Source organism: Cannabis sativa, chromosome 8 (assembly GCF_029168945.1).
Source record: "Cannabis sativa cultivar Pink pepper isolate KNU-18-1 chromosome 8, ASM2916894v1, whole genome shotgun sequence".
NCBI lineage: Eukaryota > Viridiplantae > Streptophyta > Magnoliopsida > Rosales > Cannabaceae > Cannabis > Cannabis sativa.
Window position 1 is genome coordinate 15,383,134 of NC_083608.1, and position 72,089 is coordinate 15,455,222.

A 72,089-nucleotide genomic window follows, 5' to 3' on the forward strand; every position below is an offset into this window, starting at 1 on the left:
TGTCACGATGGATCTCAATCCCCAAAACATAAGATGTCTCTCCAAGATCTTTCATATCAAAATTGGTAGATAGAAAACTTTTGGTCTCATTTAGTAATGACAAATCACTGCTGCCAAGTAAAATATCGTCTACATAAAGAACAAGAAAAAATATGATGACTCCCACTGATCTTTATATAAATACACTAGTCAAACTTGTTCTCGATGAAACCCAACAGCGTCACAACCTTATCAAACTTCAAGTACCACTGGTGAGATGCCTGTTTGAGACCATAAATGGATCATTTCAATTTGCAAACCAAATTGTCATTTCTATTTTCCTCGAAGCCTTCAGGTTGAGATATATAGACTTGCTCACTCAATTCTCCATTCAGAACAACAATTTCAATAACCATTTGACCCAACTCTGAATCAAAGTGCACAATTAAATCCATAATAATTCTGAATGAATCTTTAGTGAAAACAAGTGAGAAAATTTCAGTGAAATCAATACACTCTTTGAGTAAAGCCTTTTGTCACTAAGCGTAATTTATACATTTCAATATGTCCCATTTTATCCTTTTAGTTCTTAAAAAATTCATTTGCAACCTATTTGTTTGAAACCATCAGGTAATAGAACTAACTTCCACATATACATTATTTTTGTCCATGAACTTAATCTCATAATCCATAGCTTCTATATATTTTGAAGAATGTGGACAATTAGGTGCTTCACTATAAGTGAGAGGTTCCATAAAATGACCAAGATCACATTCACCTTCTCCAAGGTAAATAAAATTATCATCACACCTTATTGACATCTTGTCTTTGAGATCTTCATATAGGAGGTACTTCTGGAATAACCTCTATTTGTTGACCATCATTTTGAATGACATATTCCACAATTAGATTTCTCTAATAACATGACCCTCATCAACAACAAAACCTTCTTCAATAATAGGTTCCTCATCAATAATAGGACCCTCGTCATCTTAGATATTAGGAGCAATATATTCATCAGCAATGGGAGTGTTATCAACTAGAGTAAGAATAAGACTGCTATTATTATCATCTCTTGAAAAATTCATAGGAATAAAAATTCCTTTAGATGACTCTCCCGTTTGAAGAGATGTTGAAGGAATATTTTCAGCAACATCAAATTCCAGAAATTTAGTAGTCTGAGATTCAACAATTCGCGTACCACGAGTAGGACAGTAAAAGCGATAGCCTTTTGAGCGCATTGGATAACCAATGAAATAACAGCGATTTGTTCTCGGATCTAACTTTTTCAAATTAGGATCATAAATCTTTACTTCAGCTGGACAACCCCATACTCGAAGATGATTCAGACTAGGCTTCCGCCCAGTCCACAACTCAAAAAGGGTTTTGGGAACAGATTTAAGTTGCAGTCATAAGTGCTTCACCCCATAAAAACTCTGAAAGATTTGATCTACTTATCATGCTTCTAACCATATCCATGAGAGTGCGATTTCTCCTTTCAGCAACGCCATTTTGCTCAGGTGAACCTGACATATTGTATTGAGAAACTACACAATTTCTTGAAAATTTTCAACAAAAGGCCTCATGTGTAGTCCATATTCTGAATAACGATCATAATATTCTCCTCCGCGATCTGAAAGAATAACTTTGATGACTCCTTCTAATTGTTTCTCAAGAACATTTCAAAAGATTTTGACCTTATCAAGAGCGTTAGATTTTCTTGAATCAAGTAGGTAAAGCCATAACAAGGAAAATCATTGATAAAAGTTATAAAATACTTGTTTTTGCACAACGTGGTGGAATAAGGTCTACTAATGTCAGTGTCGATAATCTCTTATAAAGAGTGACTACAGTTAGCAGTCTGCTTTCTTATTTTAGTAAATTTTCCACAAGTACAATCAGCACAAGTATCCCAACCAGAAATATCAACAGGAGGATGAATTTTAGCTAGAAGTAATCGATCAACTCTTTCTTTAGAAATATGACCCAATCTATCGCTCCATAATAATAAGGATATTATTTTAATATAAGATTATTCACACATTAAAAAAGGAAGCTAAGGAAGTTAATGATAATTTGAAAAGAATATCAGAGTAAAAACAGTTTCCAATTATTCGAAGTTAAACATAATGTCAACACTATAATTGGCAAGATGAAAAGAAAATCATTATTGAACTAAAAGCGAAAGCGAAACTAAATTACTTTTAAAAGTAGGAATCAAGAAAGTAGTGTTCAAAACAATCTGAACACTACATTGCTTCTTTTCATATTTTCTTTATCCTTTGTTGGGCTTGAGTTGAGAAACATAGTGAGAAGATGTATTCTTCTCTTTTTACAGCTTGCTTTTCTTAACTATATACTGAGAAATAAGGTTACTAACACTCCATATTTTACTATAAGTGTTTAGGTTGTCTTGGTAAAGCTAAAAGAAGTAGGAAGTTCATGAAGAACTTGAAGAATGGTGTAAAAGTCGGGAAGACGAATATTATGATCTTTCAACTTGGACTAAACATTAATAATTTCAGAATAAAATCCCGCACTCCTTTTGATTCATAATACTTAATGGTTGTCATTTCATCCATAAGATGTCCAGCTTCAGCGTTTTCACCAGTGCCATATAGTTTTTCTACAACATTGAAAAACTCTTTGGCATTTGAGGTGTTTGGCAAACCATTAAATGAATGTTATGGAATTGAACTTTCATAGCAATGAGACTAAGATGATTTGAATTTTTCCATTGTGCATGAAGAATTTTCTAGGCAACAATGCTGATATTAGTAAGATCAATAGATTTTTCTTCTCGAAGGCATAAGTCCAAATCTATTAAATAATTTTCACATCTCGTTTCCATGTCTTAAAGTTGGAAGCATTCAGAATTCAGATAAAAACGTTATTGTTGTTCTAAAAAAGGAGACCAAAAAATCCAAAAATTAAAACTTGATCAAGCCATATAAGCCAAGCAATTAGAAAATATTGTAGAGTCAACTGGTCATTATAAGCTCCCCTTTGGGGTGAGAATATAACACACACATAATCTACCTTCATGAAGTTAACAATAAAGAAAAAATACATATCAATTAAGAATTTATTACCTTTGGGCAAATAAATTTCTTAAATAATTTATATTAATTCAATCAAAAATAATAATAAATATATATTTAAATTATTACCTTTGGCCAAATAATTAAAATATACACATTTAATATTAACTCACTTCATGGAATGTGAACTAATATGTATAACTACTACCTTTGGGCAAGTAATTACACATATAGCCAACCAAAATATATATTTTCTATACATATGAAATTTGGTGATAAAATAATCATTAAAAATTTAATAACTTTCAACCAAATTTCCAAAAAGTTATATATAAATTGCTTGTGATACATTGATAATGAAAAAAAAAATAAAGTGTCCACCATAACGCATTATTTTTTACATCAAACAATCAAGTTTTAAAATTTTAGAACAACAAATAATGGGAAAATGTGAAAGAAAGAATATTGGTGGAGATTACATAGTCAAGATAAATCAAATAAGAGAGTGACTATGTCATATGGAACGAGAAGAAACCCAAAAAAAATTCTATGATCAACAGATTTCAAAAATATCAAAAATTATTTTTAATAATTTTTTAACTGCAATATTATTCTTAAAATAATAATAATTATTAAACGGAGTCAAAAAATTATTTAAAAATCATAGAAAAATTATAAATTAAATTCTAATAACGCTGGAAAAAAGAATCGTCAAAAAATGACGTCGGACGGCAGTGCACGCGCCCCCATGCGCCGTTGCTGAGAGTGGGCTTCGCTGGCAGTTGGTTGTCTTCAACAATGAACCGGGTCTGAAAGTGGCGCGACCCGGTTCTCTCCAGTCGTGTCGAGACGAAAAAACCGGCCAAAAACATGACGAAAATGACGGGAAAATCAGGGGTTTTGTCCGGAATTCGATTTCTAATCTACTACTCGGTCTAAATCGGTGTAAAAACGACTAAAAAGAAGTAGATCTAATGAGTAATCCAAAAATTTCAAACCCAAAAAAAATTCATAAAATTTCTTGATTTTCGACTTAATCCGAAATTAAAATATTTATCCACATTATAAAACAATTAAGAATAATTCATTTATAATCAATTTCAATCAATTATAATTATAATCGAAAAACCCAAATATAATTTCATCATTAAAACACACCAACCCTAAAAGTTTAATCTTGAAATTCTCCTAATTTACTCAACAATTTTATGCAAATAATATATCAAAAGAAAGAGAATTTAATGAGGAATAAAACCCCTAAACTTTTAAGATTGAAAAATAAAAAATTCAACATAAAATAATAGCGAAATTAATATGTAATTGATGAAAATTAACATATACATATTAATTGTTATACAAATTATAGGTTCTAAATCATATACAATAGGCAATCTGATACCACATGTTAGAAAAATTAATATAAACCCCATGATCAATTTGTATATAACATAGAACGCAATAATAATAATATATAATAATTAAGTATGCGTACCTGATTGATCCATAGCAATTACTTCAATTCGATCCGTAGCAATTACTTCAATTTGATATTGCAATACTATCAACTAAGTCTTCCTCCCTAGATCTCTAAATCAGAAGCAATTTATTTATCTGATTATCAAAAGGTATACAATTGTGATGAGACAATATGTATTTATAGAGTTAGGGAGGGGACTTAGCTACATAACCCTAGTTGGACTGGGCCTGCTCATCAAAGGCTTCAGTTAACTAGAAAAACTCACACTTCTGCTTCACCTAGACTTTACACACAGATGCTAAGCCCATTAACAAGTGATCACCAACAATATGGGCTAACAGAACAAAGAACTATCCAATCAACCCAAGTTTTAATAAAACCAATAAAAGTTAATGTAAGCCCAAATAAAAAGTGTAATATTATCTCCTACCTCCTACTAGACACCCCTCTCTCTTTCTCTCAGCATTTTTTTAGTGCGACAACCACGACCATGGCTGAAACGTTGTGCTCCAACCATCCACGGCTGAGCAAAACCCCAAATTTGCCTCGTTCTTTTAGAAAACCCCTAATCTGTATCTTTCCCCTAACCAAACTTTCTCTCTCTCTCTCTCTCTCTCTCTCTCTCTCTCTCTCTCTCTCTCTCTCTCTCTCTCTCTCTCTCTCTCTCTCTCTCTCTCTCTCTCTCTCTCTCTCTTCTCTTGCCTTTCTTGCAGAAGCCACGCGGGTCGTCCCCATCGTCGAGAGCCCAAGAGCAAAATATGGTTAGCCTCAACATGCCCAAAAACCCTAACCTCGAGGCCCTTTGCACCTTTCGTTGTTGTGGTGGAGCTCACCGGACTCGAAGTTCCATGGCTTCGATAGAGCCACTTCGAGTCCTGTTGAGCCAAATCGGTGGCAGAAATGAGTTCATCTTGTCATGGGCTTCTAGATCGCTTTATTCTCATCATCCCAATGCACTCACTTTGATCAACGCCGGCCACCGTGCACGGTGGTTCTCCGACGAGCGTCACAGCCAACAACATTATTTTTTTTTTCTTTTTTCTTTGGTTTTACCTTTTAAAAAAATTCTCGCTCTCGCCAACATATTATTTACTATTCAATATAGTACTTATTATACAAAAATACAACATCAAAAATTGTAAAAATGATATTAATACATTAAAACAATACAAATGTATATATAAAATATAAAATATTAATAAAAAATAATTAATAAATTAAATGGGTCCCTGTCGGAGCGGGGAGTGTCATCCCTGTCCCCGCCTCGTTCTCCATTTAGACGGGGAATCCCCATGGGGAAAATATGCATCCCTAGTTCTAGTGGGTTGTGGTATGCGGGTTAGAGAAGAAGAAAAACCAAAGAAAAAAGAAAAAAAGAAGAATATATATATATATATTTATAATTATTTTTTTATTTTTAAATTTTTTAAATATTTTAAATTATTTTTGAATAATTAATATTACGTGGACCACTAAAAATTTACTCCATATACACTTGTGTACACTGTGGCATGTCCATTGTGGCACTTAACTTAGTCTTTTGGACGGAATGGGTAAATAGCTAACATAAAGGGAGTTTTGGTAGTTTTGCCACCAAAAAATCAATTCATGTGGTTAATTGTTAAAAAATCTAAGGTATATAACTCAATGAGTTAGAAATTTGAAAGTGAGCACTCGAATGGATAGAGCAATTTAGGACAAGCATTAAAATAAGGGGTTTTTTCATTAATGTACAACAAAAATTAATATATTACAAAAAATGTGCAAAAAAACTTAATTATAAAAACTCATACATTTTAATAACATATTTACTAATATTTACATCATTAGATATAATATTTACTAAACTTACTATAAATATATATATACATAATATTCTTTAAACGTAGATTATGGATTAAGGAGCATTAATGTAGTCATTATAACATGTAATTTTAAATTTTATTATTTATGATTATTGATTTGATACTTATAATAGTTACTAATATATGTATGGTATAAGTACATGATGAAAAAAAATGAAATTTAAGAAGAAAACTAATTATAGTAATTTAATTAAAAGAATAAAATTATATAAATTTATTATACTAATAAAATATTTTATTTATAATAATATCATTGTTAATGTTTAAATTATTATAATTTATAATTATAAATATAATAATGTACTATGTTTATTACAGTAATGTTTTAAATTTTTTTTAATAATAATATACATGTTTATTTGAAAAAAAAACACTTTTACACAAGAAACATGCTTTTTTCTTTAATTGTAATATAAATGTTTAGATTTATTTTAGTGTGATTTATTGTATATTTATGTTTATTTATAGTGTATTTATTATAAAATATACAATTTATTATATATATAAGTTGTTTTATGAAAAATAAATAAACATGTTCAAAAAATAAAATTAAATAAATAATAAACAGTTTAATATAATAAATATACTATTTTTTTTTTTTGTATAGTATAAATGTTTATTATCAATTTTACTATAATTTATTATAAATATATGTTTATTTTAACAAAATATTTAATAAAAATAATAAACAATAATGTATTAATAATTTATATCTATGTTTATTTAAAATTAAGTAGAAAAAAAAACATATATTTTTACTAGTTATAAATATATTGTATATTTATAATTAATCTATATTTTTTTTACCAATATATATCTTTATTATTTAATAAATCACATGTTTATTAAAAAAAATAAACAATTTCATAAAATTAATTAAATATTTAGAATAATCTTTTACAAAAATAAACATACTAAATATTTTTATCTAAACAACATAATAGCATTTCAATTATGATAATATATAAGGCATATTGGACATATTTTAATAAAAAAATCATGATTATATATGTATTGATTTTGAAAAATATACCATACAATTATTATGTGAATCATGTGATTTGAATATTGGACATTATAAATAAAAAAAATTAGCCATAAAAATAGTTACACAAATCTAATTATGGTAAGTTTGACTCATTAATACATCTAATATAATTAAATTAAGAGTTTGTATGATTTTATGTAAAAATGTTTTCAAATGTATACATCTTTAAAATTGATTTTTTTTGCACATTTTTTGTAATTAATTAAAATAATGTATACATTTATGTAAAATGCCCTTAAAATAAATATTGAAACGAAAATAAGTTATGAATTATTTGGACAAACTACCATGAACAGTACCACAAATCGACTTTTCAGGATTTTAGAAAGAAAAATAGATAATCTTTTACATTTATTCTAGGAGCCATAACAAATGAAAATTAAATATTACAAACTTTTTTTTTTGAACTAGAGGCAATATATTAGATAAATGGATAGAAATGTTGCTCTTATATTTTTTTTTCTCACATAGAGAAAATAATTACATAAATACTCCTTAATAAGATTTGTCTAAAATACTTGTCCTAAATTAATCTATCCATTCAAGTGCTCACTATCAAATTTCTAACTCCATGAGTTAATACATTAGCCATGAATAAATATTTTCAAAGATTTGTGAGACTAATAGAGTTAAGACTAGGTATATTTTTCGAAAGCATCTATGTGTTATGGTTTGTGATAAGAGGGTTCAAGTTTGGTACCCACACTCACAACTCTAGATTTATTCATTAAATAAAAATAAATTTATTCAAGGTAATTTTGTATAGTTCTTATTGGCTTGTTAGTAACATTTTATTTGAATACTTATGTAATTTTAAAGTTTTTGACATGGAAAATATCATGTTGGACAAATTGTTTTTCGCTTGAATTGCTAGAGACTAGTGATTAAGGTTCAAATTTGTACATTTTAAGTCGTTAATTATGCACATAAAATTATGAATAAGTGAAAAAGACTATATGTGAATGCGAACACACTTAATCACAAATGTATCCATTATGAATAAACAGATAGAATATTTTGTTTTTGAGGCTCATTACAAATTCTTCTTTGTAGTGAGATTGAATACGAATACCTATATGGCAGTTCTATTCTAGTGTAGTTATATGCAAAGCAAGGTTGGACTGGACTAGCTTATTATTAGAGAACAAGAACAAGTGATGAAAAAAAAAATGCTCAAGTCAAGTGAATGAATTTGAATTTGAATTTGAATTATTACTAAGGTGCCAGATTAAGGTTCTTGTTCGAAAGGGCGTGGGTTCAAATCCCACTCTCAACAAAATAAGTTTTTGTTCTAAAACTTCATTTTTCAAGTCATCTTCTATTATTGCTGCTGAAATAAAATGAACATTGTTTTTGTTTTTAATTTTTTTAAGCAAAACTAGTGCAAGAGAACTGGTGTCCTACTCCCACACACAGAGAGTTATTATATGCAGAGCAAATCTTGGACTGGACTGGCTTGGCTTATAAGGGAAAAAGAAGTGATGAAAAAAGACTATATGTGAATGTGAACACACTTAATGACAAATGTATCCATTATGAATTAACAGGTAGAATGACTATTTTGTTTTTGAGGCTCATTACAAATTCTGCTTTGTAGAGAATTAATTCCCTATATATGGCAGTTCTAGTGTACTTGTTCTTATTATTAGAGAATAAGAGCAAGTGATTAAAAAAAAAATGCTCAAGTCAAGTGAATGAATTTGAATTTGAATTATTACTACATATAATTAACTCACAGTAAATACAGAATAAAGTACCAATGTAATATATATGGAAAAATGGGGTGGGAGGGTTGCAAGCATCATCGCAGCCTTGAGCAGATCTCAACTATGTTGGCACCTACTCAAACCACCAATCATGTGCATAAGCATAGCCCAACCCAAAACTTACAATTATTGTTCATTAATTAGTATACACAGTTCAAATACAAGCAATAGTCAATAACAAACAATGTAATAATATTGTATTCTAAATTCTGATGATGAGGAGGTTGGATTGGCTTGGCTTAAAGATTCATCTTCCAGACAGTAGTACGGCCAGAACCATCCCCTGTAAAAATCTGTCCTCCTGGACCCTTTTGAATTGTCCTGACTTCTTGTGTTGTGAAGAATCTACCTTTCTCTTCAAAGCTTGGCAATGCATACAGACGAACAGAATTATCATTACAAGAGCAAAGCAAAATGTTGTTTTGGTCATCAGATTCTTCTTTTTCTTTTGCATCACAAGTCTTAGGAGGGAGTGTTATCCCATTAAGTGCAAGAACACCCTGAAACAAACATATCATTACATATTATTATTATTATTGTAATTATAATTAGTAGTACTAAGTAATAGATTAATTAGGATGAATGAATGAATGCATACATGTCCTTCCTCATGGGTATAGACTGTCTCTACGTGGCCTTTCTCAGTGGTAGCCCAAATTTTGATAGTGCCATCCAATGAAGATGAGACTAAATAATATCCACAAAATGCAAGGGACATGACACCATCTGAATGACCTTTCAAGGTGGCCACACATTGTAAATTGTGATCCCACACCTACAAAACAATACAATATATATGATTATATATGTATGCAAGTAAAAGAGTAAGTAATGCAATATATATATATATTTATATGAGTATATGTACTACCTTGATTGTGTGGTCTAAAGAAGCTGAAAAAAGTCTGTTTCCACCATAACACAAACACACAACTGGACCTCCATGTTTCATGGAAGATGGAACACCAAGAGGGATGAAGGTTAGATTAGCAGTAGGAGAAGCTCCATCAGAGGAAGCTTGCCAAGCTAATATCTGACCACTTTGGGTACCAGCAAACAGAGTACCATTGACAACAGTCATACAGTTGACTTGACCAACAGGTCCCTCTCCATCAAGAGTGATTGTAATTTCAGGTCCAGTGGTAGCATTATTCTGAGTGTTCCAAACCTTGATTTCATTTGGGAGACCAATGAAAAGCCAAGGGCCTTCATTGATCAAACACCCAATTGGGACTCCAAAATTGATGACAGCAGTTGTTTTAGCAGTGTGGCAGTCCCAAATGTAAAGCTTACCATCGTAGCTTGTTGTGTAGAGTTTATCTCCAGAATTCGAATGAGGCAGAGCAATACCAGTCACCGCCTATAACGAGCCAATACCACATTTTCCAGAAGGAAGAAAGAAGGAACCATCATCCAATCCAATCCATGAATCCAATCTACGAATCCAATCCAAGAATCAAAAACAGTGAAAAGTAAAGAATGTAGCAAGAGTACCTTAGTGTGGCCGTGGAGATTTGCGAGGTAGGAGTAAAGATCACCCCGAGACCAAGAATGGACGAAACGACATCGACCCCCTCTGACACACCTCCCTTCAGCCCAAAATTTACACACTTTTTCCATTGATCCACTCTTTACATTCCCACTCACACTCTCACTCGCTCTTCGACGAAGATACGTAATACCCATATCTTCTCTTTCTCTCTCTTCTTCTTCTTCTTCTCTCTCTCTCTCTCTTCTCTTCTTTGGCTCTCACCTTTGCTTTCTCTTTCTTTCGCAGTTTCTCAATAACTCTCCTCTGTATTTATACAAAGCATCCGCCGACTTACAAAAAATCTATTTCCTTTTTAAAATTATTTCGTTTATTTGAATTTAAATTTCATTTTTCCTTTTTTAAAAATAAAATTATTATTATTATTATTAAAGAAAATTAAAATTATTAATATTTATATTTTCATTTTGATTCCACGTTTTTCTGATATTTCCCTTTTTTTCTGATATTTTTATTGTTAGAGAAATTGATATTTACAGTTATCTTTTTAAAAAAATTGATATTTACATTTTTTTTTTAATGACAACAGATATTTACAATTAATATACCGTATATTGATTTTTTTTTTATAACACCCATTTTTGGATATTAATTATACCATCTAAAATATATATATATTGTTGATAAAAGAAAATATATTTTTTAAATAATAAAGCTAATTTTGTTAATGGAAAATTTGAGTTTATCACCTCATTTTACGTACATCATAATCAAATGAGTCCATGATTAATTAATTAGTGTGTAGAATTACATAAATTTAATACTTTATTCTGTATTTATTTAGAATTAATTACATGTACTAATAATAAACCAGTCCAGTCCAAGCCATATAATCTATCTATCTATATATATATATAAATATATAAAGGAATGTTTTAAGGAGATTAGGTGGCACTCTATTTGAAGTTTCTTCCATATTCTTTATTTTCTAAATTTTTATCAATTATTTAATTTTTTAATTATTTTTCAACTAAAAATTTATTATATGCTATTATTAATAGAGTAACTTACATACATATTAATTTATTATTAATGGAGAAATATTTAATCTATTTTAAATTATGTCTATTAAAATTCCATATTCAATTCTCATAATTCTAATAATAATAATAATAATATATTATAAAATAAATTTTACTTTCCATATTATTATTAATTTATTATTAATGGAGAAATATTTAATCTATTTTAAATTATGTCTATTAAAATTCCATATTCAATTCTCATAATTCTAATAATAATACTAATATATTATAAAATAAATTTTACTTTCATATATCTAAAATAAATAAAAATAACTATTCATATACCATATTAAATTCTAATAATAATAAAATGTCTACTCAAATTCTATATTCAATTCTCATAATTATAATAATATGTTATAGAATTTTTTTTTCTATAAAAGGTGAAGATAAACCAAACTCAAATAATTATAAATTTATGTAATATGATGAACATATTCCATTTCAATTCTAAGTTATTATATTGAAGCTTTTAAACACAAAAATTCCACTACGAATTGATGTGTTTTGGAAGGTAAAGCATATGTATACAATCTCTTCTATGAAATCTCTTTTACAATATTATACGTTTTTTTTAAAAAAAATGTAACAAGTAATTTGATATTGTAATTTTTTTATAATGTACATGTTGATATGTTTTTTGAAGTTCATATGTATACAATCTCTTCTACGAAATCTCTTTTATAATATTATACATTTTTTTTAAAAAAAAAATGTAACAAGTAATTTGATATTGTAATTTTTTTATAATGTATATGTTGATATGTTTTTTGAAGTTTCTTCCATATTCTTTATTTTCTAAATTTTTATCAATTATTTAATTTTTTAATTATTTTTCAACTAAAAATTTATTATATGCTATTATTAATAGAGTAACTTACATACATAATTTATTATTAATGGAGAAATATTTAATATATTTTAAATTATGTCTATTAAAATTCCATATTCAATTCTAATAATTCTAATAATAATAATAATAATAATATGTTATAAAATAAATTTTACTTTTCATATATCTAAAATAAATAAAAATAACTATTCATATATCATATTAAATTCTAATAATAATAAAATGTCTACTCAAATTATATATTCAATTTTCATAATTATAATAATATGTTATAGAATTTTTTTTTTCTATAAAAGGTGAAGATAAACCAAACTCAAATAATTATAAATTTATGTAATATGATGAACATATTCCATTTCAATTCTAAGTTATTATATTGAAGCTTTTAAACACAAAAATTCAACTACGAATTGATGTGTTTTGGAAGGTAAAGCATATGTATACAATCTCTTCTATGAAATCTCTTTTATAATATTATACGTTTTTTTTAAAAAAATGTAACAAGTAATTTGATATTGTAATTTTTTTATAATGTATATGTTGATATGTTTTGTATAATTTTTTTTTGGTCTATTTTTTTACATGAGAATATCTTTGTTATTTGTATCTTTTATTGTTTTTTTTTTTATTTGTTTTATGTGAGAATCACATGCATTCTTTTCTTATTTTTTTTCTTTCAATTTTATTGTATTAAGAAGCACCCTATATATTAATATATGATTTTCATGTTTATATGTCATCTTTTTTTTTTAAAAAAAAAAGAAAATATTATTATATATCTTTTTTAATGTTGCTTCATATACTTTAATATTATTTATTTTTAATTAATAAATAATATAAATATAAACAAAAAGGTTAAACCAAAATTATTGAAATGGATATAATATTTATTAATTGTTATTTGTATCAATTATAAAATTTATTATTATTATTATTATTATTATTATTATTATTATTATTATTATTATTATTATTATTATTATACATCAATTTATATATTTATTTAGATAATTGAAAATTAAGGTGATATATAGTTAAGGAATAAAGAAGTGAAAAATGACCTCTTCTATAACTTTTTTTTTTATTATTATTTTTCTTTCTATTATTCATTATATTATAATTTTTTCAATTTATTTGTTTAATTATCATAGTATAATTATATATACTTATTCAAATTCCAACTCGAATTCCAATAGTTTCATTTTAATTTCACTATTACTATTATCATCACTATTATTATTATTATTTTTTCTCATATAAAATATAAATTAAAATGAAAGTACATAGTAATTTCTAAACTAATTTTATTTGAGAGAGAAGTACATAGTAATTTCTAAACTAATTTTATTAGGATCAATCAATCTATCTATATAATGTTGATGATTAGGTGAGAATAGATTACCTATGTCAAAAAGAGAGAGAGGTGAGAAGAGATTTAATTTTGATTTTTTCTAATTCGTGTTTTTTTTTTTTTTTTTTTGTATTTAAAAATAATGAGGATAAAATTAGAGCAAACATTTATATTACAATTACTTTAATATTTTCATCAAAATTAATTGATCTCTCATACTTATCATTTTAATATATATATATATAATTTACATAATTATATACTTTAAAAATCGTATCAATTTAATATATACATATACTAAGATCAATATATAACTATAATAAATTAATGTATACCCATGTAACTGTAATATATACTATATATATATACAATAAAACTTATCATTATTATCTCCAATAACAATTACTAATATTATAATTAAAATCACAAATGTATCCTAATTCTCATAAGTATTTATGCAAATAACATTCTTAATACCACACAATAAAATAATTTTAAAAAATTATTGTATTTTTAATTAATATATTTATTATATATTAATAGCTCCTAATAATTTTTATTAAAAATAACTCACATAGTTAATTTATTAATAGTTTATGTATTTATTTTCTCATAAATAAAAACATAATTTATGTATTTATCGAAGTAATATAATTAATAAGTTAATAATTTTATTTATAAAGATGTAATATTTTTTTATATTATTTTAGTTACATAATATGTAGGTACGTTATGGTTTTTGTTTCGATAAAATTAAAAAATAAAAAATAAAACAAAAAACATGTTATATGATGTGAATTCAATTAATAAAACAATTATAACATACACATACTAATTAATCTATTTATACATTTCTAAAATTAAAAATTATACTGTATAAAAAAAAGTATAATGTCAATAGAATAATGTTACTTAAATATGTTGGTACTTTGAAGGAGTAATTTATGGTTCTCCATTTCAGTATTTTTAAAATACATTTACATGCTGCGCGAAGTGCGGCTCCGTTTTCTAGTTAGAATATAATAGAAGTATTCAATCTCTCTACAAAGCAGAATTTGTAGTAATGAGCCTCAAAAACAAAATAGTCATTTATTCATAACTAGATAACGAACCGCGCTTTGCGCGGTCTTTAAACCTATATCTATTCTAAAAGTGTGCCTATATAACTATGAGAAATTCGTGGGTAACTTTTTATTTATATTTAATAAAATAATAAAATAAAAATAAAAAAATCCCATTAATATTTGAACTGATAGTTGTTGTGTTTAACAGATTTGTTGTGAATTTTCTGTTTAATAGTTTAAAATTAATGAGAATATGAATCAAGATACTCAAGAGTGGCTCTCGTCAACTACGGAAAGGACTATAACCAGGTTGTTGTTATCGTTGACGTCATTGATCATAACCGAGTATGTTTTTCTGAATTTTTTTTTCTGGTATTTTCTGTTTTTGAATTTATTTTTGTATACTTATCTTAGGCCTTCATTGCCTTTAAAAATAAATGATCTTTTATAGGATTTTTGTATTTTCATTAGTTTGGTTGTTGTAGTTGGTGAATAGTAACTTGATGAAGTCTTAACTTTGATTTAATAGTATGGTTATGGATTTTCTGACTTTGAATTAAAAAAAATTGATTAACTTTAGATAGACTCACTATGGTATTGAAGTAATTATTCCTTACCATTTACTGCTAAAGGAAAGAGATTATTTTTGTTGGTATTTTGATATATTTTTTTTTTGAATAAGCTCGAATTATTAATTTGGTACCAGTGATTGAAGATATTATCTGTACATTCTGAGATGATTTAGTGGCTTTTGTAGTATTCTATTATCGGTGTTAAGGTTCAATCTCCACTAAATCAATTTGGCTTTGATAGCTTATGTTTAGTGTTAAACATTGAAAATTACTAAACCAATTTTATTTTGATTGACAATTGCTATTCTTTTGGCCTACATTAATTTTTTATCTCCCTTGTTTTTGTGAGGTGCGCGTGAGGAGGTTAATCCTTGTTGACTTTTTTTTTTTGGGTTCGTAAAGGCTCTTGTGGATTCTCACGACATGGTGAGGTCACAAATGAACTTCAAGTTGAGGATTTTGATATGTTAGAGATGATTCGACTTACTGTCATCAATAATCTGTTAAAGTATCATCCTGTAAGTACACTAAATATTTTTTTGTTTTCCCTTGAACTTAGAAATCTTTTCTGATGCAAATTGAGATACCTTTTTGTTTAACTTTTTTATTTCTTTGTGTAATAAACATTAAACTCAATCAGTTAGTGAAATATAAAAAAAATAATAAAATAGAAGAGACATTATATTAATGTCTACAAATTACTTTTATGATAGCTTCAAATAAGAGACATTACATTCGTTCATCTTAGTCTTAGAAATAATTGATAATTTGATATAGTAAGCCTATTTGTAGATAGGCAACTAAACACAAGAATGGGATACAGAATCCGTATTACTCAAAAATAAAATATTAAAAATGAATTAAATGTTAGACAATTTATATGTATAAACTGAAATATATGTATGTGTATATAAAATGCGGAATTAAACAAATATATACACTATATAACTTAAGGATCGAAATACCTCCAGCCATTGAATCTTGAGCTTCAAACCCACATAAGCTTTGATCTGCAAAGGAAATTGACTACCATGGGTAATCGGGCTTCCTCGCTCTCTCAACTCTCTTTAGATGGAATTTGCTGTTATGAACAGAATGAGTGAGGAGCTCGGGGACCGAGACCCTATATTTATAGGTGAGATACTCCATCAGTATCTGTGCCACATTAATTGTCAGAATATTTTGACAATTAATTCAGGAAATCAAATCAGGTAATGAATATAGAAATCTGACCATATATAGAATATTACGTAATTGATTCTGTCCAGATTCAATGAATATAAAATATTCATTTATCAGAATCAATAATATTATTTTATTTCCTTAATTAGAAATATTCTAATATTCTCCCACTTGGTCAGCATTTAAACTAAAACATTCAAACCCAAACGTTCCTCATTATATAATAAACATACGAATCATAGCGACATGTCCTCATTATAAGTCAAGTATTATCTTCCATGTATTACGATATATTTATTATATAATAATGTACTTTATGTGGCAATGTACTTAAGTGAATAAACCCTAACCCTTATGTTTATTCAGGTCCTCTTACGATAATTTTCTCAGATGAAATTAAGGTGCACATAAATATGAGAAAATATCGAAATTAGAGTTTCATTAAATAATTTTTGGTTGTACAAATAAAAAAAAAACTGCATATGGGTTAACTGAATCCCATATTTACTTTATGATCCTTGAATTTGTGTTGCGGCATGCCTTTAGTCAAGGATCTATGCGATCACCCAATTCAGTTTGCGTGATTAATGACCACTTATCACGCCTTTTTATGGCTAAATACTTAATGTCGATATGCTAGCTTCGACCAGTACTCTTAGAGTTATTAGCCATAAATATTGTAGCTGAATTTATCGCAAAATTTTCTTAATGGCCTAATGAAACTGTAATTCTGAACTCTAGGCCTACTATGAAACTCTATAATACATCATACGAGATGTATCCTCAAAACAATAAATGAATCTGACTTCTATAGTAGAAATAACAATCAAGATTCTCTACAATATAACTTACTGGTAATCTTAAGGACGTAATAAAATATTGATTTACGTGAATCAATACAACCAGTGAAGTATGTTAGAATCTAATTGGTTAACTATATTTCCAGATGGTCAATTCATCTTAAAATATGTATGAATATAATTTTTAGTATCTTAAAGATACCTCATCACTTTGTATGAAAAATAAAGTGGTCTTAACTTTAGTTATTCTGATACTACTTAACGATCCTGAAACAAATGTAATTCAAAGTCTTATTCAGACTCTTAGGCATACATTAGGCTTCTAAAATAGAAGTAAATGAATGTTCTTAATTTATTCTCACTCCAGATCATGTTTCAGATGCTGGTTCGAGTTGAATTTATCACACTTAAAGATAAAAGTTATATCTGATGAATAATACATAATTTTATTTAATCAGAGATACTGTGGCTACTCTCTAATTAATTAAAATTATATATATTATTTATATTCCTTATCTCAAAATAATAATTTAAGATATGAATGATTTCAACTTATATAGAAAACTTTTATCATCATTTGTAAGTAACATATTGTCGACGTATAAAACAAATATTACTCCCACTAACTTTTTGGTATATAATTATTTCCATAATTCTCTTTTCAAACCTAAAGAAAAGATGATATAATACCAATTTGTGAGATGTTTGTTTTAATCTATAGGTAGACATCTTAAGCTTGCATATGTTCACCACTATTAGAGGAAAAATTTTATGGCAGTCTGTATACCTTCTCCTCTAGTTCACTGTTTGGAATTGATTAATAAATTGAAACGAGCAACAAATGCCAAAGTCTATAATAGAATCATTTATAAAAACAAGTGAGAATGTAAATCTCTTTTGTTATTGATTCTTAGTTCAAAATGAACTTCTTAGCAATGAATATTCTTTTATATCTTTATGTTTCTCAATGTTGCCTAATGAATATTATTGGAGAAAAAACCTATGCTTAATTAATGTTCTCCACCCCATTAGGCAACTTTACTAAAGATAAACTTTATTGATCTTTAAGATATTCATTTCTTCATTCATGGCATATTGTACTACAACTTCAATTCTTTATCATTCTATAATTTAATTTGTGTCTCAAATTAATATTGTAGTTGAACTCTTATTGTACAAAATGTAATCACTAGAAAACATTGATCTTATTGTTCTAATAAGTCATCTTAAGGATGGACCAAAAAAACTCTTAAAAGAGCAAATGGTTCAATATGCATGTTATTTTAGAAATTATAAGCAATTACTAAATAACATAACTTATTAGAATTTTATCAATGACTTGTAGATTATTATGATTAGTTATGAATTCTCAATAACCATTAATCTTAAGGGTTGTTGTGAATCATAATTAATCTAACACTTGAGGTGGAAGTTTTAGAAAATATGAATGATCTTTCTCAGAAACTAGGTTCCTAGATTGATCACTCCCACTGATCAAGTCAATTCTTAATTCCACAGTTCTAGTGTTGTGAGATGGATAATAAAATATGTAACCCTTAAACCTTATAGCTTTTTAAATGAAATATGCTCATTTATGGTTTTGGGCCCAGATCTTTTCTTTGACAATTGTACTCTAACTATATATGGGTATTAATAAAATGTGTACATGTCATCAAGTTAGTTTCCAACCTTATCACAACTCAAAATATGTTTGAGAAACAACTTTGATTAGAACTCGATTCGATATGTACACCCCATTGAAGAGTATCAATATACAAAGATTTAGGAAGGTTTGGAGTTTGCTATGTAGGCTCCACCCCATGTCCAAAAAAATGCTTAGTTTCTTAAATCTATCACACATTGTGATTTAGGTGTACCAAGCATATGTATTGGGCAATGAATCCATGCTTTTAAAGAAACTTTACAAATGGACTGGGAGTTTATCCATACTCACGAATTTTAATGTAGTATTCTCCATTTTATATTTGATCTCACTATCTTAATATACAAAATGCCCTATTTCTCTACTTAAGATTTAAATGTCTTTGAAACATATAAATCTATACTTTTGTAGAAAAATAATTTATGTGAGTAATCATTAAAAAAGAGATGCAAAATTTGAGTCCATGTCTTCAAAATTAATTGACTTGTATAATTTCTAATGTGATAGAATTCTAATATGCACCGATTTTTACTTGTTGGAATACATATTCTTAATGAATTTCACACAAGTTCTAAATAAAGTTAGTAAAATCAGTGTAATGAAGATCCCCACCATTTACTAACATTTATTCTATTTATGGAGATATGTTCCATAATTTTTGGTGCTATAATGTAGAAGAATTCTTATTAATAACACATTTCTTATTGTCAGATTGAACTTGCATATCTTTATGAGTGACATCATTTGTAGTAAAGACCTTTAAATGTGTCTAAATCAAGTTTCAAAAGAATCTTGGAACATAAAGGTCTTTGCCAATTTTAAAACAAAGCCACTACTATATTGCTTGTTCCTTAAACTTCTAAATGTGAGAACTTATCTTGTCTGTGGATAAGATTTGCTCACAGTTACTGACTTTCTTAGGTTTATTTGTAAACCTTGCTAGAAATTATGAATGTGGAATAACAATCTAAAATAATCCACTATGTGTTAATAATCACATTAACTATATTAGAATGAATTCATACACAATAAATTAAAATTTATTGGTGATAATAAAGTGTGATTTATTTTTCTTAATTATACAGTAAAAACTGTACATTTTAGATTAAGTTATCAGAATAAATTTTTGGAAATTTCTACTGGTATGGAAGAAATTTATGAATAGTGATGTAATAAAATTACATATATAGTTTTGAGGTTTAAATGAATCATGTTTTTACCAATGAATAAACATGCTTACATATGAAATCTTATTAAACAAAAATTGCCTGTGGGCTAAATTTTTAATTTAATAAGATTAGATTTAGATGTAGATTATGATAGATTTACACAATTTATGAAAAACTTAAAGTTTAATATTTCTATCTCAATGAAAGGTATGAAACACTTAATTATTTATAAATGTTTCAAAATTTTATACTTTATGATAAAATTATTAAATTAAATCTACATAATTTCCTGTGGGATAAATTAAGAGAATTTAATTTAACCTATTAATTATGTAAATATAATAAAATCCCTGTAGGGTAAGATTATTATGTTCACATAATTCATGTCCATTATGTGATCTTGATCCACTTAATGTATATAATTTTATATAATTAAGGATGCTGTGGCTACTCCCTAATTATTTAAAATTATGTGGTTCACTAGACACCAAAGTATAAACTGAAGATTAAAATTTTACTAAATCCAAAATTGCATGTGGGCTAAATTTTAAATTTAATAAAATTAGATGAACTTTATGATAGATTTAATTAAACAATTAGTTTTGGAAAATGAAGGTTTATTATCTATCTTTAATTAAATTTGTGATAACACTATTAAATTAAATCCCCATAACTCCCTGTGGGGTAAATTAAGAGAATTTAATTTAACATATTATCCTAATTAATTATACAAATATAATAAAATCCCTGTGGGGTAAAATTATTATACCTATATAATTAATTACAAGTTATGTCCATTAAGGTGAATTTTAATTAATTAATATATAATTTTATACAAATAAGGATGCTGTGGCTACTCCCTAATTATATAAAATTATATTTTCACTTTGACATTAGGTATTGGGCTCTACCTAAAAGTAATTTTGTTATTAACATAGTAGACAATCACTGAGATTAGTGCTCTTAGTGTGGTGGTCCGAAGATCATTAAAAACCGTTCTAGATATGAGCATTTGTCCCAAGTTCATGTTTTCTTATGTCAAACCACAAAATTACTTACATTTTATTCATATTTTATTCATTTTAGGAAGTTTTATGAATATTTTATGAATAATTTTATGAAGTTTTATGAAACTTAATGTGCTATATAAAATATTCAACCTATCTTAATATTTGAACATTTCTAAATATATCTAGCACTATAAAAGGAATTTATGTATAGCATTTAAATCATACAAATCAAAATTAATTGTATTAAAAATAAATTTTCCAAATAAATACAAATTAAAACAATTATTGTATGATAATAAATTAAATACTTAATTCCATGATATGTAATTAATTATGCATTTATGACCATATAATATCTTAAATATTTGTACTAATAATTAATTTGTATAAATAAGGTAAATATACAAATTAGTACAATTAATTATATGAAATGAATTAAATGAAAAATTAAAGAATATACTTAATGGCAGATTTTTTTTTTTCAACTTTTATTAATTTAAACAATAAATTACATAAATTTGGTAATAAATAATTAAATGCACAATTATTACATGCCTAAATAAATCATGTAATTAATTACCAATTTAAAACAAATTTCCATTTTCAATTTATACTAAATAACATATTAATTCTAAATATATGTATTAAATTAAAAATGGAAATTGAATGAATGTAATTTATTGACTAAATTAACACAAAATAGGAAAATAACTAATATTCCAAATAAATAAAAATTTGGAATTTTCCCTTTTTTTTTTATTGAAAAAAAAAACTGTCCGACCCAAACCCGAACAGGAAAACGAATTCCGACGATAAAAAATTTATGGAATCACTCCCATTTGAATCTCCATGCATAAATATAGAGATTCATGTCGGTTTTAGGCAATTAAAACACGTAAAAATTGGACTTTAATTTTAATAAAAAATTTCTAGTCCGTATGAGTTCTTAAAAAATTAATGTGAATATTTCAATGATTTTTCACATGTTTAGATCGATCTATAATACTATATGAATATAGTGATGTATATAGAATTCCAAATAAACACCGAAAAAAGAAAAATGAAATAAAACAACCAACGGACCAAAAACTCCAATTTTTTTTTTTTTCCAAATGAATCTAAATGCAAAAATTAAGACATTCATATAGATTTCATGCATCGAAAACACGTAAAACAAAGACTTTAAAATCACCAAAAATTTCGGGTCCGAATATATTTTTTTTTTTTTAGCTTTCTTTGTTTTTTCAAAATGAGTTTTCATGCTTTAGAACAATCTATATTAATATATGAATGTATTGATTCAGAAAGGCAGCCGATTTTGTGCCCATATATGCAAAACACGGATTGGAATCCGTTGTACGGCAGGGGGGCCCCACCGTACTTTTAAATATTTTTTAATTTTTGAAATGTAAGTGGTAACCGGTTGTTGTAGGTGTGGTTACCGGTTGGGAGTTTATTTTTTTAATTAAAAAATAATTAGGTACGGAAAAAGTACAAAATGGTACTGTTTGTGTTAGTTAGAGTACAAAAAGGTACATCAGTCTTCACTGTTCCTGGCAGTTGATGGTACGAAAACACTGTACGCAGTGGGTCCATGTTGTCGGATTAAGGCTATTTTGGTATTTTCCTTCATTCATAAGATCATATGTATTTGTGGGATGGTAATTAAGTACATTATATAGAGTACCGTGTACATTACTTATTTCTGCGTGATGTTTAGTAAAATTAGTGTACATAATATCACGTACCGAGTACAAAATTTCACGTACCGAGTACGTTCATTTACGTTTCGTAGTATATTGTTTAGAAATTTTTTTTTAGTGATGAAATTATTTGTTGTTATACATTGAGTTTTTAGTTGGTGTAATTTTGTAATTGTAAATATTTCGTATATTAAAAATTACCAGAAAAATATATTTTTTCACCTTATAAGATTCAGTTTTTTTTCCTAGGCATAATTTAGTTGTTCGTCAATAATAATTTTGAGATTTGGTGAAGATGAGAGAATTACCTTAAACACAGCAAACATAACAAGAAGTATATAAATGTAGAATTTTTGAAGCAATAAGTAGAGTCATAAACGTTAAAACAACAATGGCTAAAAGTAGCTAGTTATAAGAATGACCATAGTAAGATTCTTGTGTGGAGGAAGGCGGTTCCGGGAAATACGCGTTGGAGTGGTCATTGAATGAGTCAGATGCTGGTTGATTGTTTGGAGGTTGTTGCCCCTGAGATCCAGTGTTATGTTGACGATTTGGGCACCGTCGATAATCATGGTCTGATGAGCGACAAATGCGACAATGTCTTGAGTTTCTTGGGATCTGCTCCCCGTTTGGTCCTTCCCTTGTATTTCCCGTACCCTTTGTTCTCACAACTTCGGGGTCTTTAATAATGTTGGGGTTGCTACGATATCTTCCAGGTTGTGGCGTCTCTCCTTCCGGATTGGAATTCAAGTCAAATTCTTCCTTGAACATTAGAGTTAGCCGTTCAAGCTCTTCCTTTGCACGGTTGTACGAGTCCTCTGATTTCGCTGCATAGAAAGTGAAGTTATAAGTCAGTGAACTGAGAGATCCAAACCTAGCCATCTCGTAAATGTGCTGTTGTGGTTGTGCTGGCGGGTTAAAATGTAGGTGGAGATTTATCTTTGCGGATTTGCTCCATCGCTTCATGAGAAGAGAATTAGGTATTCTTCTCATGTTTAATCTTTTCATTGTAGCCCATAAATGTCTACAAGGGTACCCTTGACTTTCATAGAGCAAGCAACTACAGTGTAGTGCTCGTCGGCCTTCACAGTAATGAACTCGGTATTGGACGTCGGATGGCCGGAACTTTCCAATGGTGAATATCTGCCACTCTCCTTCTTGCTCTTGAGTTAGGACAAAATAGTTATTCTCTAAATCAAGCTGCTCAGCAACCTTGTGGTACATAGTTCTTGTGTAGAATTCAGCACATTGGTTGTAGTAAGTGGTCAAGCATGTAGGATTAGGTGGGTGAGGTCGAGTGCATCTACTTTTGAAGTCATTTGCAGTCTCGTTGTGTCTGAGCTTTGAGACTGTCATATCTATGGTTGTTACAAATTCACGCAAGCAATAATTCTTCTCTAAAAATTTTTTTAGAGCGGAGTTGATGGATTCGCAACGTTGTGTGGTTCTCATTCCTGCAACGAATGAACCCCTTAAATACGTTTCTGCCCATTGTTGTCTTGACTCGAATGTTGTTTGACACCATTCATTATCTGTTAGTTGTTGGGTTTGGATGACGTCTAACCATCTTGCTTCAAATTCTTCCTCCTCGTAGTAGTTGTACATGAGATCCTTAAATGTTTTTAAGAAGATCGGATCTTTAACCTTTTTCGAAGCATTTGTATTGAGATGCCAAGCGCAGAGACGGTGCGTAACATCAGGCATGTGTTCAACGATAGCCTGTTTCATGGCCGCATCTTGGTCAGTAACTACAACACTTGGCTTCTTATCTCCATGGCATTCTAGAAATTTTTGAAGTAGCCAAGAATATGATGGAAGCTTCTCGTGGAGGAGGAGAGCAAATCCGAAGATGCATGTGTTGAAATGGTGGTTGACGCCAATGAGAACATTGAGGGGCTTATTGTACTCATTCGTCATGTAGGTTGTGTCAAATCCTAGTACATCCCCAAAAGCTACATAGTCCACGCGTGAGTTTCCATCTGCTCAGAATAAGTTAGCCAAGCAATTCTCGTCGTCAACCTGATAGACAACGAAGAAATTAGGATCCTTCTCTGCGAGACAATCAAGAAATCCCAGAGCCCCTTCTGAGTCCGTCTCTATCTTCTCTTCTCGCTTCGCACCGGCAACCCTGTTGTACACATCTCGAAGTTGACATGGCATTTTCTCGTAACCTCCACTTTGCAAAGCAACATGAGACATTATGTTGGCAGTTTTAATTCCTACGGAGTTCATCGACCTAACTTGGGCAAGCAACCCATTGGAGACAACTCTATATGATCTCAAAAATTGTACCTCACTTGATGAAGCGAGCTCGTGATTGTGCATTGTGCTGAACTCTTTGCATTTCCAAGTGTTACACGGTTGTGTGAGTAAAATACGCAATGCTGCCTGACATCCGGTTCTAGTGACATCATGAGGTCTTTTTTTTCTTGGTGTGTCCGGTGATGCGATTTTTCGAACCCTGCGAACAACAAACCCACCTCCGCATTACAATGACCCCATGAGAACGTCGTACATCGTCTTTCCTTGTGCCGAAACCCATCCGTTTCGCATACATTTCGTAGAATGCTTCCCATTTTTCCAGTTTGTCGAGACTCTTGCCTAGCACGTCCTGTATCTCAATCTCATTCACTGGTTTTATGATGTTTAGCTCTGCTGTGATGGTTTCCCATTCATAAGTGTGTTCGTCATTCATGTTGGCTTGTTATTGATTTGTAAGAATTGTAGATGAGGAGTAAGGTGTAGAGGGTGCTGAGGGGATTGAAATTAGATTTTGTGAGTTTAAAAGGCTGAGATAATAGGGTTGTGTGGAGTTGGTGATCACATTTAAAGCTGTTGGGCTGATATTAATGGGCCTCTTCAATATTACAATCTGAACTCAACTCCTCTCGTACGTCATAACAGTATAATAGTACAAATTGTTTTAATTTCATTCCACATGTAATTGTGAAATAAGGTTATTTGACGAAAAATTTGAAGGGTTGATGTTATTGAGTTGAAAGGTTTGGTGGTGGGATTTAAATAGATTGGGGTTATGTTAATGGGCCTTCACCTAAGTTTTTCAATGAGTTGAACCATATTCGTACGTCCGAAATAAAACATTGTACTTTTATTGTTTTTGAAAAAAAAATATGTTAAGAAAAGAAGAAAATTTTAATAAATGGTTAGTTGTTCACATTTAAATCCATTGGGCTTATATTAATGGGCCTATACCAACATCTTTTAATGAATTCAACCATTCCTGTACTTTACAAAGATAACGCAGTACTATTATGAAAACCCCATGCGTGTACACGTGTATTAAAGTGATGACTTTTTTTAGTAGAATGGGTAGTTTTACTGATTTATATATGTTGGGGATTTATTTATGTTGGGCTGATATTAATGGGCCCTTCACCTACATCTTCTTATAAGTTAAACCATCGTCGTACGTTAGAACAGTACCGTAGGACATTAGGTTTTTTGGAAAAACGGGATTGATGAATAATGTTGACATTTGACCATACTACGTACGCCTACACGTGTATTTAATTGTGTAATTCGGAGATTTAAGCACCCCTCTTTTGACACATCACATTTGCCCAATGGAGTACATCCCAATGGAGTATGACTAACTAAAAAACGTACTATAGGGTTATTCTCCACGACTTATATAAGACACTTGAGACGTTTTCCAATCCAGCATCAAGTTTATAGAGAAATTAATTTGTAACTTAGTTATTAGCATTACAATATATCAAGTATGAGTTCGAGTCCACCTTTGGGTTATTTTCAATGGACCAAATGAAGGTATCTATAGTACGTACGAAGATGCTGTAAGCAAAAACACTACTTCTGATGCGTCCATAAAAATAATTCGTTATGAATCTTTCATAGAAGCTTTTTCTGCTTTATGTCTACATGGAGAGACGGGAGAATGCTTCTTGGGCGTAAAGTTAGAGAACTTTGCTTTGTGTTAATGAGTTTCCCCGCATGTGGGATTACCCGATGATGATAATGATGAAGAGGCTATCCTTAATTCCGTTTGCTCACTTTGTTTGATGAGGGTGAATGTTACGGTGCAAATAAATCACCCGAACAGGACAATGTGAAAGATTCGGCGAGAAAGGTGAGGACCGAAATGGAGATGATATAGAAGTTGGGGACAAAGGAGGAGTGGATACTTCTCCCGTAAACGATAAATGATGCACTTTGTGTTAGTGTCCAAGTTATGTTATTTTATATTTTAAGCTATAATGTTGTACGATCAGTATTTGTTATGAAATATGTACTTTGGTTTATTTTGGAGTATTAATGTCACTTTCCTCATTAATTAATTGTGGAAGTAAAAGTGAAGTGAATCATTGTGAAATCACAAATTGCAAACGAGAAAGCAAAAAAACTTAAAATAATATAGTAAAGTTACAAACAAGTAGATATATAATAGAAGTGCTTCAATCTCATTAAATGGCCTAACAAAAAGTTGATTCAACGGCCATATGAGATGAGTTGTAACAAAAGTACAGTATATATATATGAAAAATACCACGGCGAAACCGAACGGATGTTCAATCAAGTTCTATAACTTGAGGGAACTTCCTTTGAGACGGAGGGCTATTGTCTCTGAACGGGGACTTTGGTCGTGAAGGGCTTTCTCTTGGAGTAGTGCTTGGTGATTCTTGTTTCACATGAAGTGGGTAGTGGGGAATGGACACCTCGGTGTAGTCGAGAATGTCATCCATGATACCCTCTAATTTTTCTCTTGAAGTGTTGGCTTCTTGCATGGCGTGGGCTGAATGGTACAGATGTTCCGCGAGTTTGTATGACTCTTGCTTGGCCTCCGTGGCTCGTAAATGAGCCTTCTTTATAATTTTTTCGTGTTCGTGGAGAACAGACTCGAGCCTTGCACAGTTGGGACATCCTGACATGGACGCTGAACGGAGTCTTGGACTCCGTGACGGTGTACCTACGGGTCTTGTGGAAGAAAAAGGATGCGGTGGGGATTTTTGAGGACTTGTTTCAAAAGGGTTGAAGTTTTGGTAAGGGTCAATTTGATGTAGGTAACAGTAAAACGGGGTTTGATAAAAATGCTTAGTAAATAGACATAACCTTTACTTATATAGTGGGTTGGTGGGTTGATGTACACGTGATTGGGTTGATGTAATAATATTGGTTTTCTTTTTCCGAATTTAACCATTTAATAGTTAATAAATTTTGACAATGGTAATATTTACCCATTTATTAGTTAACCAATTTTAATAGAAGGAGAAGGTGAATCAAATCCCACAAACAAAATCTAAGCAATATCGGGAAAGTACTAAGTGATGTGACATGTTTATATTAAAAACAAATATACGTACGGTTTTATGATTTAAATAATAATTTCCAGAATTAAAGTAAAAATAAAATGCTTTTAAGTATTAGTACAGATGGAAGACATAATGAATGATGTGAATTGATTTATTACAGCCGTATAAAAATGTCACATCACCATCTTTAAATAATAAGTACATGGTTTGAAACATAAAAAATAGTGTTTTTATTTTTCAATCTAAAATTCAAAATAATACCCAGATTTTGTTTTTGAAAATATTTAACTAAATCAAGAATTTTTATGTAGACCCACCTTTTGAGTTTATAAAAACATAAAATTGTTTTCAAATCTTAAATATAAAAACTCTGAATTTTTCTGGTTTTTTTTTTTTATTTTTTTAAATTGTTTAAAATAATGATAATATAAAACATACTTTGAAGTTTTCAAAAATTAAAAAATATTTGTTTGATGTAATTTTCTAAAAACAGAAATTATTTATTTATTCTTTCTTTTTTTCTTAGAAAATAAACTTCAATAAAAAAATTAATAAATATATTCATAAAAAAGAAATGCATTTTAAAAGTTTTTTCAATAATAATGAGATAAAGTAATTTGGAAAAAAAAATTGATGAAATTAAACTCCGACAAATAACTTTTTGGTGTTCTCAAAATTTTATATTTTTTTTTATTTTTAAAAAAAAATCTTCTGAAAATATTGTCAAACACTTATAATTGTATTATTAAAAAAAAAATTCAGTTGTTAAGAATAAAATTTATTTTGTAATTATAGTGCCAAAACACCATCTAAATAATTTGTCAAAATGAGTGTTTGCCTTCTTTTTTGTTAAATGTTGTATTAATTTAAATTTACTAGCCTAAATTTAAATAAGAACACAAAATGTTTCTAAATAAAATAATATATATAAAAAAAAAATCAATATTAATTGAACATAAAGATCAAATGTGAGGTCCCATGCACCATATGCATTAAAATTTAGAGTTATAAAATTAATTTTGAGAAAAAGAAAAAAAAAATAAAACTGTATTATATGTATTAACATAAAATGTTATAATATATTGATATCAAATCATGGTGCTCTTAATTGTATTAATCCTAATTATTTTATTAGAAATAAAGTAACTATATGTAGGATGTTTGTCTATTTATAGAGATCAAAATATAAGGTACATAGAATAGAACATTCCCTACAATTATAATAAATAATAAAAACAAGTTTTTTTTTTATAATATTTGGCACAATACTCGAAGAATTCACGTGACATGTATGACTTTTTTTTTTAATATTTTGGTCGGATCCCACAGAAGGAGTAATTATTTAATGAATACTTTGTCACCTAAATATTTAAATGTTATGGTAATAATAAGTACATGGTTTAAATGGTGAAATTTAAAAAGGTGATGTGACATCTACTCATTTCAGTAGTGAATAATTTATTAAAATTTGACATCATAATCGTTGTTGGTACTACTATCATAATTTATTAAATCTGACCTAATTGATTTGTCCAAATTTTAATAAGAAAAATGTCATATTAGTATATACAAATATTAAATCTCCTTAAGTAATTACTGGTAGGTTTCGTGTTTTGAAATAGTATATTAATTAACTCAAATCAGGGAATCCCATGAGATCTGCATGTCAGAATGTAGTCAGTTTGATTTGATGTTACACTGTGAAATCGCTGACGTACGTTATTTAAAGTGTAGGAAATACTCCATTTAACGTCAGTGAGTACACTGTGGGACGTACACAGAAAATTAAATATTGATAAGAGAACTATTGATTTTTTTAGTTAGTATCTACAAATTAAAGAGGAAATAGTCCATACTTGGTTAAGAAGATTACAATATTTGGACAATTTTTAAATAATTCCCAACAACTTAAAAACGTGGTCCTAAATAGGAAATGGTTCAAAATGTATTAAAATAAGTAATGTACGAATAAATATGTTCGAAATTATAGTTTACATTTGAAAAAAAATCTTATTATCTCATTAAATTCAAATATTGAGTAAACATAATTGCACCGTACTGTATTTTCGATTTAAGGTACTCTGCACGTATATTGATGTACGTTATTTTCAAACTTGAACTTATTGAGATATGGGAGATCCAGCTTCTGACGTACATTGAAATACGTTCCAAACATATTTTCATATAATTTATTTCTGTGACTGTTGAAAATTGATTTTAGGGTTGGAAAGACATACGTAGAAATACGTTATTAGAATAAAGAAATCTTTTATATATGCTAATTAATTTGTAGTAACCACATTACAATTTCTCACTTCTTGATTACAATAAAGTATTCAACATTACAATTTTCAAATAATAAAAGTGAACAACCAACTAATGGATTAACATTTCGATTAACCCAACAAAATGGATTAATTTTTGTCTTTTGTTAATAAAAACTCCTACAGTACATATGATGTGACATATATACTTAAAACTCACCCAAGTACGGTTTTATAATAAAATAATAATTTTACCTAAAAATGTAAAAACGCTGACATTTGCCTCCCGCGTATCATTTTGTTCGAGAGTATGGCGCACCGTTGTGTCAAATATGATAGATAACACTCATCCCTCGGTGGCCTTATTGGAGGTTTAGGTTCGGTTGGATGGCATATTTGGGTGCCCGTATTGGAAGTTGTTCGGGCCACCCTACTCCACCCATCCGAAACCTTCGTCAACGTTTCCTGAATATACATATACCACATACATAAAATTTTTAAGAAACAATTCGTAATAATATAATTTTTAAAAAAATAGACGTAAATAGTTGAGTTATTACCGAAATTTCTAATGAGATGATTGATTGAATTGCTGAAATTCCCTTGATGCACCTGCAACACACGGTTGTAGTGCATACCAATCCTTTTGTTTACACATCTTCACTTCGGTGCAACAACAATACATAATTTACTTTTTTTTTTATATATATTATCCCTATACATACGTCTACAGATAGGGAGTGAGTTTTCTAGGAAAGAAAACAAAGACTTTTAAATTGAGAGGTGAAGGAGTAAGGAGAGGTAGAGGGGTATATATAGTACTTGTGGATGTGATTGTTGAGTGTAGTCTTGTCAAATATTACAAAATAATAATTAATATAACCCTAGGTACGGCTAAAGGTGGTATAACCCCAAGACAAATTTGATTTTGTCAATCCCTTGAAAAACGTAATTTGAACAAACCCAACCCCCTATTAACTTTTCCTTGGAAGACGTAATTCCAACCAACGAAATTATCGATTTTGTTGTGGTTTGGTTGATTGTGGTTAGAAAAAATTTCTCTTTTATTATTATTATTATTAAAAAACTGAAATAATGAGCTATTCACATATTCTCACTTTAATAATTTTAAAATATATTAATTCAGTGCTTGTATGCTTTTTTTTTTTTTTTTTTGCCAATTACTTTTTTATTTATTATTTGTATATGACTCATGACATATATAGTAAAAATATATTTTTTTTTAATAATAATAATAAACTTGTCAAACATTCTCTTTTTTTTTAATTTTTTTTTAAAATATTTTAGTCTTTTTCTTTTTTTTTATATATTTTGTTAATAAATAAAGAATATTTAAATTTAAATAAAATTTAATGTATGAAAAGAAGTTACTACTTTTAAATTTTTTATATTTGAAATTAGAAAATTAAATAAAAAATAAACTTATTTTTATAAAACTATTTTAATAAGTTACATTTAAAACATTATATGAGTTACATTTAAAAAAAAAAAAAGTAACTTCAGGGTATCTTAAATAATATAATAACATAATATAGCTTAAAAATATAAAAAAGTAACAAAAAAATACTTTTAATATTATTCTTCATTTTATGTTTCTCACATATTAAAATGAGTACATACTGTTACGAATACAATAGTAGTTTGAGAGAACAAGTGACTGTAGTAATAAAGTCTGGAGAATAGTGACTCTGGTACGCTTCATGATGAAATGAGTACATACTGTGCCACAACGGGCCCGTAAACACCGCAAGTCACATTGTGAGTCGTACGAATGGTTGAGTGTCACTCACTACAACCCGAGGTCGAACTGGATTCGGTGAGTTTGTTGGGAGAGTAGTGATTCCTGTACCCCAAAGCTAACTTCAGTACATATTGTGTGTCAACGGGTCCGTAAACACCGCAAGTCACATTGTGAGTCGTACCAATGGTTGAGTGTCACTCAGTACAACCCGAGGTCGAACTGGATTCGGTGAGTTCGTTGGGAGAGTAGTGATTCCGGTACCCCAAAGCTAACTTGAGTACATAAGGTGTCACAACGGGCCCGTAAACACCGCAAGTCACATTGTGAGTCGTACGAATGGTTGAGTGTCACTCAGTACAACCCGAGGTCGAACTGGATTCGGTGAGTTCGTTGGGAGAGTAGTGATTCCGGTACCCCAAAGCGAACTGGACTACATACTGTGCCACAACGGGCCCGTAAACACCGCAAGTCACATTGTGAGTCGTACGAATGGTTGAGTGTCACTCAGTACAACCCGAGGTCGAACTGGATTCGGTGAGTTTGTTGGGAGAGTAGTGATTCCGGTACCCCAAAGCTAACTTCAGTACATATTGTGTGTCAACGGGTCCGTAAACACCGCAAGTCACATTGTGAGTCGTACCAATGGTTGAGTGTCACTCAGTACAACCCGAGGTCGAACTGGATTCGGTGAGTTCGTTGTGAGAGTAGTGATTCCGGTACCCCAAAGCGAACTGGACTACATACTGTGCCACAACGGGCCCGTAAACACCGCAAGTCACATTGTGAGTCGTACGAATGGTTGAGTGTCACTCACTACAACCCGAGGTCGAAGTGGATTCGGTGAGTTTGTTAGGAGAGTAGTGATTCCTGTACCCCAAAGCTAACTTCAGTATATATTGTGTGTCAACGGGTCCGTAAACACCGCAAGTCACATTGTGAGTCGTACCAATGGTTGAGTGTCACTCAGTACAACCCGAGGTCGAACTGGATTCGGTGAGTTTGTTGGGAGAGTAGTGATTCCGGTACCCCAAAGCGAACTGGACTACATACTGTGCCACAACGGGCCCGTAAACACCGCAAGTCACATTGTGAGTCGTACGAATGGTTGAGTGTCACTCAGTACAACCCGAGGTCGAACTGGATTCGGTGAGTTTGTTGGGAGAGTAGTGATTCCTGTACCCCAAAGCTAACTTCAGTACATATTGTGTGTCAACGGGTCCGTAAACACCGCAAGTCACATTGTGAGTCGTACCAATGGTTGAGTGTCACTCAGTACAACCCGAGGTCGAACTGGATTCGGTGAGTTCGTTGGGAGAGTAGTGATTCCGGTACCCCAAAGCTAACTTGAGTACATATGGTGTCACAACGGGCCCGTAAACACCGCAAGTCACATTGTGAGTCGTACGAATGGTTGAGTGTCACTCAGTACAACCCGAGGTCGAACTGGATTCGGTGAGTTCGTTGGGAGAGTAGTGATTCCGGTACCCCAAAGCGAACTGGACTACATACTGTGCCACAACGGGCCCGTAAACACCGCAAGTCACATTGTGAGTCGTACGAATGGTTGAGTGTCACTCACTACAACCCGAGGTCGAACTGGATTCGGTGAGTTTGTTGGGAGAGTAGTGATTCCTGTACCCCAAAGCTAACTTCAGTACATATTGTGTGTCAACGGGTCCGTAAACACCGCAAGTCACATTGTGAGTCGTACCAATGGTTGAGTGTCACTCAGTACAACCCCAGGTCGAACTGGATTCGGTGAGTTCGTTGGGAGAGTAGTGATTCCGGTACCCCAAAGCGAACTTGATTACATATGGTGTCACAACGGGCCCGTAAACACCGCAAGTCACATTGTGAGTCGTACGAATGGTTGAGTGTCACTCAGTACAACCCGAGGTCGAACTGGATTCGGTGAGTTCGTTGGGAGAGTAGTGATTCCGGTACCCCAAAGCGAACTGGACTACATACTGTGCCACAACGGGCCCGTAAACACCGCAAGTCACATTGTGAGTCGTACGAATGGTTGAGTGTCACTCACTACAACCCGAGGTCGAACTGGATTCGGTGAGTTTGTTGGGAGAGTAGTGATTCCTGTACCCCAAAGCTAACTTCAGTACATATTGTGTGTCAACGGGTCCGTAAACACCGCAAGTCACATTGTGAGTCGTACCAATGGTTGAGTGTCACTCAGTACAACCCCAGGTCGAACTGGATTCGGTGAGTTCGTTGGGAGAGTAGTGATTCCGGTACCCCAACACTTGACCCCGTATAAATGATATTTCAGCTTATGTTTGTTTGGAGAGTATGGACTCCGGTATGGTCAACATTTATAATAATTAACATACATGTTGTCATATGATTAAAAGAAATAAACATACAAATTGCAAACTCAATTAATACAGAAAAAGTATTGCATAGTCTGTTTATTAATTTTGGCCAACATGTGTATTTGGACATAACATAAAATATAAGAAAGTTCATACAATTCCATTAAACCAAACTAAACCGGCTGTATATGTGGTTTATTCATGTGGGGAGAAATATTTATGTGTTGTACTTTTAACTGTTCATAGAGTTAACATAAAATATTATTTTAATTTGATTGGACTGCTTGTGATTGATTGACACTACTTTTTTGTATATAAGTATAGTGCACCAAAGACTTTGAAGCAAATATTTGAGAGGCAGCACGAAATATGCTCCCCAATTTTAATATACTCTCTAACGTTTTCAAAGAAATTCGGTTTCCCCCCTAAATTTATTTTCACAACCTATTTCCACCATAAGGTCGACGGAAACACTCCTTTTCAAGCCTCACTAACACCCTAATTTGGTTTGTTAAAAAAAAAAACATGGTGGCTGGTTCTGGAGAGGACCCCTACGGGTTCGAGAGGGATTTCCCTTCATGGAAAAATTCACTTGGGGGACACCCCCATTGCTACTGTGGTGATCTAGCTTATGTTTGGACTTCTAGCAGTAGAGCAAATCCGGGTCGTCGCTTCTTTGGATGTCCGCACTATGTAAGACTTCGAACGCCTTAATAATATTTTAAACTAGGCTTTGTAAATATGGTGATGTACTTATTTTAAATTCAGGAGAACAACGAAAGTCGAGGATGTGATTACTTTTGTTGGATCGATCAAGCTCATCCTAAAAAACCTGCAGACACTACTCTCGGTTTGCGAAACCAAGTAAGGAGTTTGGAGAAAGAGAAGATGCACCATGAAAACATTATTAAAAAATTATATTTCATTATATTTATTTGCCTCTTCATCATTTGCCAACTTTTATTTCGTTAGAGATATTGTATGTGGTATGATGTTTATTTTATGTTTTTTAAGGACGTAATTCAAAGGAAAGGTAGGCATTTAAGTTGGTTCTATTAAAAATTTCTTAATTACTATTTCGTCATTGATTGTGAATGTCAATATGTGCGTAGTACAGTAATTAATCTAGTGTGAAATACTAGGATTTAAAGATAAATATCGGTAATTTTCACAATATAATCCAAAAAGTGTCATAATAACTTAGTCAATATTGTTGTGTTTCACTAATTTGCATTTTAAAAATACTTCAACTTTTTTTTTCAAAGTTTAATGTTTAATAGATTGCTACCATTTTCAAACGTTGATGTTCAATACATTGCATTTTTGAAAAACAGTAACCTTTATTTATTTTGGTAGCTTTTAATTGCATTATTTAGAAATGGTGAAATTGTGTGAACGCCAGAGTTATTATGTCTCATTACTGTACAGTACTTTAACTATGTGTTTAATGTTGAATAGATTGGTACCATTGTTTATAATTTTTAATATGTTGGAGGTATCCATATAATTGTTGTAAAGGTTGATGTTCTATACACTGCATTTTTACAAAACAGTTTTTTTTTATAGCCTTTAATTACATTATTTAGAAGTGGTAAAATTGTTACAAAGGAAATTGTGTGACAGAGTTATTATTTCTCATAATTGTACTGTACTTACTCTTTTTGATCCAAATTTATGTCCAAGGCCAGAATTAATGCCTGCGTACATAAGTGTAGGTATTTTTATTATTTTGGACATAATTCGAGTAAAATTGGTCAATTTCATTTTGAAAATAATGTACTTCACTATCCAAAACCTAATAGTACTGGCAAAATATAACAACAGTAATAATATTCACAATAATAATGGGAAAGTACATAAGTATAAGTATTATTATTATTTTGGCTATGGACATCATTGGACTAAAACAGATAGTGCGAAAAGGAATGTAAAATTGGTTAGTTTCATTTTCAGAATAATGTACTTCACATATTGTTATGGTAAAAAAAAATCCAAAACCTAATAGTAATGGCAAAGTATAACAACCGAAATAATATTCACAATAATAGTAATAATGACCATACAATAATAATAATCAGTTCCACCAAATTCTAAAAACTACCACAAGTCTTACCCTATAGTAAATTATAAAATCACCAACATTAGTGCAATTCCAAATCACCTAACAGTAGTATGATGCAAGTATATAACATGACTGACTAAATATAATTTACGACCTAAAACCTAACTTTTGTAACCATTGTACTGAACATAGTAAATATATAAATAAAGTAACTTTTGTAACCATTGTAATATACTACTTGTTACTTATGGCCAGCCTTTTAGAATGACGTGTTTTCGGGGACTTGCTCTTGCCAGTCCACATGTTTTCGGACCTGGCCTTCGCTGTGCTGAATCGGGGGTCTCGAGGAGACCTTGATGGCTACGTAATGGTATAGTTGTAGATGTTGATGGAAGAACTTTGGTTTTGCTCAATCCAAATTGCTTCTTAACTCCCTCCATCACAGCATGTTTAGCCTTGTTACTCTCGTGGGTGACAATTTTCCCAACACAATCCAGTCTGGCTTCAATAGGATCAAACTGCATTGTACATTAGGAAACCAATTCAGTAATACACATGACAACCAAATCCATAGAAACAAATCCATCAAAAAATAGATTGACAACTCAATTTTCACAATATAAACAGTTAGTTAACTGGATGAAAACTTAAACTAAAGAAATCAACATTACATTACCTCTTCCAATATTTCATTTTCCTCGAACAGTGATTCCATGTACTTCATTACAAACATTCCACAATCATGGCCATTTTGTTATTGTGGGTAGTCCTTGCTTGAAGAAATAATTACAAACTCGCTGAAATTCAGGTCTCCTGGCTTGACAGGGGCAAACAATTGGTCCAAAGTCTGGAGCTGCAAAAAAATTAAAACAATCACAGTTGAGATTAGTGCAATTACACTAATAAAACGGCAAACCGTGTACACACGTGCATACCATCTCTACGCAGGTGCTCCGACGTGACCTCTTATGCATTGCAGAAGACAACGAGTCCCTAATTTCCACTGTTGTATTAACCATGCTCACATTCGCCGCAAACCAGTGCGGAGCACTATCGGTATCCAGTAGGGGTACCACCATCTGCGACAAAGTAAAACAAACAACGTCATTGGAAAATTGAACTACACACATTTGATTCAACACAAAAGTTTCAAGAAAATGCAAATTACAGTGTGACATAAACTCAAATCTGCATCGTAATAAAGAGTGGACCACTCTTGCTCCTTCGCCATCCTCTCCACAGTCATCGTTCTTCCAAGTAACTTGCTCTGCACAATAAGCACACATAATAGATTACATTTTAAATAAAAACATAGATTTAACAGAGTTTACAGCACAAATACAAAAGATTCATGTCCACTTTTAAATATCAAATTTCATACCGAAATTCCGGTGGGCATAAACCAAGTTCTCTTACTTCCAATGCCGTTGCGCTTCTTCTCTCGAAAATTCATGATTTGAGCAAAGCAATCAATGACCTGACATTTACACAAACAATATCCGTTATGTTGTCATTCATACAATTTGTAAATGGCATTAACTAAAATAATGAACTACAAATTTCAAAGCACCCAAATGCCAACTTCTACGTACAACATTTGATATATCGGTCTCCGGTTTCATGCATTTGAAATACATCCGCTCGACCTCAACCTTCCCAAAATGGGCTAACACTTCACTGAAATACCAAACAAATAATCAACAACGAAACGAATGTACTAATATCAACTACGTACACAGTAATCATGACACATGAGATTACCTCGGATCATTGGCGCTAGAGAAAATGTAACGGAACAACTCGTACTGTTGATTTGAGTAACCCTTCTTCACAGTGAACGGACCAATCACCTTCCCTCCAGATTCTTTGAATCTTTCGAACGCAGCATCATCAAAATCATCCTTCACTGTCTGCTCAACTTCCTCTTTTACAATAGCGGAGAGATCTTCTCCCCAAAAGTTCATAACCTCAAACGAATCATCAGAAACAACCACCTTAGTTGGAACAACGACCTTCTCTTCTGATAGATTAAGTGAAGGGACACTCTCTACATCATCAACATCCTCTTCCAATTGATCCTTCGTCCCTTCACCATCCTTTTCCTCGACACCCACGTCATCCTTCGTCCCTTCACCATCCTTTTCCTCGACACCCACGTCATCCTTCGTCCCTTCACCATCCTTTTCCTCGACACCCACGTCATCCTTCTTCTCGGTCTCCCCGTTGAACGAAAGCGAGCGCTGAACTTTGCTCGTCTCAGGTATCTCCAACACTTCTTTCATAGTCCCCTTCCCAAGGTAAGTGGAGAGTACCTTCGCACGGCTCTTTTGCGGCCGCTCACCTTCAAATCAAGCCGGAAGACCTCATCTTTCAACTCACACACAGCTTTGTATATTGCGTCATTTGTGGGTTGCCCAACTGCAGCGGATTCAAAACTTGGCAGTAACACATACGTGTTAGTCAACTTCACCTGCTTAGTACACCAAAAAAACTAGTTAGCATATCTCTCAAATAAAATTCTAACGCATTAGAAAATTGAAGTACTAAATGTACCTTTCCACTTGTGTGACCACCCTGGTCTCGAATCCACTTGTACACTGACTTGCAGTGTTTTGTGGTCCAAAAGTCAATTGGAGCCACAGTTCGGTCCACGTGAGTAGCTGTCCAGTCTACGTGCGTCAAATATACAAGCTGCCACCAAACAAAAGTGCATACATATATTACCACACCAGTACACGAGAGAATAAAATTACTACCATCACAATAATTCGAAAACTTACCTGTAAAAATATCGTGCAACCGGAGACATTTTGGTGTTCTTCGTCTTGTACCGGTGTAGAGAGCTCATTAGATATCGATATCCCATATGTCGCCCAATTCTTCTTCTTAATTGACCTTATGTCAACTAAAGAATGCATGTAGCTAGTGCGACCTCGGTACCATTCTTCGGCGGCCCGAACACGGTTCAATACAGACAAGGAGAAACTTAATGAGAAACAGGTAGTCACTGTCGCTGGTTTCCCTGAGCTCATTCTCCAGCAAAGTCAGGGAATACCTATAGTCCTTGGCCTTGAAGAGGACGTCAAACTCAACCAGGTCACGCTCACTTTCGGTTGCCACGGGTTCTCCGCCATCCCGGATTCCCATGACATCCTCAAACAGCTTGGAGGATAGTTGGATTGTTCTTCCAAATATCTCCAGCCGAGAAGTGGTTGGATCCACGTGATCGATCAGCCAACTAACTATCTTAGCGTCTATGTACGGGGCATCCTCCCTTAAAAATGTTGAGAAACCGGCATTTCTCACCATTTCTTTTTGAGCCTCGTTGAGCAGTGGGACTATTCTCCCCAAACGCTCGAATGAGCAACGACCAGAAACTTGAACGTCCCCCACACCTTCGTTGTTGTCAATCCCTGGCTCAGCAGATAATGTCTCCTTCACCTTCTTCCCTTTCCCTCTACCACCAACCTTGGAGGGGGAAGCCTCGACTTCGTATGCAGCCCAATTCTCAATCTCTTCATCGCTAAGAAGCTTGAATTGCTCCTTAAAACTACGAAGCACCTGCAATATTAAGACTCGATTATTAACAAAAGTACGCTAAATCAAAGATAAAAAATAAAAGATCCATAACACAGTCCAAGTCACTCACATCTGCTTTAGGTTTCTCTTTGTGTGCATCAGCATAAGCATAGAAATTGGCTTGGCTGCATCAATTAAAGAAAGGAATGGAATTATAAATATTATTTTCAAAACCAAAAAATATTACCACTAAAATAACTGCCACAAATAACTCACTAGTACTTCGGCCAAGCTTCCTTCGGATCCTTCTTCTTTATCTCTGCTGCATCCTTTTTGTCTGCAGCAGCCCCCCTCTTCCGTTTAAATACCATTTTATAAACCTATTACACAAGACAAAATAACTTAAATTAACAAACATTCAAAACACTAAAATATTGGAAGACAAAGACTTTGAATAATTCATGCAATCGTCTAACATTTCAGTGTATTCATGACATCCCGACACTTAATTTCCTATATGTGTACAATAACAGGTAAGCATCTCTTCCTATATAACATACTATCATTATATGTACTATAGTCTATTTGTTAAATGTACTATATGGAAACTGTTAAGTACAATGTACCAATATGCCTAAATAATGGATTCTGTAACTTGTTAGTCTCCCTTCGCAACAAGTAAGCATATTTTCCTTACATACTATACTATTACAATAACATCACAGTAAAGTCAGTTATACAGTATTCACTTTTAACATACAATGATGCCAACATATGTAACATAAAATTTAGAAAAAATTATTGACCTTCTCAATTAAATCTTGGAACTCTAGATCTTGAGGTTCTTAGGGCCTCAATTAAGCATGAAGTTTGCCAATGGTCAAAAAGATTACAACAATTTCTAATTTTTTGGAAAAGAGACAAAAAGGTTCACATGTCCACGGGTGACCTCCTCCCAAATATATTGAGACCTCTCACTCATGGTGGAGGAAATCCGTGGACACAAAACACCAACAAAGTACAGTACCAAACTTATGCAAAATGCAGTAAAGGCACAAAAAAAAGAAGAAGCATAATTAGTACAGAAAACTTCCCCATTCTCTACAAAGATCTAAGAAAGAAAGTTGTCAAAGTATTTTGTTTTATAAATACAAGTAGCAACCTAGAATTTGATCCTCTCAAGCCACTAAACTGAATTCGAATCACATCTTTCTTACAAGTTGTAAAATATAGTTTCTTGTATGGCCAAAGGATTATACAAAATTTGTAATTGAAAAAGGACAAGCATTTACTAAGGATTTTTGTATGGCCCAAAAGATTATACAAAATTTGTGTTTATAGGCAATGCGAAGGTCAATTGAAGGTGTTTAGGAGTTTGATCTGTACACTCATGAAAAAGAAAAAAATAATTGACAAGGAACTTGTAAGACCGAGGCTGGATTACAATACCCTCAAGTATGCACATTAAGCTTTGATGGGGTTGCAAAAATTTTAAACAGATACTTTTTTTCAGTTATTGTTATCCGAATTTTTAATAGTATTCCTAATTTATGTGTGTTAAGTTTTTAGTTCAATACACAACTTGTTTTGTTTGATACAAATTGTTTGGTTTCATAATATCTCCTATTTATATTAATCTCCTACTTCTATTACGATCTTTAAATTGTATGACATTATGCTCGTTATCAATAAAGTTGTCATTGCAATGAGTATAGTGCCTCTAAAATCGGTACCATACTTACCAATATTTGATGATTTCATATTTTATCCCAAAAACAACAAATAAAGCCAAATCATTTCCACAATCATAAGATCACTAAAAGACCATCCAGCCTAATATTATAGAACTCATGCATTATTTTTTTGTCATATTGCTCAAAAAATCTCCATTTATCATATTCCCAAATATTTAAAATCCAACCGAATCAACTAACACATTCCAAAAATACATACATCAAAATACCCAAATCAAAACCCCTAAATTATAGTACAATGCAACTAATTCAATTTAAACAATGCAACTCTTTATTGCAACAAACTCAATCAAAATACCAAATCACATATTCATAAATAACTAAAACAAAAAACTCATAACACACAGTACATTCCACACTAAGAACCACAACACATGCACGGGGGGAGACAGAGAAAGAAATGCAAACTCCCTTAAACACAGAACCAGAGACAGAGAGATAGAGAGAGAGACAAAGAAATACCTCAACAAAGAAATGCAAACTCCCTTCAGCACCTCACCGTCGACACCTGAGACAAAATGAAACTATTAAGTACACGAAAATGGAAAAACACCACATTCCCTTCAAAAATATATTTTTTTTTTCTGTCAATAAGAAAATGTATGTAAAGTAGAACGGAGTAATGTATAACTCACCGTCGACACCCCCCTCTAACAACTCCAACAATGGCACTTCGAGTAATGTACACCACAGTCACCACAATGTACAATATGGGTTTTACTACCTCAAACGAAAATAGAAAATGGAAAAACAAAATGGAAAATGAAAAGAAAATGGAAGAGGAAGAACTTTGCCCTAGCAGAGACGAAAATGGAAAAACGAATGATAAATAGAACAATAAAAGAAAATGAAAGTGAAGAAGTGGAGGAGTGGAGGAGTACGACGGTTGATTAGACTTGATTGATGGATGGATGTCACTTTTCACTTTTCCATTTTTAATAAATTTAAATTTCAAAAAAAGTAACCGGTAGCCATTTTTTCATACCTAATTACCCCTACATGAACCCCTACATGAACCCCAACCGTTGGATCAAATTAACTACCCATCCGACGGTTACAGTACATCACGGATTGAAATCCGTGTCCGTACAGTAACGGGACGAAATCCGGTCCCTATAAACATATATACATATATACATATATATATATACAGAAAATAAAATAATGTACCGTACGTATATATATAATCATGAAATGTATATATGTATATATTTATATATAGCATTTAGGTATATAAACAATATGATATAATGAATATATGAACATATATATATATATATACAATATATATACCTAATGAAATGAAGAAAATATCTATATATATATGTATAAACTGTATATGAATATGAATATATATAAACTGAATGTATATAAGTATATACGTATGAAAATGTATATATATAATATGAATGTATATACGAACCCGAAAATAAATATATAATATATATATATATATGAACACCGTATATACGTATATACATATTAAACTCAAACTAAATCAAGACAGAGATATATAATCCGCTCTGATACCAACTGTTAGACAATTTATATGTTTAAACTGAAATATATGTATGTGTATATAAAATGCGGAATTAAACAAATATATACACTATATAACTTAAGGATCGAAATACCTCCAGCCATTGAATCTTGAGCTTCAAACCCACATAAGCTTTGATCTGCAAAGGAAATTGACTACCATGGGTAATCGGGCTTCCTCGCTCTCTCAACTCTCTTTAGATGGAATTTGCTGTTATGAACAGAATGAGTGAGGAGCTCGGGGACCGAGACCCTATATTTATAGGTGAGATACTCCATCAGTATCTGTGCCACATTAATTGTCAGAATATTTTGACAATTAATTCAGGAAATCAAATCAGGTAATGAATATAGAAATCTGACCATATATAGAATATTACGTAATTGATTATGTCCAGATTCAATGAATATAAAATATTCATTTATCAGAATCAATAATATTATTTTATTTCCTTAATTAGAAATATTCTAATATTAAAATCATAAATTATAGCTTTGTTATTTCTCATCAACTTTTAAATTAATTTATATCTCATCAAGTTGGTTGGTCTAATATCTCGATTTCCTTTTTATCATGTAATTGCATTATTATCAGGATTCGAAACAGCCGCTGCCCCTGATTTCTTCTCCATTGACGTTGCCGCAGCTGAACACTTCTACCTCCCGGTTCCAGATTTCCACACTCTTTCTCGTGGAGCCGGGCCTAAGACATCGACTCATGAGGATGAGCGGCGCCTTGAGAGTATCTGGTTTCGTGGTAATATTAAATTCAAGAGCCATATGATTCAGCTCCATAAATATACTACTGGAGGTATGTAGACAAATGCTCCAAAGTACAATTAGGAGAAAATGACTTGCAGGAGGTGTTCTTTAATTGTTTGCTCCTTGTAGGGTGTTACTATGTATGCATTGATTTTTTATTTTATAATGATTTGAAGTCTTTTTGTCTTCTACTTGTTCAATGGGACAATCTTAGCTTTTTTTGTTGTATTGTGCAAATGAGGTTATACTTGTTATATTCTGATTTGGGAAGGTCTTTTTATTCATCATAACTAGGCTCATTTCTTTCTTTCTTTTTATTTATCTAATTATTTGTTTATATTTTTGTATCTTTTACCTATGTCACAGCTTGAAATCAGTTAATTGCATCTCCAAAATAGCTTAAATGAAGAATTCCTTTAAATTGATATTTTATGGAGGATGAGATAGTCATTTTTTTGAAGAAGGGGAAGGCATGATAATTGATTGTATATTAAGTGGTTTGTTCTATAGGCATGATAATTGATTATGATATTTAATTTAGGCTCTTTTTCATTTAATAAAATTGTTTAATTAAAAAAATGGTAATTTTTTTTTTTAAATTTAGATATTTGCAGTTGTAACAAAAAATAATCAATTAACTATTCTTTATATCGTAAATGACTGTTGATTTATAATAATAGTGATCTTTTCTCAAAAAAAAAAAAAAAAAAAACTATTCTTTATATCGGCTAAATCATATCATATTCCGAAAAACTAAATATTCAAAAAAGTTTATCGTGCCTATTTGATATTCAATTTCAATTTATTAGATTGTTGGTTTATTTTTTTTATTAAAAAAACATTTCAAATTTAAGAATTTGTTAAAACCCAACCGAGTATCCTTGTTCTTCTTTTTTTTTTTTTACAATTTTAAGATATATTTAATTATAACAATTTAGAGATTTTTTTTAATATTTTTTATATTTGACATAATTTTAAGTTGTGTTCGTTTTATTATTCGAACATTAATATTATTTAGTTTATTTTTGAATTAATTTAAAAATAATTTACAGTTAGATTAAGATTTACTTTTAATTTACAATACTATTATTTAGATTAATTAAATATATGTAAAAATAATCTTTAATAATAACTACTAATATTTTTTTCTTCAATTATTTATCGTATTATTTTTAAATAAAATACAAAATACCTAGCATAAAACTAAGTACACGTGCCTCGCACGTAACTTTCTTCTAGTATATATATATATGTAAATATCATACTTTATATTCAAATTTTTGTTAGTAAAATTAGATGAAAGTTTTAAATCTAACAATTTTAATAGTTCGGAAAAAATTTCAACGACTTAAAAAGTTAAAGAACATAATTTAATACACGTTAAAATTCGAGAAAAAAATTATTGTTTAGCTTTAATTTTGTAACATAATCTTAATGATAAATTTATCTAACTTGTGATTAGTATAGATACAAATGAACAATAACTATAACCTTGAAGAGATAGTATGTCTAAGATTTATAGGTAGTAAGTACCATTTGTTACTATTATTTGGAATTTTTTAAAATAGACATAATCTATACTATAAATATAATATATAATAAGAATGGTATTATTAATTTGTGACCATTTACTGTAATTAATTAAAGTAAAATATCAATAGAAGGGTATAATTTAAACTAAGCAAATGGTTCCATGAAATTGATTGTACTATTATTTCTTATTAATGTTCCAAAATTTTGATTGATGGTCTTCTTAATTTAACAATTGATAATATTTACATAGATAATTAGTACTAATGCAGCCAATCTACAAACAAATATATTAAAAAAAAAGCAAATATGAAATTAAATAAAATAAATTTTATAATTGAATTAACCTAGATAAAATATAAGATTGAATCACATATAGTTATATAATAAACTTTCGATAACTATAGTTATATAATAAAATAGCAATGTGATAAAATAATAAAGCAATAATAACATGTAGTGATAGAAAAATAGATATGAAGCTCAAAATGGTACTCATAAACCATAACACTTTACTTCAAGAATAATCATAACTCAAAAAAAAAAAATAAAAAAATAGAATGAGTCTTTTTAACTAAGTTTCCATTAAGATTCTATAATACAAAATGAAAATAATTTTTATTGGATTTATGATTCTATAATACAAAATAAAAATAACTTATAATAGATCTATGAATAAATCAAGTTTATTAGAAATTTTACAATGCAATCTTCACAAAAATAATGTCTAATTTCTGCATATATGTGTTACTCAATGATGAGTACTCATTATAATTTAGATTGTAACACTATTACATAGCACTAACAAAGAAAAAAATATTAATACATTGTAATCACTTTTTACTTTTGCCAATAAAAGTGTAGTAGCATGTCTACTAAATTGCTTCAAATATTTTTATAAAACTCTTCTCTATACCACCTTCTGACATCCTCCCTCTTCTCCCTCAATAACAAATTCTTATATGAAAAAAAAAAAACATATACTAAATTGTAAAATAGTTTAGAATTCAGAATAAAATTTTAAAAATAACAAACTAAAATTCACATCAAATTTTAATACACAGTTACAAAATTTTACATGCTGCAGTTGATAAATTAATAACATTTCATCACTAATCACATATTTTCAAAATAAAAAAGAAAGTTCTAAGAAAAAGAGTTTAAAATTTATCTTTTTCACCTACAAAAGAGTTTTGAGCTACCTACAGTAAAAAAATTATATCAATTATCAAAAACTAATTTCTCTCCTTTCTAGCAAAACTGTGTTATAGCCAAATATACATCAATGACATTCTACGCACTCTAAGAAACTCTACTTAGACATTCCCTTTTTCTTTTTCTTTGCCCTCTTATCTGGCTACTTAAGCCAACCTGCACCACTTCATCCTTCAATCTCTTTTCCATGTTTTATGTGGAAGTCAACTGCTCATTTTCATGTTTTCTCCTAGTAAAAGAGAATAAAATTAGTGGTGTAATTCAATTTTTTGTCTTATTATTTAATAAAATAAAACCAAGATTGAAGAGTTCACTCAAATCCAACCATAACAATAGACAAATAATAAAATATAGAATAAAATATCTATCAATAAACAAAACTTAGTGGCTAGAAAAAAAAAGTGAGAGATTTACCTTTAATGTGATTTTCTATTGTAGGGTGTTTTCATGATTTGTGGCCTTGATTATAGCAATGTCTAATTTCTGAAAAAACATTATTACCAATTATGAAAATCTATTATAATTTAGTTTGTCACACAAACAAATAATACTACAAAAGAAAATAATTCATCAAAAATTCATATTTTTTCAAAAATCTCACAAATATAACATAGAAACTCAAAATTTTAACTTAAAGAGAAAATAAAAATTATAATTGTTTAATTATTTATATATATTGTCAGTGTTGTAAGACAATTTAGTTCAATGATCCAAGAAAGTTGATTTTAAAAATATATCTACTTTTTAAACAAATAATCATTATGTGAAGCTTTTTGTCATTTTTTAGTTTGACTTGATCTAAACAAAATTTATAAATTTATGAAACAAAATAAATTGATATGCCAATGAACTTCATTATTTAACATGTAGAGTAATGATACATTATAAAAGAGTACTTCTTTACAAAATAATCTCTGCATCAATATAACGACATACACTCACAGCGTCAAGAATCACTTTTTCACCAACCAAACAATCAAAAATTGTTAAGTTCAAATTAAGGCAGAAGACAAAAAAAAAAAAAAAATTAAACTTAATTAAGATTAATGACAACACTAAACAAAACAACATTCTCATATGAAAATCATTTTTCAATGGCAGAATATCATCATCTCTAATAACTACACATGGTTATAGTAAGCTTTCCATCTTCTCATAATAATAATACAAAGAACACTCACACTACTTTTGAAATAGAAACAGTAGAATTTTCCCATTAGTCCCAATTGCTAAAATGTTTTACCCTCTTCGATCATCCTTTCCAATTAGAAAGTGTCAGTATTAGGTCGAGAACCCATGCTATTCTACAGATCTAAAAAATATAAAATTAAAATCAAAATTTTACAAATTGGTAACAGTAGAAGAAGAAGAATACCAAACATAAAAAATAGTAACCAAAGCTGCATTTTCAAAAGACCAAAATACCATTTTAAAGATTAAGCCAAAACTAATTTCAGAGATTCAATTCGTGAGATTTAAGACTCAATCCAAACCAACACAATTAAAATCAAATCATTAGAGATAGTCATATTGTCATTGTTAAACTTTCAGAGATTAAACCCAAAACTCATTTTAGAGAGTAAATTGAAAATCCACTCCAGAGATTAAATCCGAAAAAAATTAAATAACTGAATCAAAAACTAAGCCTTTTTCACAGTCTTTTCCTACTCGACCAATAATTTATCTTTAACACACTCTGCAAAAATACAAAAAACCTGTACAAACTCAGATTAGATTTTTGGTGAACAACCTTGTTAAAATCAATATATATATACATAAGTAAATTTGAGAGAAAATAACGTAAGAGATTAATTTAAAAAAAATCTTCAAATTAAGATAATTACATAAGACATCCCAAAATACAGTTTACTTTTTATAAAACCTAATTAAGAAAGAAAATAAATCAACTTTATACAAAAAAAATTAGATGAGATTTAAGACTCAATCTAAGCCAACACAACTAAAATCAAAAAAGAGATTGTCATACTATATTGTCAATGTGAAACTTTCAGAGATTAAGGGAGATATTAAGGGAGAGGAAGAGATCGTTACCTGAAGCCTAAGATCGAAGAGAATAGAGAATCACAGGAAAAAGGAAGTAAAGAAAACTAAAAGAAGACAAGCGAGTAAAAAAAATCTCAATTAGGAAAATTTAAGTTTCGTGATTTGTGGGGTTTAATTTTTTTAAAAAGAATAATTATCAGAAAAATTACGAAAAAAAAAAAAGAAAATTAGGTTTCATTGTAATTTGCCACATCATCAGTCATCTCTACAATATTATTTGTATAAATTAATAATTAAAAAAACAGAAAAGAAATATAAGAAAATAGATAAATAAATATTTATGAAGCTAATAAAAAATTCAAAAAATAAGAGAGTTAAGGAGAGAATAAATAAGACTAATTAGAGAAATATTAGAGCGCCACGTCACCCGCCTTATACTTCTCCTTTATATATATATATATATATATATATATATATATGGATACATTTGAGATCAAAATAGTCTTTTTCCATCACTTGATCTTTTTCCCTTATAAGCCAAGCCAGTTTAGTCCAACCCAAGATTTGCTCTGCATATAATAACTCTTTGCTTAAAAGAAATTAAAAACAAAAGCAATGTTCATTTTACTTCAGCAAGTTTTCACTACAGCAATAATACCAAAAAAAAAAAAAAACTACAGCAATAATAAAAGATGACTTGAAAAATGAAGTCGTAGAATAAAATCTTATTTTTTTGAGAGTAGGATTTGAACCCACGCTCTTTAGGACCAAAGCTTAATCTGGCGCCTTATACCAACTCGGCCATCTCAACAATTTGAAATTCTGTACTTACATATACCTTTTTTTCCTAAACTAATACTTTTCTACATTAAAAATATATGACCACTTTTCTAAAACTCCGAAAATACCCCTCTCAAAAACTCTTTTTTTTTTTTGAATTTTTCTGGACTTTTAAGGGGTCGGGTCCAATGGGGCCCGATGCCCGTCCGATGGGGTCCGATGGGCCCATCGGACCCAACCTTAAAAACCCCAAAAAAATTGAAATTTTTGCGCGGCATTGGACCTTCTTCTTCTCCGGTGGTGTTCGGCCGGCGTGCGTGCGTGCGTGCGTGGGTTCGGTCGAGATGGGCGTGGGTTGGGTTCGTGGATGGTGCATTGGGTCTCCATCTGCGTCTCGGTCAGAGTGGTGCGGCTGTGGGTCTTCGTCGGACTGGTGTCGATCGGAGGTGGGGCTCGACTCGTGGTGGGTGGTGGGGGTTCGGTTCGTCCGAAGTGGGCAGAGAGAGAGTTGCCAGAGAGATAGAGGAAGAGAGAGAGTTGGATGTTGTTATGTGAGGGTTATTTTTGTATTTTTGATAAAAGTGTCATATATTTTTTTATTTTGAAATGTATTGGTTTAAGCATAAAATATTAGGGTTTTTAATGTATAGTTTTTCAAATTTCCCCTTTTCTTTCTAGTTTCCTATTAATATAATATTTTATGAAAGTAATTTTGTAAATAAAGTGTCAATTTATATTTTTCATGTAATAATTCTAAAATAATAATAGAAATATTTTTTCAAATATATAAAAAATATGGGGAATTACCCCATTTACTAAATATTTTTTTAACTTTTTTTTTTCAAATTTACGGTTTGAGTTTCTAAAGTAGTTGCAGCGTTAATTGCAATAGGGGTTTCTATACAATTTTTTGTTGCAATTAAGGTTGCAGCGCTAGTTGCAATAGGGATTTCTATGTAGAATTTCGTAAAAATACAAAAAAAAAAAAAAAACCACTATTTTATGCCCTAAATAAAACTCTATTTCAATGTAATCCAGATTATTCAATATCAATAAATTAACAGAAGTATTTTTCATTCATTTGTGTATGTTTTGGTTCACTTAATCAATTGTTTGTCTGTTTGATTTATAAATTCATCCAAACCCCTTTCACATACTTGATCATGTTTATTGTGTTGTCAACACAGTGGAAAGTAAACATGACTATGTGAATAAAGGATTCCTAGATTTATCAGAACACTGGGTTTTACTGATATGACAATCTACAACAGAGTTTACTTGCATTTGGAGAAATGCTATGTTCTTTCCAGAACATTGGTTAAAGTAAAGCTCATGTTGGATGCATGGAGTATGCATTGGAATGGACCGATATTGAACTTTGAAATAGATTTATAAAACTTACCGTAATATCATTCAATTCAATATCACTAAGTTGATCCTAGGTCACATGATCGAAATCCTGATATGGTTAGGCTCAATCTCAAGAGTGTTATTCGTGTTCTTTGATTTGTTAGTTAAGCCTACTTTTGGGTCAGGGTGATACGTACATTTTGGGAACACGGTAGTGCGATTGAGTGGGAGCGCTAACATAAATATGGAATCTATAGCTTCTATCTGGCGAATAGTAAGCAAAGGGTGATTTCCTTCGAGCTTAACCAAACGAGATAAATGGTGGAGTACTCATTTCACTTAGCTGAAATATCATTTATACAGGGTTAAGTGTTTTAAGGATAAAATACATTGTAGGGTGTTACGGTAATTAAGTCCCTTTACAGTGTAAATGATCCATATAGAGGATCATTGATCACATTAGGATTATAGCAATGGATAACTAATGATGTGTCTATATGGTGGAACATATAGAGCATTCTATATACTGAGAGTGCAATTCTAAGTTCTATGCATGGATTCAACGAAAAATTAATAAGTCAGTGAATTTAAGTAGTAAATTCTAGATCTGCTTATTGGAAGCTCGGATATATAGACCCATGGTCCCCCCACTAGTTGAGATAATATTACTTGTAAGACTCATTTAATTGATTTTAATTAATCAATTATAATTCTCAAGTTAGACTGTGTCTATTTGAGAATTTATCACTTATTAAGGGCAAAATAGTAAATAGAGATTTTGAAGGGCATATTTATTAATTAGGAAACTTTAATTAGTTTTATTATTAATAAATAAATGACAATAAATTATTTGATAATTAATTTTAATTATTAAATAATTAGATTTGACATTTATGTGGTTGAACAAAGGAATTGGCAGTTTTTGACAAAACAGGAAACTATCAATGTAGGAAAAGTGGCAAGCCTTGTTTCCACAATGCCTAGGCCGGCCACTATGCTTCCCTTTTCACATTGATTTTTCAATTTTTTAAATGTCAATTAATTCAACCATAGCCCTAGGTGGTCTTCTATAAATAGAAGGTAAAGGCTTCAGTTTTTGAACACACACTATTCTGACAGAATTTTCTCACTCAAAAACTCTCTGAGCCGCCACCCTCTCTCTCTCTCTCTCTCTCTCTCTCTCTCTCTCTCTCTCTCTCTCTCTCTGTTTCGAAATCTATGAGTGATAGAGTAGTGCCCACACACATCAAGTAATACCTCAATCATAGTGAGGAAGGCTGTGTAGAATTCAGAAACAACAAAGAAGGACTATCAGGCTCAGATCTTGATTATACTCTGCGACAGAAAGGAATCAAGGGTTAGCGATCTGAGTGGGAGGAGACATATATTCCGCTGCACCCAATGTAAGATTTCTGATACTTTTATGTGTTTAATTTTCCATCGTTTTAGAAGTTCATATTTAGGTTGTTAAATCAACATACTTGTGAGTAGATCTAAGTTCCTGGTAAAATATCTTCCAACATGTATAACGTATAGTCTTATTTAATTGGATGAAATAGTATAGAAGAGTGAACGAAACTGCAATCCAAAATAAGTATATTAACAATAATATTTAAAATGTATAAATATTTTTTATGCTTAAACCAATATATTTCAAAATAAAAAATATATGACACTTTTATCAAAAACCCAAAAATAACCCTCACATAACAACACCCCAACTCTCTCTCTTCCTCTATCTCTCTAGCAACTCTCTCTCTGCCCACTTCGCACGAACCGAACCCCCCACCCCCACCACGAGTCGAGCCCCACCTCCGACCGACACAAGTCCGACAGAGACCCACAGCCGCACCACTTCCACAGAGACGCCGACGGAGACCCAAAGCACCACCCACGAACCCACGCATGCACGCCGGCCGAAATCCCACCGGAGAAGAAGAAGGTCCGATGGGCCCATCGGACCCCATCGGACGGGCATCGAGCCCATCGGACGGGGCATTGCGACCATCGGGCCCCGACTGCAAAAACCCAAAAAAACCCATCGGACCCAAAAATTTGGCATGGGGCCCATCAGACCCGACTTTAAAAACCCAAAAAAATGCCCCCATCAGATAGGCATCGGGCCCCATCGGACCCGACCCCTTAAAAGCCCAGAAAAATTGAAAAAAAAAAAAGAGTTTTTGAGAGGGGTATTTTTGGGGTTTTGAAAAAGTGGTCATATATTTTCAATGTAGAAAAGTATTAGTTTAGGAAAAAAAATATTAGGTATATGTAAGTATAGAATTTCAAATTTCCTTTCTATAAAATATGATCCATGTCTTAAGTGATAATATATTTATTAGACATATTACTTAGTCTTATCTTGTGTATTTGGTAATATTTTTCAATCAGTTTTTTATTTTTAAAATTAAAAAAGTGAAAATATTTTTTAAAATTATATTCTATAAAATTGTTTCCACATTTTAATTTTTTAATTGAGAAACAAAATTTTGAAAAAAAAATTACTTTCAATATTTTTTAAATAATTTTCTTTTAATTAATATTTTGGACTCAGACTAGACTTGGACCGGACCCAAACCCGACTCCAGCCTTGACACCAAACCCAGCCCTTGACCCGGACCTGGACTCGACCCCAGACCTAGATCCGACTTAAATAAAATAAAAAAATAAATATGTAAATGAACTTTACAGAATATACTTTTGTTTTTTATTTTTAAAATTGAAAAACAAAAGTAGTTGTAGAACACATTTTTGTTTTTCAAAAATAATTTTTTTTTTTGTGATTAAAAAATTAAAAAATAAAAGTAAACAACACCTTAATAAGAGATTTTAGAGGCGAAACCACCTATACTTTATATTTTTTTTACAATTAACCACTTGAATTGATTTTTTTTATGACAAAACTATCCAAACCCCTTTTTTATTAGCTATTTATCCCGTCCAAAAGACTATAATAAGTGTCACGGTAGACATGTCACAATGTACACAAATGTACACGTGACAAATTTTTAGTAGTTCACGTAATATTAGTTATTAAAAAATAATATTAAATATTAAAAATTTAAAAAATAAGGAAAAATTAATTTAAAAAATAATTATAAAAAATATATATTTTTTCTTTTTCCTTCTTCTTTGGTTTTTCTTCTTCTCTAACCTGCATCCCAGAACTTTATCTGTTAGAAAAATTAATATAAATCCCAAGATCAATTGTATGTAACATAGAACAAAATAATAATATATAATAATTAAGTATGCGTACCTGATTGATCCATAGCAATTACTTCAATTCGATCTGTAGCAATTACTTCAATTTGATAGTGCAATACTATCAACTAAGTCTTCCTCCCTAGATCTCTAAATCAGAAGCAGTTTATTTATGTGATTATCAAATGACATACAATTGTGATGAGACAATATGTATTTATAGAGTTAGGGAGGGGACTTAGCTACATAACCCTAGTTGGACTGGGCCTGCTCATCAAAGGCTTCAGTTAACTAGAAAAGCCCACAATCTGCTTCACCTAGACTTTACACACAGATGCTAAGCCCATTAACAAGTGATCACCAACAATATGAGCTAACACAACAAAGAACTATCCAATCAACCCAAGTTTTAATAAAACCAATAAAAGTTAATGTAAGCCTAAATAAAAAGTCTAACATTCTCCCACTTGGGCTACATTAATTTTAATACATATACTGTATTATATATCAAAATAATTTTGTTTTAAAACCACTCATGGGTTGAACAACAGGAAAACATTTGTTGTCACCTTAAAAATGATAGTTCTCTGATAGCATCTCAACATACCGGTCCAATTTAACCTTTGATAACGAACTATGACGGTCATATTGTTTTTAACTCAACAAAAGACATTCATAATCACAAATACCAAAGTATTAAATCGACATGGTCAATAAGTCTTGTAGTGTGGTAAGGAATTATGTTCAACATGTGATCAATTCAAAATAACATAATATCCTTATCAGTCCTCAATTTCACTGATACCGTGATGCTTAATAAATAAGCCAGTGAAATTAAACATACACTACTTAATAAATAAGTGTCACTAAACTTGCTTAAAACATTAAGCCAACAAAATATCATTGTGTTGGGTTTTATGCCCTAAATAAAACTCATTTCATATAATCAGATTTACTTATTAATAAAGATCAGAAATAGCATTTTATGTTGCATGGTTCACATGATTTATTTCATGATTATATGTATATAATGTATGAATTCTTTTTAAGTCCAGAACATATGAGTTGGTTAAAGATTATAGTGTTGTCAGCACAGTGGAATATAATCTTAATTATATCTTCAATAGTTTATTCCCTGATTTGTCAGAACACTGGATTTAGAATGACATGGTATAATCAGCGATAGGTATTCTTACACCTTGGAAAAGTGTTATGTCCTTTCCAGGACATTGGCAAAGTTTACCAGTATCGGATGTATGGAGTATACATCGGAAGGGACCGATATTGAACTTTGATTAGATATGTTAAAATTTACCGTAATATCTATTCAATTCAATATCAACTGTTGATCCTAGATCACATGATCGAAATCCTGATATGGTTAGGCTCAATCTCAAGAGTGTTACTCGTGTTCTTTGATTTGTTAGTTAAGCCTAGTTTTGTATCAGGGTGATACGTACATTTTGGGAACACGGTAATGCAATTGAGTGGGAGCGCTAACATAAATATGGAATCTATAGCTTCTATTTGGCAAATAGAAGTAAAGGATGATTTCCTTCGAGCTTAACCAAACGAAGATAAATGGTGGAGATCTCATTTCACTTAGGTGAAATATCATTTATACAGGGTTAAGTGTTTTAAGGATAAAATACATTGTAGGGTGTTACGGTAATTTAATCCCTGTACAGTGTAAATCATCTATATAGAGGATCATTGATCACATTAGGGTTATAACAATGGATAACTAATGACGTGTCTATATTGTGGAACATATAGAGCGTTTCTATATGACTGAGAGTGCAATTCCAAGTTCTAAGTGTGGATTCAATGAGGAATTAATAAGTTAGGGAATTTACTTGGTAAATTCGGTTCGACTTATTGGAATCTCGGTTATGTAGACCCATGGTCCCCATACTAGTTGAGACCATACTGCTTGTAAGACTCAGTTAATTGATTTTAATTAATCAATTATAATTCTAAAAGTTAGACTATGTCTACTTTATGAATTCTCACAGTTTAAGGATGAAATCGTAAATAAAAGGGTTTCTAGGTTTAATTATTAATTGAGAGACTTTGCATGTCTAATTAATAGTTATTTTAAATGACAATATTATTTAATAATCTATTTTAGTTATTAAATAATTAGTTTTGGCATTTAAATGATTAGAATTGAAAAAATGGCATTTTTGGAGAAATAGAAATAAAATTGAGGAAACTGCAAAATCCAAGTGAGGCCCATTTCCCTCTATGGCCGAGCACTCCCTTTGTGTTTCCCAATTATTATTTTTATTTTTTAATTGCCATGTAATTGCTAATCAAAGCCTAGCAAAAATAGGAAAGTGGTGGATCAAACTAAATAAGGCAGTTGACTGATTACACAGTAATTAAGGAAACTGTTTTATTTGGAAAGTTGTGCTTTCCCTTCTCCCTATATATAGCAGCCCGTGTTCTCTTCTCTTGCACATCATATGAACCATAAGCCACGAAATTCAAGAGAGAAAAAGAGAGAAAATTTCGAAATCCTTGTGAGATGAGTAGTGCCCACACACATCAAGTGGTATCTCAATCATAGTATGGAATACTATGGAATTTCTGCATCAAAGAAGGAGAAAAGAAGATCCAGGTTCAGATCTTGGTGATGCTCTGCTACAGAAAGGAATCAAGGGCTAGAGATCTGAATGGAAGGAGTCATAATATTCCGCTGCACCCACTGTACGGTTTTCTAACTTTATATGTGTTTATTTTCATTGTTTTAGAATTCATATTAGGTTGTTAATCCAACATACTTGTTAGTAAATCTAGATCCTGGCAAAATAATTTCCAACACATTGTCATTTAGTAAATATACTTAAAATACAATGATCACAACAAGATATGAACAACATGCTTTCAATTCAATTATTCTCGAGAATATAACAAAGCCTAACTGAAAGCATAAACATCCAATAATCAAAAAAGTATTGGCCCACAAAGTAGTTCATAACATCAACAAGTAAATTACATATAAATATAATCTCAAAAGATAAAATAAGAAACTCCCACTAACCCAAAGGAACAAAAGATTATAAAATGCTCATATCAACAACATGTTATCAAACAATATGACACTTAATCCTTTGGTTAGAGGATCTGCAAACACCAACTTGGTCTTTCAATATTCTATCACAATGTCTCCTTTCTAGACCAAGTCTCTAATAGTGAGATACTTTATTTGCATATGTTTAGAAGCACTACTAATCTCATTATTCTTTGAAAAGAAAACAACAATATTATTATCACAATAGACTAGTATAGGAGAGGAAATAGAATCAACTAGTCGTATCTCTAAAATCAAATTCATTAACCCTAAAGCTTGCAAAGATGCCTCATAACATACGACAAACTCAACATATATAGTAGATGATATGATTAAAGTCTATTAACACTTTTTCTAAGAAATAGCAGCACCAACAAAAGTGAAAATATAGCCAGAAGTTGACTTTAAATCATCTACATAACCACCAAAATCTGAATCTGAATAACCAACAACTTGGAGATTGTTGACATGCTTATACACAAGCATAAAACTCTTTGTTCTTTGCAAATATCTCAAAAACTTTCTTGACTGCAACCCAATGATCATGGTCAGGATCAAATAAATATCTCCCAAGAACATCGACTATGAAAGCAATGTCAGGTCTAGTGCAAACCTAAGCATACATCAAACTCTCTACTACACTTGCATATGGGATATTCTTCATTGCTTCTCCTTTTAAGTCGTTCTCGGGACAATGTTGCTTAGTAAAATTTGTCCCTTTCAGAATTGGAACAGAACCAGGCTTACAAAATTTTTATGTTGAATATTTTCAGCACACGATTAATGTAAGCTTCTTGAGATAAGCCAAGAACTTTTCAATTTCTGTCACGATGGATCTCAATCCCCAAAACATAAGATGTCTCTCCCAGATCTTTCATATCAAAATTGGTAGATAGAAAACTTTTGGTCTCATTTAGTAATGACAAATCACTGCTGGCAAGTAAAATATCGTCTACATAAAGAACAAGAAAAAAATATGATGACTCCCACTGATCTTTATATAAATACACTAGTCAAACTTGTTCTCGATGAAACCCAACAGCGTCACAACCTTATCAAACTTCAAGTACCACTGGTGAGATGCCTGTTTGAGACCATAAATGGATCATTTCAATTTGCAAACCAAATTGTCATTTCTATTTTCCGCGAAAAGCCTTCAGGTTGAGATATATAGACTTGCTCACTCAATTCTCCATTCAGAACAACAGTTTCAATAACCATTTGACCCAACTCTGAATCAAAGTGCATAACTAAATCCATAATAATTCTGAATGAATCTTTAGTGAAAACAAGTGAGAAAATTTTAGTGTAATCAATACACTCTTTGAGTAAAGCCTTTTGTCACTAAGCGTAATTTATACATTTCAATATGTCCCATTTTATCCTTTTAGTTCTTAAAAAATTCATTTGCAACCTATTTGTTTGAAACCATCAGGTAATAGAACTAACTTCCACAGGTACATTATTTTTGTCCATGAACTTAATCTCATAATCCATAGCTTCTATCCATTTTGAAGAATGTGGACAATTAGGTGCTTCACTATAAGTGAGAGGTTTCATAAAATGACCAAGATCACATTCGCCTTCTCCAAGGTAAATAAAATTATCATCACACCTTATTGACATCTTGTCTTTGAGTTCTTCATATAGGAGGTACTTCTGGAATAACCTCTATTTGTTGACCATCATTTTGAATGACATATTCCACAATTAGATTTCTCTAATAACATGACCCTCATCAACAACAAAACCTTCTTCAATAATAGGTTCCTCATCAATAATAGGACCCTCGTCATCTTAGATATTAGGAGCAATATATTCATCAACAATGGGAGTGTTATCAATTAGAGTAAGAATAAGACTGCTATTATTATCATCTCTTGAAAAAGTCATAGGAATAAAAATTCCTTTAGATGACTCTCCCGTTTCAAGAGATGTTGAAGGAATATTTTCAGCAACATCAAATTCCAGAAATTTAGTAGTTAGAGATTCAACAATTCGCGTACCACGAGTAGGACAGTAAAAGCGATAGCCTTTTGAGCGCATTGGATAACCAATGAAATAATAGCGATTTGTTCTCGGATCTTACTTTTTCAAATTAGGATCATAAATCTTTACTTCAGCTGGACAACCCCATACTCGAAGATGATTCAGACTAGGCTTCCGCCCAGTCCACAACTCAAAAAGGGTTTTGGGAACAGATTTAAGTTGCAGTCATAAGTGCTTCACCCCATAAAAACTCTGAAAGATTTGATCTACTTATCAGGCTTCTAACCATATCCATGAGAGTGCGATTTCTCCTTTCAGCAACGCCATTTTGCTCAGGTGAACCTGGCATATTGTATAGAGAAACTACACAATTTCTTGAAAATTTTCAACAAAAGGCCTCATGTGTAGTCCATATTCTGAATAATGATCATAATATTCTCCTCCACAATCTGAAAGAATAACTTTGATGACTCCATCTAATTGTTTCTTAAGAACATTTCAAAAGATTTTGACCTTATCAAGAGCGTTAGATTTTCTTGAATCAAGTAGGTAAAGCCATAACGAGGAAAATCATTGATAAAAGTTATAAAATACTTATTTTTGCACAACGTGGTGGAATAAGGTCTACTAATGTCAGTGTCGACAATCTCTTATAAAGAGTGACTACAGTTAGCAGTCTGCTTTCTTATTTTAGTAAGTTTTCCACAAGTACAATCAGCACAAGTATCCCAACCAGAAATCTCAACAGGAGGATGAATTTTAGCTAGAAGTAATCGATCAACTCTTTCTTTAGAAATATGACCCAATCTATCGTTCCATAATAATAAGGATATTATCTTAATATAAGATTATTCACACTTTAAAAAAGGAAGCTAAGGAAGTTAATGATAATTTGGAAAGAATATCAGAGTAAAAACAGTTTCCAATTATTCGGAGTTAAACATAATGTCAACACTATAATTGGCAAGACGAAAAGAAAATCATTATTGAACTAAAAGCAGAAGCGAAACTAAATTAATTTTAAAAGTAGGAATCAAGAAAGTAGTGTTCAAAACAATCTGAACACTACATTGCTTCTTTTCATATTTTCTTTATCCTTTGTTGGGCTTGAGTTGAGAAACATAGTGAGAAGATGTATTCTTCTCTTTTTACAGCTTGCTTTTCTTAACTATATACTGAGAGATAAGGTTACTAACACACCATATTTTACTATAAGTGTTTAGGTTGTCTTGGTAAAGCTAAAAGAAGTAGGAAGTTCATGAAGAACTTGAAGAATGGTGTAAAAGTCGGGAAGAGGAATATTATGATCTTTCAACTTGGACTAAACATTAATAATTTCAGAATAAAATCTCGCACTCCTTTTGATTCATCATACTTAATGGTTGTCATTTCATCCATAAGATGTCCAGCTTCAGCGTTTTCACCAGTGCCATATAGTTTTTCTACAGCAATTAAAAGCTCTTTGGCATTTGAGGTGTTTGGCAAACCATTAAATGAATGTTATGGAATTGAACTTTCATAGCAATGAGACTAAGATGATTTGAATTTTTCCATTGTGCATAAAGAATTTTCTAGGCAACAATGCTAATATTAGTAAGATCAATAGATTTTTCTTCTCGAAGGCATAAGTCCAAATCTATTAAGTAATTTTCACATCTCGTTTCCATGTCTTAAAGTTAGAAGCATTCAGAATTTAGATAAAAACGTTATTGTTGTTCTCAGAAAGGAGACCAAAAAATCCAAAAATTAAAACTTGATCAAGCCATATAAGCCAAGCAATTAGAAAATATTGTAGAGTCAACTGGTCATTATAAGCTCCCCTTTGGGGTGAGAATATAACACGCACATAATCTACCTTCATGAAGTTAACAATAAAGAAAAAATACATATCAATTAAGAATTTATTACCTTTGGGCAAATAAATTTCTTAAATAATATATATTAATTCAATCACAAATAATAATAAATATATATTTAAATTATTACATTTGACCAAATAATTAAAATATACACATTTAATATTAACTCACTTCATGGAATGTGAACTAATATGTATAACTACTACCTTTGGGCAAGTAATTACGCATATAGCCAACCAAAATATATATTTTCTATACATATGAAATTTGGTGATAAAATAATCATTAAAAATTTAATAATTTTCAACCAAATTTCCAAAAAGTTATATATAAATTGCTTGTGATATATTGATAATAATAAAAATAAAGTGTCCACCATAACACATTATTTTTTACATCAAACAATCAAGTTTTAAAATTTTAAAACAAAAAATAATGGAAAAATGTGAAAGAAAGAATATTGGTGGAGATTACATAGTCAAGATAAATTAAATAAGAGAGTGACTATGTCATATGGAACGAGAAGAAACCCAAAAAAATTTCTATGATCGACAGATTTCAAAAATCATCAAAAAATATTTTTTAATAATTTTTTAACTGCATTATTATTCTTAAAATAATAATAATTATTAAACGGAGTCAAAAAATTATTTAAAAATCATAGAAAAATTATAAATTAAATTCTAATAACGCTGGAAAAAAGAATCGTCAAAAAATGACGTCGGACGGCAGCGCACGTGCCCCCACGCGCCACTGCCGAGAGTGGGCTTCGCTGGCAATTGGTTGTCTTCAACAATGAACCGGGTCTGAAAGTGGCACGACCCGATTCTCTCCAGTCGTGTCGAGACGAAAAAACCGGCCAAAAACGTGACGAAAACGACGAGAAAATTAGGGGTTTTGTCCGGAATTCGATTTCTAATCTACTACTCGGTCTAAATCGGTGTAAAAACGACTAAAAAGAAGTAGATCTAATGAGTAATCCAAAAATTTCAAACCCAAAAAAAAATTCATAAAATTTCTTAATTTTCGACTTAATCCGAAATTAAAATATGTATCTGTTGCGATATTTTGCACACGCAAGTGTACGTATCGTTATAAGTAGTAAACTCACCAGGAGTGAGGTCGATCCCACAGGGAGTGTAGTTAAGTACGTTAAAATTAAATTTTTGCTTCTATTTGGTTAAATAAAAATAAAGAAAAAAATTAAAAATAAGAAACTAGTAAGAAACAATTATTCAAGAGAATTGAAAGTTAATAAAAACTAGGGCTTCGACTTCAATTGTTTCTATTGAATATGGCCTAATATGATTATTTTCCTAATGTTAATTTCTATGCAATAGCAGGTTTACTAAGGCAATTTATAGTCTTCTCAGATATATAAATCTCAATCACATGTAAACTTTCTACTCTCGTGATAAATTTAACATGCAACAGTCATTAAGCATAAAAACCCTATAAGCTATCTAAACCATATAGGTACTCTCGTCCTATATTGAAATTCAGTTCTATTTTACTATAGCATATTTGACACTCACTTCTCAGATCTCGCATCAAACTCATAGAGAGATAATTGGTGATCAGGCAATTAAAAGTAATTAAGCACAAATAAAATAGAATACATAGAAATTAGGGAGAAAATTAATCATATTAAACCATAAACAATGTTAAACAATATCCATCTAACCCTAATTAAAGTGTTTAGCTACACATGTTCATTGAAGCACAATTACACATATTAACTTAAAGAAAAGAGATGGAAATAGAGAAGAGAAGAAAAGAAGAATGCTGAAAACCCTGAGCAGTATGTCTCCAGTATTGCAGTTGATCTCTCTACTCTGTATCTAAACTCTCACTTTTTTTCTCTCTAAAATTGCTTGATGAAATCAACTCCCTTCTTCCCTTTATATAGGCATTGAAGGCCTAAAAATATGAAAAAAACCGCAATATTTAAATTCCCACTCGAATTTAAATTTTTGGGAAACCTTAAACGAGATATTTTTTTTCTGCTGCGTCGACTGACAGTATTTTGGACATAACTCTCTCAATATTGCTCATAATTGGACGATTCAAGATGTTACGGAAAGATAAAAGAGAGATCTAGGACTTTCATGTTTTGACTTTTTTCAAAATCTAATCATAACACCGTCGAATTCAGGTTTGAAGTTTCAGCTTTATTTTCTTGCACAATTTTCTCTATTTTAAATATCATGATATTTTTATCTTTTTCCCATTATTTTCTCTGATATTTTTCTAATCTTCTTCTATTTTAAATCTGCACAAATAAAAGATAACAAGCGTAAAATTGCTCCAAACACGTTTAAAACTCAATTAAAAATATACTAAACGTAATCTAAAATTAATACTAAAAATAACCTAACATAGTCCCCCAAACTAAGCTTTTACTCGTCCTCGAGTGAAATACTAAACAAACATTAAACAAGTCAATATCCAAAACATGAGTAATTTTCAAGTGGCTTCAATAACATGATTATGAAAAAAAATTCACTTATGCATATAATCCATAATTTCAGTTCAATTGCACCATTGACAGATTTCAATTTATTTTCATTTAGCTCATGAAACCATAGAATGCAATTAACTAACAATTAAACCACTTTATGCATGCCAATTAGAATCATCAATCCACTAACCCAAAATTCCATATGCTTGCAATACTTACTATTCTCCACTAATATAGATTAATGCACAACCAAGAATCAGAAGGTCTTTCAAGACTTGTAATGTTAGGCTTAGGGTAAAGGTAGTTGAAATGGTCATTTAGGCTTGTCTATACCATAAGCTTCTCCAATCATGCCAATCCCAATACCCCTTTTTCTAATTACATGAGAGATATATTTTTTTTTTCAACAAGATTGCAACAACTTTCTATTTTTTTTTTTCTAGATTTGACACTGGTTGTCAAATTTTCTTTTTTTTTTTTATCTTTTTTTTTTTTCAAGTTGTTGCCAATCATTTTTTTTTCACATTTTTTTTCACACACATACAACAACACTTCCCATATGAATTCTCCCAAACTAAAGATCTACTTATGGTATGGTTAGGGTTAAGTTTCGGATATTCATGGGTTTATCTTTTTAGGCTCAATATGTGTAGAACAAAGAATAGGTTGAGGCTCAAAAAAGGATAACTAGGATAAAATTACAGGGATGGCTTGAAAGGCACAATCGATCCAAAAAAAAAAATGCCTAAATCACTTTCCTAGTCATGCATAATTTATTATTTCGCCTCAAATAGCAAGCAAGCAAGTTCTAGAATTTATTTCAAACAACTTTCCACATTCCACAATCAGCATACATAAAATAATTCAATTACTAGCAAATTATCTAATATGATTCCATGTTCTTTCAAGTATAAAATTGAAATTAGTCAAGAATGTAATATCATTAAGCACACGGATTTTTCAAAAAAATAAATAAACTTTTCAAATCATGCTGCCTACCTACTTACGAATTGACTCACATTAAGCAAATTGACTCACAATAATAAAAACTAAAAATTAAAATTAAAAGACATAAAACTTAAAAAAAAAAAAAACTAAAAAAAAACTAAAAATAAAAATTTAAGTCACCCCCCAAACTAAAGTGACACATTGTCCCCAATGTGACATTAAAGAAAAGGAAAAGGAAACTTACCTGAGCGCCACATCAACAAGCGGTTGACGCCCGTAATAAGCGTCATGCAAGACAACTTGAAAATTATTATTGTACTTGCCTTCAAGCTTGGCAAGTGATGAGTTTGAACAAAAGTCAGCACCAACAACATAAGACTTTGGATGATGAGCTTGGGGAGAAGCCTTTTGTAGCTTGGAGAGGATATAATATGGTGTTGATGAAATATATGGATTCATTGGTGGTTTATTAGTCAATATCATTGATGAAGTCGAATCAATGATGTCATGTTCTTCCTTATCCTCCAATGTCACAGTATCTACACTTTCATCTAACAACCCTTTGTTGGGTTTTATGCCCTAAATAAAACTCTTTACAATCTGATTAGTTATCAATATAAGAAATTTGAAGTGATTGATGTTTGCATGAATTTTACATGCTAATGGTTTAATATGTTTATTACATTCATACACACAAAATCAGTTAAATCCAGATCATATGTTTATTCACAATTACAGTATCGTCAACACAGTGGAATGTGATTGTGATCATATGAATCAAAAGACTTGGTCCCTGTTTCATCAGTGTTATTGGATTTACACTAATGTGATAATCAGTGATGATGTGTACTTACACTTGGAGTAAGTGTTATGTTCTTTCCAAGACATTAGTAAAGTATACTAGTTTCGAATGTATGGAGTATACATTGGACTGGACCAATATTGCAACTAAGTTAAGATATTACAAACTTACCGTTATACATATCTTTCCAAGTCAATATCAGTAGTTGATCTTAAGATTAAAAGAATCTAAATCCTGATATGCTTGGGCTCAACTCAGGAGTGCTATTCATGTTCTTAGATTTATTAGTTAAGCCTACTTTTGGGTCAGGGTGATACGTATATTTTGGGAACATGATAGTATGATTGAGTGGGAGTGCTGAACATAAATATGGAATCTATAGCTTCTGCTGGTGTATAGAAGTCAAATGATGATTCCCTTCGAGCTTAGCAAATAGAAGTAAATGGATGAGCTCTTGTTTAACTGACTAATTATTAGATCACTAAACACCATTTACAGGTAGCTAAGTGTTTTAAGGGGCAAAATACATTGAGGGGTGAGAACGGTAAAGAAATCCCATCTCGATGTAGATCATCTATATAGAGGATCTTTAAATCACAATAAGATTATAACAATGGTTAAATGAGATAGTATATTGATATCGTGGAACATACAATATGCTCTATATAAGTCTGAGAGTGCAATTCTAAGTTCTAAGAGTGGATTCAACGAAGAATTAATAAGTAGGAATTTACTTGGTAAATTTGGTTCACTTATTGGAAGCTCAGCATATAGATCCATGGTCCCCATTCTAGTTGAGAACATTCTGCTTGTAAGACTCATTAATTGATTCGTGATTGATCAATTATAATTCTAAAGTTAGACTATGTCTAATTTTATGAATTTTCACTAAGCAGGGGTGAAATTGTAAAGAAAAGAGTTTCTAGGTTTATTTATTTATTAATGGACTTTATATGTCTAATTAATAATTAAATTAAATGACAATATTATTTAATAATGTATTTTAGTTATTAAATAATTAGTTTTGGCATTTAAAAGGTTAGAATTGGAAAATTGGCGTTTTTGAGAAAATAGAGATAAAATTTGATAAAACTGCAAAATCAAGTGAGGCCCAATACAACACCATGGCCGGCCACTTATTGTGGGATTTCAAATTAATATTTTCATTATTTTAATGCCAAATAATTCCTAACCTAAACCTAGTAGTTGCCTATAAATAGAAAGTGATGGCTCAGTCACATAACATGCTTTTCATTAGTAATCTGACAGAAATTTCTCTCTTCAGAAAAACTGAGCCTTCCCCACTTTCTATACCTGGCCGAAATCATCCCTCTCTTTTCCCTTCATCAATCTCGTGACCCTAGTGAAAGAGTAAGTGCCCACACACAGCAAGCAGTAACTCAATCATAGATTGGAAGACTGTGAAGGATCAAACTTGAAGAAGAAGGACATTCGGGCTCAGATCTTGATTATACTCTGCTACAGAAAGGATTCAAGGGTTAGAGATCTGAGTGGAAGGAGACATTAATTCCGCTGCATCAATGTAAGGTTTTCTTAACTTTATATGTGTTTAATTTATCGTTTTAGAAAGTTCATATTTAGGGTGTTTAAACAACATACTTGTAAGTAGATCTAAGATCCTGGTAAAATATATTCCAACACCCTTCTTCTTATTGCTCACTCTCCACTTGGCTATCCATACCCTTTCTTGTGATTTCATATTCAATGAGTTCTTCTTCACAAGGATCTTGATCTTCAATTGTAGGCTCATTATCTTTCTTGTATTCAACTAATGACCCTTCTTCATTGTAGCAATAACTCTCATAACTTTCACTATTGGAGTTATTACATTCTGAATCATGAGCCACTAAATTATCACATAAGGATCTCACCATGTCTGTTAAGCGATTAATCTCTCCTGGAAGTGATTGCATAAGTGCTAATAGTTGCTCCTCTTTTTTCAGTTTGTTGGGATGAATTTCGGCAATAAGGTGGGTATTGGTGACTCCAACCCTGAAGTGATGGATCCCAATGCCAGTCATAATCAAAATCTGTCATATTATTCAATAGATCGATTACGTCAAAGCCTCTCATTAATAGAGGCGCTCCAGTTGCCTCTGCTCCATAATCAACCCAACTTCTTGTTTCATCGTTAAGTCCGTTATAAAATAGCCACGTAAAACACCCACTTGAGAAAGTGGGATAACATCTCTCTCCATACTCTTTAAATCTCCTCCAAGCAGAATAGAATGGCTCATTGTGTTGTTGGGCAAAGTCCTCAAGCTATAGCATCTGGATTTATCTTGCAGGTCAAACTCATAAGTAAAACATTAGTAAAATTAAAAAAAAAATAAACTAAATTAGTACTAAAAAGATAAAAAATTGAAACAACAAAATTAATACTAAAACTAAGAAGAAAAACCAAATTAGAACAAAATTTAATTTTTAATAATATTAACTATCACTCCCCGGCAACGGCGCCAAAAACTTGTTGCGATATTTTGCACACGCAAGTGTACGTATCGTTATAAGTAGTAAACTCACCAGGAGTGAGGTCGATTCCACAGGGAGTGTAGTTAAGTACGTTAAAATTAAACTTTTGCTTCTACTTGGTTAAATAAAAATAAAGAAAAAAATTAAAAATAAGAAACTAGTAAGAAACAATTATTCAAGAGAATTGAAAGTTAATAAAAATTAGGGCTTCGACTTCAATTGTTTCTATTGAATATGGCCTAATATGATTATTTTTCTAATGTTAATTTCTATGCAATAGCAGGTTTACTAAGGCAATTTATAGTCTTCTCAGATATATAAATCTCAATCACATGTAAACTGTTGAAAATTATTTTACCAGGATCTTAGATCTACTCACAAGTATGTTAATTAACATCCTAAATATGAACTTTCTAAAACGATGAAATAAACACATATAAAGTTTAGAAAACCTTACATTGGGTGCAGCGGAATAATATAACTCCTTCCGTTCACGTATCTAGCCCTTGATTCCTTTCTGTAGCAGAGCATTATCAATATCTGAACCTGGATCTCTTTCTCTGAATCTTTGATGCTGAAACTCCTTTTGCTGAATGTCTTTCTTCACGATCTTCCTCACTATGATTGAGGTATCACTTGCTGTGTGTGGGCACTACTCATACACTAAGAATTTTGAAATTTAAGAGGGAAGAAAGAGAGAGGGAGTGGTCGGCCAGATAGGGAGAGAGAAGGCTCAGGTTTTTTTCTGAATGAAAAGTGTAATTTTCCTGAAGCCTTCACTATCTATTTATAGCATTTCACTAGGGTTAGGTTTGAATTATTTGGCATTAAAATAATGAAAATATCCGTTTAAATTGCCTACAAAAGTGGCCGTCCATGCTTAGTGGATTTGGGCCTCACTTTTTACAATTTTGCAGTTTTATCTTTTCTGGATCTGATTTTCTCAAAAACGCTAATTTTCAAATTCAACCATTTAAATGCCAATTCTAACTATTTAATAACTATAAATAATTATTAAATAATATTATCATTTATCATATTTATTAATTGAACCATACAAAGTATCATAATTAACAAATATGCCCCTAAAACTCTTTCTTTACAATTTCGCCCTTACTTAGTGAAAAAATTCACAAATAGACATAGTCTAATTTGAGAATTATAATTGATTAATCAAAACCAATTATATGAGTTTTACAAGCAATATTATCTCAACTAGTGGGGGGACCATGGGTCTATATAACCGAGCTTCCAATAAGTAGATCAAGAATTTATAACTAAAATTCACTAACTTATTAATTCTTCGTTGAATCCACGCATAGAACTTAGAATTGCACTCTCAGTATATAGAATGCTCTATATGTTCCACCATATAGACGCATTATTAGTTATCCATTGTTATAATCCTAATGTGATCAATGATCCTCTATATGAATGATCTACACTGTAAAGGGATTAGATTACCGTAACACCCTACTATGTATTTTATCCTTATAACACTTGACCCCGTATAAATGATATTTTAGCTTATGTGAAATGAGTACTCAACCATTTATGTTCGTTTGGTCAAGCTCGAAGGAGATCATCCTTTGCTTACTATTCGCCAGATAGAAGCTATAGATTCCATGTTTATGTTAGCACCCCCACTCAATTGCACTACCGTGTTCCCAAAATGTACGTATCACCCTGACCTAGAAGTAGGCTTAACTAACAAATCAAAGAACACGAATAGCCTTTCAAGATTGAGCCTAATCATAACAGGATTAAGAACATTTGATATAGGATCAACTAGGCGATATTGACTTGAATAGATAATACGGTAAGTTTAATGAATCTAAGTAAAAGTTCAATATCGGTCCCTTCCGATGCATACTCCATGCATCCAACTTGAGCTTTACTTTAACCAATGCTCTGGAAAGAACATAGCATTTCTCCAAATGCAAGTAAACTCTTGTTGTAGATTATCATATCAGTAAAACCCTGTGTCTGATAAATCTAGGAAACTTTATTCACATGGTCATGTTTACTTTCCAATGTGTTGATAGCACAATAAACAGGATCAAGTATGTGAAAAGGGTTTCAGACGAATTCATACATTATGTACATATAATCATGAAATAAATCATGTGAACCATGCAACATTAAATGTTATTTCTGATCTATATTAATAAGTAAATCTGATTATATTGAAATGAGTTTTATTTAGGGCATAAAACCCAACATAAACTTTCTACTCTCGTGATAAATTTAACATGCAACAGTCATTAAGCATAAAAGCCCTATAAGCTATCTAAACCATATAGGTACTCTCGTCCTATATTGAAATTCAGTTCTATTTTACTATAGCATATTTGACACTCACTTCTCAGATCTCGCATCAAACTCATAGACAGATAATTGGTGATCAGGCAATTAAAAGTAATTAAGCACAAATAAAATAGAATACATAGAAATTAGGGGGAAAATTAATCATATTAAACCATAAACAATGTTAAACAATATCCATCTAACCCTAATTAAAGTGTTTAACTACACATGTTCATTGAAGCACCATTACACATATTAACTTAAAGAAAAGAGATGAAAATAGAGAAGTGAAGAAAAGAAGAATGCTGAAAACCCTGAGCAGTATGTCTCCAGTATTGCAGTTGATCTCTCTACTCTGTATCTGAACTCTCACTTTTTTTCTCTCTGAAATTGCTTGATGAAATCAACTCTCTTCTTCCCTTTATATGGGCATTGAAGGCCTAAAAATATGAAGAAAAAAAACGCAATATTTAAATTCCCACTCGAATTTAAATTTTTGGGAAACCTCAAACGAGATATTTTTTTTCTGCTGCGTCGACTAATAGTATTTTGGCCATAACTCTCTCAATATTACTCGGAATTGGACGATTCGAGATGTTCCGGAAAGATAAAAGAGAGATCTAGAACTTTCATGTTTTGACTTTTTCCAAAATCTAATCATAACACCGTCGAATTCAGACTTGAAGTTTTAGCTTTATTTTCTTGCACAATTTTCTCTATTTTAAATATCATGATATTTTTATCTTTTTCCCATCATTTTTTCTGATATTTTTCTAATCTTCTTCTATTTTAAATCTGCACAAATAAAAGATAACAAGCGTAAAAATGCTCCAAACACGCTTAAAACTCAATTAAAAATATACTAAACGTAATCTAAAATTAATACTAAAAATAACCTAACAGTATCCACATTATAAAACAATTAAGAATAATTCATTTATAATCAATTTCAATCAATTATAATTATAATCAAAAAACCCAAATATAATTTCATCATTAAAACACACCAACCCTAAAACTTTAATCTTGAAATTCTCCTAATTTACTCAACAATTTTATGCAAATAATATATCAAAAGAAAGAGAATTTAATGAGGAATAAAACCCCTAAACTTTTAAGATTGAAAAATAAAAAATTCAACATAAAATAATAGCGAAATTAATATGTAATTGATGAAAATTAACATATACATATTAATTGTTATACAAATTATAGGTTCTAAATCATATACAATAGGCAATCTGATACCACATGTTAGAAAAAATAAAATAAACCCCAAGATCAATTTGTATATAACATAGAATGTAATAATAATATATAATAATTCAGTATGTGTACCTGATTGATCCATACCAATTACTTCAATTCGATCCGTAGCAATTACTTCAATTTGATATTGCAATACTATCAACTAAGTCTTCTTCCCTAGATCTCTAAATCAGAAGCAGTTTATTTATCTGATTATTAAAAGGTATACAATTGTGATGAGACAATATGTATTTATAGAGTTAGGGAGGGGACTTAGCTACATAACCCTAGTTGGACTGGGCCTACTCATCAAAGGCTTCAGTTAACTAGAAAAACTCATACTTCTGCTTCACCTAGACTTTACACACAGATGCTAAGCCCATTAACAAGTGATCACCAACAATATGGGCTAACAGAACAAAGAACTAT

At 30.9% G+C, this 72,089-nt stretch overlaps 4 protein-coding genes and 1 long non-coding RNA gene across 6 annotated transcripts; 1 reads left to right on the forward strand and 4 right to left on the reverse strand.

Moving 5' to 3' along the window:
- Positions 1-9,152: 9,152 nt before the first annotated feature.
- On the reverse strand, positions 9,153-10,958 carry LOC115698569 (zinc finger CCCH domain-containing protein 48-like). The gene is made up of 4 exons (XM_030625665.2): positions 10,671-10,958; positions 10,048-10,536; positions 9,775-9,951; positions 9,153-9,676 (listed from the first exon to the last, which is right to left on the reverse strand). Exons 1-4 carry the CDS (start codon positions 10,860-10,862, stop codon positions 9,416-9,418), a joined length of 1,119 nt encoding a protein of 372 aa, XP_030481525.2. The 5' UTR covers positions 10,863-10,958; the 3' UTR covers positions 9,153-9,415.
- Positions 10,959-14,729: 3,771 nt separating this feature from the next.
- LOC133030171 (uncharacterized) lies at positions 14,730-44,701 on the forward strand. Its single transcript, XR_009684023.1, has 2 exons — positions 14,730-16,108; positions 44,228-44,701. It is a non-coding gene; the product is annotated as an uncharacterized LOC133030171 (long non-coding RNA).
- Positions 37,194-38,402, reverse strand: LOC133030170 (uncharacterized). 2 transcript variants are annotated; one of them, XR_009684022.1, is made up of 3 exons: positions 37,756-38,402; positions 37,497-37,673; positions 37,194-37,338 (listed from the first exon to the last, which is right to left on the reverse strand). XR_009684022.1 is itself a non-coding variant. In XM_061102438.1 (2 exons), exons 1-2 carry the CDS (start codon positions 38,104-38,106, stop codon positions 37,575-37,577), a joined length of 450 nt encoding a protein of 149 aa, XP_060958421.1. In that variant the 5' UTR covers positions 38,107-38,402; the 3' UTR covers positions 37,194-37,574. The 2 variants fall into 2 exon arrangements, 1 of the variants encoding a protein (XP_060958421.1); XM_061102438.1 differs by having other exon boundaries at positions 37,194-37,673.
- Positions 38,196-39,123, reverse strand: LOC133029926 (uncharacterized). The gene is made up of 3 exons (XM_061101911.1): positions 38,582-39,123; positions 38,413-38,497; positions 38,196-38,297 (listed from the first exon to the last, which is right to left on the reverse strand). Exons 1-3 carry the CDS (start codon positions 39,100-39,102, stop codon positions 38,196-38,198), a joined length of 708 nt encoding a protein of 235 aa, XP_060957894.1. The 5' UTR covers positions 39,103-39,123.
- On the reverse strand, positions 39,743-41,728 carry LOC115715759 (uncharacterized). The gene is made up of 3 exons (XM_061102296.1): positions 40,616-41,728; positions 40,470-40,524; positions 39,743-40,381 (listed from the first exon to the last, which is right to left on the reverse strand). The coding sequence occupies exons 1-3, from the start codon at positions 40,708-40,710 to the stop codon at positions 39,743-39,745; spliced, it is 789 nt and encodes a 262-aa protein (XP_060958279.1). The 5' UTR covers positions 40,711-41,728.
- Positions 44,702-72,089: the final 27,388 nt, after the last annotated feature.

Coding starts and splice junctions, on each gene's coding strand:
- LOC115698569 (XM_030625665.2), bottom strand. CDS start 10,862: ATGGGTATTACGTATCTTCGTCGAAGAGCGAGTGAGAGTGTGAGTGGG. Junction 10,537..10,670: donor ATCTCCACGGCCACACTAAG/GTACTCTTGCTA, acceptor GGCTCGTTATAG/GCGGTGACTGGTATTGCTCT. Junction 9,952..10,047: donor CTTTAGACCACACAATCAAG/GTAGTACATATA, acceptor ATTGTTTTGTAG/GTGTGGGATCACAATTTACA.
- LOC133030170 (XM_061102438.1), bottom strand. CDS start 38,106: ATGTGTGCTTATTGTGCAGAGCAAGTTACTTGGAAGAACGATGACTGT. Junction 37,674..37,755: donor GGAGCACCTGCGTAGAGATG/GTATGCACGTGT, acceptor ATTTTTTTGCAG/CTCCAGACTTTGGACCAATT.
- LOC133029926 (XM_061101911.1), bottom strand. CDS start 39,102: ATGAAAGAAGTGTTGGAGATACCTGAGACGAGCAAAGTTCAGCGCTCG. Junction 38,498..38,581: donor TCTAGCGCCAATGATCCGAG/GTAATCTCATGT, acceptor TTGGTATTTCAG/TGAAGTGTTAGCCCATTTTG. Junction 38,298..38,412: donor AGACCGATATATCAAATGTT/GTACGTAGAAGT, acceptor TGTAAATGTCAG/GTCATTGATTGCTTTGCTCA.
- LOC115715759 (XM_061102296.1), bottom strand. CDS start 40,710: ATGGTATTTAAACGGAAGAGGGGGGCTGCTGCAGACAAAAAGGATGCA. Junction 40,525..40,615: donor GAAGCTTGGCCGAAGTACTA/GTGAGTTATTTG, acceptor TAATTGATGCAG/CCAAGCCAATTTCTATGCTT. Junction 40,382..40,469: donor AAGAGAAACCTAAAGCAGAT/GTGAGTGACTTG, acceptor TTAATATTGCAG/GTGCTTCGTAGTTTTAAGGA.